Source organism: Homo sapiens, chromosome X (genome assembly GCF_000001405.40).
Source record: "Homo sapiens chromosome X, GRCh38.p14 Primary Assembly".
Taxonomy (NCBI): Eukaryota; Metazoa; Chordata; class Mammalia; order Primates; family Hominidae; genus Homo; species Homo sapiens.
Genome location: NC_000023.11, coordinates 57,785,940 through 57,858,028, shown reverse-complemented (window position 1 = coordinate 57,858,028; position 72,089 = coordinate 57,785,940). Strand labels below are relative to the sequence as shown.

At 39.5% G+C, this 72,089-nt stretch overlaps 1 long non-coding RNA gene across 1 annotated transcript, besides 1 other annotated feature; it reads left to right on the top strand.

Annotated features, from left to right (window-relative positions):
* Positions 1-21,341: 21,341 nt before the first annotated feature.
* Positions 21,342-41,402, top strand: LOC124905232 (uncharacterized). The gene is made up of 2 exons (XR_007068362.1): positions 21,342-21,508; positions 35,341-41,402. It is a non-coding gene; the product is annotated as an uncharacterized LOC124905232 (long non-coding RNA).
* Positions 35,919-36,213: an enhancer, noted in NCBI's record as "tiled region #7453; K562 Activating non-DNase unmatched - State 13:Ctcf". NCBI's record gives its function as "activates a minimal TATA promoter and a strong SV40 promoter by Sharpr-MPRA in K562 cells {active_cell/tissue: K562}" and the evidence as "EXISTENCE:reporter gene assay evidence [ECO:0000049][PMID:27701403]".
* Positions 41,403-72,089: the final 30,687 nt, after the last annotated feature.

Below are 72,089 nucleotides of genomic sequence, written 5' to 3'. Positions count from 1 at the left end.
TTCCTGCTTTCCCTTGTGGACATTTAGTGCTATTAATTTCTCTCTAAACAGTGCTATAGCTGTGTCCCAGCAATTCTGGTACATTCTGTCTTTGTTCTCATTGGTTTCAAAGAAGTTATTTATTTCTGCCTTCATTTTGTTTTTTACCCAGTAGTCATTCAGGAGCAGGTTGTTCTGTCTCTATGTAGTTGTGCAGTTTTGAGTGAGTTTCTTAATCCTGACTTCTAATTTGTTTGCACTGTCACCTGAGAGACTGTTTGTTATGATTCTCATTCTTTTGCAGTTGTTGAGGAGTGTTTTACTTCCAATTATGTGATCAATTTTAGAATAAGTGCGATGTGGTGAGAAAAATATATATTCTGTTGATTTGGGGTGGAGAGTTCTGTAGATGTCTATTAGGTCTGCTTGGTCCAGAGCTGTGTTTAAATCCTGAATATCCTTGTTAATTTTCTTTCTCATTGATTTGTCTAATATTGACAGTGGGGTGTTAAAGTCCCCCACTCTTGTGTGGGAGTCTAAGTCTCTTTGTAGGTCTCTAAGAGCTTGCTTTATGAATCTGTGTGCTCCTGTATTGGGTGCATATATATTTGGTATGGTTAGCTCTTCTTGTTGCATTGATACCTTACCATTATGTAATGCCCTTCTTTGTCTTTTTTGATTTTGTTGGTTTAAAGTCTGTTTTATCAGAGACTAGGATTGGAACCCCTGCTTTTTTTTTTCTTTCTATTTGCCTGGTAAATATTCTTCCATCTCTTTATTTTGAGCCTATGTGTGTCTTTGCATGTAGATGGGTCTCCTGAATACAGCTCACCGATGAGCCTTGACTATCCAATTTGCCAGTCTGTGTCTATTAATTGTAGCATTTAGCCCATTTACATTTAAGGTTATTATTGTTATGTGTGAATTTGATCCTGTCATTATGATGCTAGCTGGTTATTTTTGCCTGTTAGTTGATGCAGTTTATTCATAGTATCAATGGTCTTTACAATTCGGTATGTTATTGCTGTGGCTGATACTGTTTTTTCCTTTCCATATTTAGTGCTTCCTTCAGGAGCTCTTTTAAAACAGTCCTGGTGGTGACAAAATCTCTCAGCATTTGATTGTCTGTAAAGGATTTTATTTCTCCTTCAGTTTTGAAGCTTAGTTTGGCTGGATATGAAATTCTGAGTTGAAAATTCTTGTCTTTAAGAATGTTGAATATTGGGCCCACTCTCTTCTGACTTGTAGGGTTTCTGCAGAGAGATCTGCTGTTAGTCTGATTGGTTTCCCCTTGTGGGCATTCCGACCTTTCTCTCTGGCTGCCCTTAAGATTTTTTCCTTCACTTCAACCTTGGTGAATCTGACGATTCTGTGTCTTGGGGTTGCCCTTCTCGAGGAGTGTCTTTGTGGTGTTCACTGTATTTCCTGAATCTGAATGTCAGCCTGTTCTGCTAGGTTGGGGAAGTTCTCCTGGTAATATCCTGAAGAGTGTTTTCCAACTTGGTTCCATTTTCCTTGTCACTTTCAGGTACACCAATCAAACGTAGGTTTGGTCTTTTCACATAGTCCCATATTTCTTGGAGGATTTGTTTGTTCCTTTTCATTCTTTTTTCTTTAATCTTGTCTTCATGCTTTATTTCATTAAGTTGATCTTCAATCTCTGCTATGCTGTCTTTTGCTTCATCAATTCAGCTATTGATACTTGTATATGCTTCACGAAGTTCTTATGCTGTGTTTTTCAGCCTCGTCAGGCCATTTATGTTCTTCTCTTAACTGGTTATTCTAGTTAGAAATTCCTCTAACCTTTTTTCAAGGTTCTGAGCTACCTTCCGTTGGGTTAGAACATGCTCTTTTAGCTCAGAGGAGTTTGTTTTTACCCACCTTTTGAAGTTTACTCCTGTCAATTCGTCAAACTCATTCTCTGTCCAGTTTTGCTCCAGTGCTGGTGAGGAACTGTGATCCTTTGAAGGAGAAGAGGCATTCTGCGTTTGTAAATTTTCAGCCTTTTTGCGCTGGCTTTTCCTCATCTTCAGGATCTATCTACCTTTGGTCTTTGATGGTGGTGACTTTCGAATGGGGTTTCTGTGTGGACATCCTTTTCGTTGCTGTTGATGCTACTCCCTTCTATTTGTTAGTTTTTCTTCTAACAGTCAGGGCCCTCTGCTGCAGGTCTGCTGGAGTTTTCTGAAGGTCCACTCAAGACCCTAGTTTCCTGGGTATCACGAGCGGAGGCTGCAGAACGGCAAAGATTGCTTCCTTTTCCTTCCTCTAGAAGCTTTGTCCCAGAGGGGCACCTGCCAGATGCCAGCTGGAGCTCTCCAGTATGAGGTGTCTCTTGGCCCCTGCTGGGAGATGTGTCCCAGTCAGGAGGCACGGGGATCAGGGACCCACTTGAGGAGGCAGTTTGTCCCTTAGCAGAGCTCGAGCACTGTGCTGGGGATTCACTGCTCTCTTCAGAGCTGGAAAGCAGGAACGTTTAAGTCTGCTGAAACTGCACCCACAGCTGCCCCTTCCCTCAGGTGCTCTTTCCCAGGGAGTTGGGCGTTTTGTCTATAAGCCCCTGAATGGGGCTGCTGCCTTTCTTTCAGGGATGCCCTACCCAGAGAGGAGGAATCTATAAAGGCAGTCTGGCTATAGCGGCTTTGCCAAGCTGCAGTGGGCTCCGCCCCATAGTATAAAGTCAGATAGTGTGATGCCTCAGACTTTGTTCTTTTTGCTTAGGATTGCTTTGGCTATTAAGACTCTTATGGTATTTATATTAATTTTAGAATAATTTTGTCTAATTGTCTAAAAATGTCATTGGTAATTTGATAGGAATAGCGTTGAATCTGTAAACTGTTTTGGGCAGTGTGGCCATTCTCATGATATTGAGTCTTCCTATTCATGAGCATGAAGTGTTTTTTGCTTGCTTGTTTGTTTTTAAGACAGAGTTTCATTCTGTCACCCAGGCTGGAGCGCAGTGGCACAATCTCGGCTCACTGCAACCTCTGCCTCCTGTGTTCAAGTGATTCTTCTGCCTCAGCTTCCCAAGTAGTTGGGACTACAGGCGTGCACCACCACACCCAGCTAATTTTTGTATTTTTAGTAGAGACGGGGTTTCACCATATTGGCCAGGCTGGTTTCGAACTCCTGACCTCCTGATCCGCCTGCCTCACCCTCCTAAAGTGCTGGGATTACAGGCGTAAGCCACCATGCCCAGCTGTGGGTTTTTTTTTCCATTTATTTGTGTTATCTCTGATTTCCTTCAACAGTGTCTTGTCATTCTATTTGTTGAAGTCTTTCAGCTCCCTTGTTATCTGTATTCCTAGATATTTCATTTATATTGTAGCTATTATAATTGGGATTATGCTATTGATTTTACTCTCAGCTTGAATGTTATTGGTGTATAGACATGCTACTTATTTTGTGCATTGATTTTGTTTCCTAAAATTTTACTAAAGTCTTTACCAGTTCTAGGACTCTTTCAGTACAGTCTTTAGGGTTTTGTATGTATAGAATCATATTATTAGCAAAAAGAGATGGTTTGGCTTCCTTTCCAATTTGGATGGCTTTTATTTCTTTCTCTTGCATGATTTTTCTGGCTAGGACTTCCAATACTATATTTAGTAGGAGTGGTGAGAGTGGGCATCCTTGTCTTCTTCCAGTTGGCAGCATGTTTAATGCCTTGCTTTTTATTTTTAGTGTATCTATTATGGTTTTTGCTTTGTGATTACTATGATATAAGAAACATCTTATAGACGAAGGCATTGAGAGTGGACAGAGGGAAGACACAGATGCTGGGCTGAAGGGGGAGGAAGATTGGACCCTTCAGGGGTCTACTGTGCACGAGGACTCATTCCTGGCCCCCAACAGCTCTTAAACAGGAGCTGTTGAGCAAGCTTGTGGTGGCCTACTTTCACCAAAATCCTCTGGAATCCTGGCAGCAAGAGACCCCATGACCACCATGGACAATTGAGCTGGCAGAGAGAGCTCTTTGGAGAGGTGGTGTGGGCAGAACTCCATCTGGTGCAGAGCCCAGGGGGTTTGGTGTGGGACAGTGTGTGGTGGAGCATGTCCGAGAATGCCCATCCCCCAAGGCTCATCTTACCCCCCTAAGAGACTTTAGCTTTAGGGGAACTGTCGGACCTGCATAGTTCAGGACGATCTTGCCCATGAGATGGGGCTGCTCTGACCTGAGTGCCCCCCTATCTGCTAGTCCCTCCCAGGGCACCAGTCTGGCCATTATGGCTTACAGTCAAGCCTCAGATCTGCAGTTGTGGTGCCTCACAGAGACCCACATGATAGCTTCAGCACTGGCAGACTGTGCCTGACCATTGAAAAGCTCCAGCCAAATGACCTCCACACACCAGCCCACCCATGCCCTCACCCCACTGCTGCTTCCCCTATGCTGCTTTGCTGGCATGCACTGGCCCACAGTCATCTTCCACATTAATTTGCTGGTGCATGTACACATGGGTGGACTTCAACTCTCTTTCCCTGCTGGTGTACATGTGCATGTGCATTGCACTAAGCCACTGTTGCTGGCATAAGCACACCCTGCCCTGCCCCCAATTGTGCCACCATTGCCAATGTAAAGGTGCATAAGGAGACCAGCAGCCTCACCTGCCCCTTGCCACCATCATCACTGGCACATTAATGCATACAGAGACTGTCAGCTCCATGCCCATCAGTGCCCTGCTCCCATGTTGATACTGCCACAGGCAGGAATCTGTGCACAGAGACCAGCAGCCCCATGTCCCATTCTGTGTGGCTTCTGCTACTGGCATGAACATGTGCACAGAGGTTGCCATCCCTGTGTTCACCAGTGCCCTGCTTCATGCTGATACCACCACTGGTGCAAATGCAAACACAGATGCCTACGGTCCACCCCTCCACCACGGTGCTGCCATCACTGCCACTGCAAACATCCACATGGTGGCCAGCAACCCTGTGCACACCAATGCCCCCCCACAGCCAATGAGCAATCACACCACCACATTGCCATTGCTGCTGGTACATGAAAATGAGCATGGATCTAGGTAACACCAGATGACAAAGCAATTTGCCTGGTACCACCCATCGGAGTGTTTTGAACAGTGATCCAGGAACACCTAGGTCCCTCCCGCACAGCAGGTTTCTAACCTCAAGAGGCCAGAAAACAAAGCCAATGGCTTGATATTAGCGGGCCTAGAGTTAAAACATGCATTCCAGGCATCCTGAGCTCAGCCTTGGCGTCCTAAAATTTTCCAGAAATGTAGCCAGTTGGCTAAACCCACCTATACTACAATCAAATTCCCAGGGACATTAAGGAGGGTAGAAGAACAAAAAGCCCATCCAAAGGAAAGCAAATTCAGACTGAAAGAACATCAACCCACAAAGATGAGAAAGAACCATCACAAGAACTCTAGTAACTCAAAAAGCCAGAGTGTTTTTTTAACTCTAAATGGCTGAACTAGTTCCCCAACAATGGTTCTTAACCAGGCTGAAATGGCTGAAATGACAGATATAGAATGTCAGTAGAAATGAAGATTACTCATATCCAGGAGAACATCAAAACCCAATCCAAGGTTTCTAAGGAATAAAATAAAATAAGATGTAGGAAATAAAATGTGAAATGGACTTTATAAGAAAAAAATCCTGATAAGATGGAACTGAAAAACTCACTGCAAGAATTTCATTATACAATCACAAGTATTAGCAGTAGAATTGACCAAGCTGAGGGAAGAATCTCAGAATTAGAAGACTGGCTCTTTCAAATAACTCAGACAAAAATAAAGAAAAAAGAATAAAGAAGAAAGAACAAAACCTGAGAAATATGGGATTTTGTAAAGAGACCAAATTTATGACTCATTGGTGTCTCTGAAAGAGGAAACAAAGCAAGCAACTTGCAAAACACATTTTAGGATATTGTCCATGAAACATTTCTCTGCTAGATAGGACAACATTCAAACTTACTTAGGAAATGCAGAGAACCTCTATGAGATACTACAAAAGACAGCCACCCCCAAGACGTGTAATCATCAGATTCTCCAAGATCTAAATGAAAGAAAAAAATGTGAAGGTAGTTGAAGAGGTTGTTTACCTACAAATGGAATCTCATCAGGCTAACAGTGGACCTTTCAGCAGAAATCCTACAAGCCAGAAGGGATTAAGGGCCTATATTTAGCATTCTTTTTTTTTTTAATTATACTTTAAGTTTTAGGGTACATGTGCACATTGTGCAGGTTAGTTACTTATGTATACATGTGCCATGCTGCTGTGCTGCATCCACTAACTCGTCATCTAGCATTAGGTATATCTCCCAATGCTATCCTTCCCCCCTCCCCCCACCCCCCCACATTCCCCAGAGTGTGATATTCCCCTTCCTGTGTCCATGTGATCTCATTGTTCAATTCCCACCTATGAGTGAGAATATGCGGTGTTTGGTTTTTTGTTCTTGCGATAGTTTACTGAGAATGATGATTTCCAATTTCATCCATGTCCCTACAAAGGACATGAACTCATCATTTTTTATGGCTGCATAGTATTCCACGGTGTATATGTGCCACATTTTCTTAATCCAGTCTATCATTGTTGGACATTTGGGTTGGTTCCAAGTCTTTGCTATTGTGAATAATGCCGCAATAAACATACGTGTGCATGTGTCTTTATAGCGGCATGATTTATAGTCCTTTGGGTCTATACCCAGTAATGGGATGGCTGGGTCAAATGGTATTTCTAGTTCTAGATCCCTGAGGAATCACCACACTGACTTCCACAATGGTTGAACTAGTTTACAGTCCCACCAACAGTGTAAAAGTGTTCCTATTTCTCCACATCCTCTCCAGCACCTGTTGTTTCCTGACTTTTTAATGATCACCATTCTTAAAGAAAGGAATTTTCAACTGAGAATTTCTTATCCAGACAAACTAAGCTTCATGAGCAAAGGAGAATTAAGATCCATCTCAGACAAACAAATGCTAAGGGAATGAATTTCCACAAGACAAACCTTACAAGAAGTCCCGAAGTGATTGCTAAATATGGAAAGGAAACAACATTACTGGCCACTACAAAAACTCACTTAAGTACATAGACCAGTGACACTATAAAGCAACCACACAAACAAGTCTGCATAATAACCAGTTAACAACATGTTGACAGGATCAAATTTGCACATATGAATACTAACCTTGATTTCAAATGACCTAAATGCCCCAATTAAAAGGCACAGAGTGGCAACTTGGATAAATAAGCAAAACCCAGCATTCTGAATTTAAGAGACTCATCTCACAAGCAATGACATGCATAGATTCAAAGTAAAGGGATGGAGAATAATCTACCAAGCAAATAAAAAACAAACAAACAAATGAAAAACTTGGGTTTCTATTCTAATTCTAGGCAAACCAGACTTTCAAACAACAAAGATCATAAAAGACAAAAGGAGGCAGAGCAAGATGGTGGAATTGAAGGCTACACCAATTGTATTTCTATAAGGACACCAATTTACAACTATCTACACAGAGAAGACCCCTTCATGAGAACCAAAAATCAGGTGAGCCCTTGTAACACCTGATTTTAACTTCATATCACTGAAAGAGGCAAAGAAAATATAGAAAAAAAAACGCCTTAAGTTGCCAATGCCACCTCTCCCCAATCCCATCCTCCTGTCCCGGCAGTAGCAGCATGGTATAGAGATCATCTCTGGGTGCTGAGGGAGGGAGAACAGCAATTGTGAGGCATTGAACTCAGTGCTATCCTGTTAGAGCAGAAAGGAAAACCAGGCCAAACTCAGCCAACACTTGCACACAGAGGTAGTATTTAAACCAGCCCTTGCCAGAGAGGAATTGCTGATTCTAATGTTCTGAACTTGAGTACCCACAAACCTTACCACTAAAAGCCAAAGTGCTCTGGGTCTTTAAGTAAACATGAAAGGCATCTTCAGACATAAGGACTGCAAGTCTTAGACTAGTCCTAGGGTTGACCTGGGCCCAGAGACAGTGAACTGAGGGTGCGGTGTGGGTTATGTGACTTAATAAACCACCAGCTGGGGTTGCTAAGGGAGTGCTGGCATCATCCCTCCCCTAACCTCAGGCTGCACAGCTTGTGGCTCCAAAAAAGACATGCTTCTTCCTCATGAGGATAGGAGAGGAAAGAGTGGGAAGGACTTGGTCTTGCATCTTGGATACCAGCTTAGCTACAGCAAGATAGGGCACTGGTCAGAGTTGTCAGGTCCCCATTCCAGGCCCTCACTCCCAGGTGACATTTCTAGACACACTCTGGGACAGATGGGAACCTGCTGCCTTGAAGCGGGGGAAAAAACAGTCCTGGCAGCATTTATTACCCACTAAGTAAAGAGCCCTTGGGCCTTGAACAACCAGGTACTACACTGAGGGCCTTGGCTGAGCCTCGGAGACTTGCTAGCTTCAGATGAGATTCAGCACATTATCAGCTATGGTGGCTATGGGATGAAACTCCTGCTTAAGAAAGGGGGACTTTGTCTTGAACCTTACGTGCTAGAATGTCCACAGTGGGATAGAGAACCATCTGGGCTCTTGGGGTCACTCATGTCAGGAATTAACTCTGGGATGGCATCTCTGGACGTGCCCTGGCCCAGAGGGGAGCCCACTGCCCTCAAGGGTGAGCCCCAGGCCAGGAAGCATTCACCACAAGCTGACATAAAACTCCTTGGATCTTAAGAGAACATGAGTGGTAGTCTGGAAGAACTCCCCATGGACTTTGATGGTGGTGGCTATGGGGTGAGGCTCCTCTGCCTTTGGAAAGGGGAGGGAAGAGTGGAAAGGACTACCTCTTATGGTATGACTGCCAGCTCAGCTGCAGTACAATAGAACACCAGGAAGATGTCTAAGGTTTTTGACTCTAGTCCATGACACCCAGACAGCACTTCTGAGCCCACACAGGGTCTGGGGGAACTCACTGCCCTGAAACGAAGGACACAGACCTGGGTGGATTTACAATTGCTGACTGTAGAGCCCCAGGGCCTTGAGCAAACATAAACAGTAGCTAGGGAGTGGTTACAGCAGGCGTCGGGCAAATCTCAGTCCTGTGCTGGCTTCAGGTCTGACGCAGCATAGTCATAGTGTTGGTGGCCACAGGGGTGCTAATATGACTCCACCCTCAGCTTTAGGAGGCTCAAAACTGAGAGAGATACTCCATTTCTTTGGGAAAATTCAGGCTAGAGAACAAGATATCTGCCTGGTAATCCAGAGAATTTTTCATCTTTTTTCAAAATCATCAAGGCAATAACTCTATGAGTCTGCAAGAACTACAGTTTTATTAGGCTTGAGGTGCTCCTTAAAGCAGATGCTGCTTAGCTCTTGATACTCAAGTCCTTTCAAATATCTGGAAAGCCTTCCCAAAAATGATGGATACAAAGAAGACAAGATATAGAAGATTACAATAAATATCAAATTCTTCAATGCCCAGACACTGAAGAATGTCTACTAGCATGAACACCATCCAGGAAAACATGACCTCATCAGAGGAACTAAATAGGTAACCAGGAACTAATGCTGGATAAGCAGAGATATGTGACCTTTCAGAAAGGGAATTTGGTACAACTGGGTTCAGGGAACTCAAAGAAATTCAAGGTAGCACAGGCAAAATCAGAATTCCACAGATAAATTTAATAAGAGAATGAAATAATTGAAAAGAATCTAGCTGAAATTCTGGAGCTAAAGAAATGCAATTTGCATATTTAAGAATGCATCAGAGTCTTTTTTAATTATACTTTTAAGTTCTAGGGTACATGTGCAGATTGTGCAGGTTTGTTACGTAGGTATACACGTGCCATGGTGGTTTGCTGCACCCATCAACCTGTCATGTACATTAGGTATTTCTCCTAATGCTATCCCTCCCCCAGCCCCTACAACCTGACAGACACCGGTGTGTGATGTTCCCCTCCGTGTGTCCATGTGTTCTCATTGTTCAACTCCCACTTATGAGTGAGAACATGCGGTGTTTGGTTTTCTGTTCTGGTGTTAGTTTGCTGAGAATGATGGTTTCCAGCTTCATCCGTGTCCCTACAAATGACATGTCCCTCCAAAGGACACGCAGGTCTGTGTCCTTTCGTTCAGGGCAGTGAGATCCCCCACACCCTGTGTGGGTCCAGAAGTGCTGTCTGGGTGTCATGGACTACAGTCAATAACCTTAGAGATCTTCCTGGTGTTCTATTTTTTATGGCTGCACAGTATTTCATGGTGTATATGTGCCACATTTTCTTTATCCAGTCTATTATTGCTGGGCATTTGGGTTGGTTTCCAGTCTTTGCTATTGTGAACAGTGCCTCAATAAACTTACATGTGCATGTGTTTTTATGGTAGAATGATTTTTAATCCTTTTGATATACACCCAGTAATGGGATTGTTGCATCAAATGGTATTTCTGGTTCTAGATCCTTGAAGAATCACCACAGTGTCTTCTACAATGGTTGAACTAATTTACACTCCCACCAACAGTGTAAACATGTTCCTATTTCTCCACATCCTCTCCAGCATCTATCGTTTCCTGACTTTTTAATGATCACCATTCTAACTGGTGTGAGATGTAATCTCATTGTGGATTTGATTTGCATTTCTCTAATGACCAGTGATGATGAGCTTTTTTTTCATATATTTATTGGGTGGATAGATGTCTTCTTTTGAGAAGTATCTGTTCATATCCTTCACCCACTTTTTGATGGGGTTCTTTGTTTTTTTCTTGTATATTTGCTTAAGTTCTTTGTAGATTCTGGATATTAGCCCTTTGTCAGATGGATAGATTGCAAAAATTTTCTTCCATTCTGTAGGTTGCCTGTTCACTCTGATGATAGTTTCTTTTACTATGCAGAAGCTCTTTGGTTTAATTACATCCCATGTGTCGATTTTGGCTTTTGTTGCCACTGCTATTGGTGTTTTACTCTCAAAGTCTTTGCCCATGCCTATGTCCTGAATAGTATTGCCTAAATTTTCTTCTAGGGTTTTTATGGTTTTAGGTCTTACATTTAAGTTTTAATCTATCTTGAGTTAATTTTTGTATAAGGCATAACGAAAGGGTCCAGTTTCAGTTTTCTTCACATGGCTAGCCAGTTTTCCAACAGCATTTATTAAATAGGAAATCCTTTCCCCATTGCTTGTTTTTGTCAGGTTTTCCAAAGATCAGATGGTTGTAGATGTGTGGTGTTATTTCTTTGGGCTTTGTTCTGTTCCATTAGTCTATATATCTGTTTTGGTACCAGTACTATGCTGTTTTGGTTACTGTAACCTTGTAGTATAGTTTGAAGTCAGGTAGCGTGATGCCTCCAGCTTTGTTCTTTTTGCTTAGGATTGTCTTGGCTATACAGGGTTTTTTTATTTTAGTTCCATATGAAATTTAAAGTAGTTTTTTTCTAATTCTGTGAAGAAAGTCAATGGTAGCTTGATGGGGATAGCATTGAATCTGTAAACTATCTTGGGCAGTGTGGCCGTTTTTATAATATTGATTCTTTCTATCCATGAGAATGGAATGTTTTTCCATTTGTTTGTGTCCTCTCTTATTTTCTTCAGCAGTGGTTTGTAGTTCCCCTTGAAGAGGTCCTTCACATCCCTTGTAAGTTGGATTCCTAGGTATTTTATTCTCTTTGTAGCAATTGTGAATCAGAGTTCACTGATTATTTGGCTCTCTGTCTATTATTGGTGTATAGTAATGCTTGTGATTTTTGCAATTGATTTTTTATCCTGAGACTTTGCTGAAGTTGCTTATCAGGTTAAGGAGATTCTGGGCTGAGACAATGGTGTTTTCTAGATATACAATCATGTTGTATTGAAACTGAGACAATTTTACCTTCTCTCTTCCTATTTGAATATCTTTTATTTCTTTCGCTTGCCTGATTGTTCTGGCCAGAACTTCCAATACTATGTTGGTGAGAGAGGGCATCCTTGTCTTGTGCTGATTCTCAAAGGGAATGCTTCCAGCTTTTACCCATTCAGTATGATATTGGCTGTGGGTTTGTCATAAATACCTCTTATTATTTTGAGATGCATTCCATCAATACCTAGTTTATTGAGAGTTTATAGCATGAAGGGGTGTTGAGTTTTATCAAAGGCTTTTTCAGCATCTATTGAGACAATAATTTGGTTTTTGTCATTTGTTCTGTTTATGTGATGGATTATGTTTATTGATTTGTGTATGTTGAACCAGCCTTGCATCCCAGGTATGAAGCCAACTTGATTGTGGTGGATAAGCTTTTTGATGTGTCGCTGGATTCGGTTTCCCTGAATTTTATTGAGGATTTTTGCATTGATGTTGATCAGGGATATTGGCCTGAAATTTTCTTTTTTTGTTGTTGTGTCTCTGCCAGGTATTGGTATCAGGATGATGCTGGCTTCATAAAATGAGTTAGGGAGGAGTCCCTTTTTTTATTGTTTTTATAGTTTCAGCAGGAATGGTACCAGCTCCTCTTTGTCCTCTGGTAGAATTTGGCTGTGAATCCGTCTGGTTTCGGCATTTTTGTTTTGGTTGGTGGGCTATTAATTACTGCCTTAATTTCAGAACTTGTTACTGGTATATTCACGGATTTGACTTTTTCCTGGTTTAGGAATAAGAGGGTATATGTGTTCAGGAATTTATCCGTTTCTTCCATATTTTCTAGTTTATTTGCGTAGAGGTGTATTTTGTATTCTCTCATGGTAGTTTTTATTTCTGTAGGGTCAGTGGTGGTATCCCCCTTATCATTCTTTATTGTGTCTATTTGATTCTTCTCTCTTCTGTTCTTTATTTGTCTCACAAGAAGCCAATCTATTTTGTTGATCTTTTCAAAAAACTAGCTTCATTGATTTTTTGATGGGTTTTTCATGTCTCTATCTCCTTCAGTTATGCTGTAATCTTAGTTATTTCTTGACTTCTGCTAGCTTTTGAATTTGTTTGCTCTTGCTTCTCTAGTTCTTTTAATTGTGATGTTAGGGTGTCGATTTTAGATCTTTCCTGCTTTCTCTTGTGGGCATTTAGTGCTATAAATTACCCTCCATGCACTGCTTTAAATATGTCCCAGAGATTCTGGTATGTTGTGTCTTTGTTCTCATTTCTTTCAAATAGCTTATTTATTTCTGCCCCAATTTCATTGTTTACCCAGTAGTAATTCAGGAGCAGGTTATTCAGTTTCCATGTACTTGTGTGGTTTTGAGTGAGTTTCTTCATCCTGAGTTCTAATTTGATTGCACTGTGGTCTGAGAGACTGTTTGTTATGATTATCATTCTTTTGCATTTGCTGAGGAGTGTTTTACTTCCAATTATGTAGCCAATTTTAGAATAAGTACAATGTGGTGCTGAAATGAATGTATATTCTGTTGATTTGTGGTGGAGAATTCTTTAGCTGTCTATTAGGTCTGCTTGGTCCAGAGCTGATTTCAAGTCCTGAATATCCCAATTAAATTTTCTGTCTCATTGATCTGTCTATTATTGACAGGGCGGTGTTTGTTAAAGTCTCCCACTATTATTGTGTGGGAGTCTATATCTCCTTGTAGGTCTGTAAGAACTTGTCTTATGAATCTGGGTGCTTCTGTATTGGGTACCTATATACTTAGGATAGTTAGATCTGCTTGTTGCATTGATCCCCTTACCATTATGTAATGCCCTTCTTTGTCTTTTTTTAATCTTTGTTGGTTTCAAGTCTGTTTTATCGGAGACTAGTATTGCAACCCCTGGGTTTTTTTTTTCTTTCCATTTGCTTGGTAAATATTCTGTCATTCCTTTATTTTGAGCCTATGTGTCTCTTTGCATGTGAGATGGCTCTCCTGAATACAGCACACCGATGGGTCTTGACTCTTTATCCAGTTAGCCAGTCTGTGTCTTTTAATTGGGGAATTTAGCCCATTTACATTTAAGGTTAATATTATTATGTGTGAATTTGATCCTGTCATTATGATGCTAGCTTGTTATTTTGTCCAATAGTTGATGCAGTTTCTTCATAGTGTCAATGGTCTTTATAATTCGTTATGTTTTTGCAGGGGCTGGTACCGGTTGTTCCTCTCCGTGTTTAGTGCTTCCTTCAGGAGCTCTTGTAAGGCAGACCTGGTGGTGGCAAAATCTCTGAGAATTTGCTTATCTATAAAAGATTTTATTTCTCCTTTGCTTATGAAGCTTAGTTTGGCAAGATATGCAATTCTGGGTTGAAAATTCTTTTCTTAAAGAATGTTGACTATTGGCCCCCACTTTCTTCTGGCTTATAGAGTTTCTGCCAAGAGATCCACTGTTAGTCTGATGGGCTTCCCTTTGTGGGTCACCCCACCTTTCTATCTGGCTGCCCTTAACATTTTTTCCTTCATTTCAACCTTGGTGACTCTAATGATTATATGTCTTGGGGTTGCACTTCCCAAGGAGTGTCTTTGTGGTGTTCTCTGTATTTCCTGAAGTTGAATGTTGGCCTGTCTTGCTAGGTTGGGAAGTTCTCCTGGATAATATCATGAAGAGTGTTTTCCACCTTGGTTTCATTCTCCCCATCACTTTCAGGTACACCAATCAAATGTAGGTTTGGTCTTTTCACACAGTCCCGTATTTCTCAGAGGTATTGTTCGTTCCTTTTTACTATTTTTTTCTCTAATCTTCTCTTCATGCTTTATTTCATTAAGTTTATCTTCAATCTCTGGTATTTTTTCTTTTGCTTGATCAATTCAGCTATTGATACTTGTGTATGCTTCACGAAGTTCTTGTGCTGTTTTTCAGCTCCATCAGGTCATTTATGTTCTTCTCTGAACTGGTTATCTTAGTTAGCAATTCCTCTAACCTTTTTTCAAGGTTCTTAGCTTTCTTGCATTGAGTTAGAACATGCTCCTTTAGCTCAGAGTAGTTTGTTTTTACCCACCTTCTGAAGCCTACTTCTGTCAGTTTGTCAAACTCATTCTCCGTCCAGTTTCGTTCCATTGCTGGTGAGGAGTTGTGATATTTGGAGAAGAGGCATTCTGGTTTTTGGAATTTTCAGCCTTTTTGTATTGATTTCTCCCCATCTTCATGGATTTATCTACCTTTGGTCTTTGATGTTGGTGACCTTCAGATGGGGTTTCTGAGTTGACGTCCTTTTTGTTGATGTTGATGCTATTCCTTTCTGTTTGTTAGTTCTCCTTCTAACAGTCAGGCCCCTCTGCTGCAGGTCTGCTTGAGTTTGCTGGAGGTCCACTCCAGACCCTGCTTGCCTGGGTATCACTGGCAGTGGCTGCAGAACAGCAAAGATTGCTGCCTGTGTCTTCCTCTGCAAGTTTTGTCCTAGAGGGGAACCCACCAGATGCCAGCTGGAGCTCTCCTCTATGAGGTGTTTGTCAGCCCCTTTTAGGGGATGCCTCCCAGTCAGGAGACACAGGGGTCAGTAACCCACTTGAGGAGGCACTCTGACCTTTAGCACAGCTTCAGCACTGTGCTGGGAGATCTGCTGCACATAGCTGGCCAGCAGGGACATTTAATTCTGCTGAAGCTGCGCCCACAGCTGCCCCTTCACCCAGGTGCTCTGTACCAGTGAGATGGGAGTTTTATCTGTAAGTCCCTGACTGGGGTTGCTGCCCTTTTTTCAGAGATGCCCTGCCCAGAGCGGAGGACTCTAGAGAGGCAGTCTGGCTACAGAGGCTTTGCTGAGCTACAGAGGGCTCCATCCAGTTGGAACTTCCAAGATACTTTGTTTACACTTTGATGGGAAAACCACCTACTCAAGCCTCAGTGAAAGTGGAAGCCCCTCCCCACACCAAGCTCGAGCTTCTCAGGTTGACTTCAGTCTGCTCTGCTGGCAGTGAGAATTTTAAGCCCGTGGATCTTAGCTTGCTGGGCTCTGTGGGTGTGGAATCTGCTGAGCTAGACCACTCGGCTCCTTGTCTTCAGCCCCCTTTCCAGGTGAGTGAATGATTCTGTCTCACTGTCATTCCAGGCACCACTGGGGTATGAAAAAAAAAAAAAACTGCAGCTAGCTCGATGTCTGCACATACAGTCACCCAGTTTTGTGCTTGAAACCCGGGGTTCTGGTGGCATAGGCACTGGAGGGAATCTCCTGATCTATCGGTTGCAAAGACCATGGGAAAAGCATAGTATCTGGGCCAGAGTGCACTGTTCCTCACGGCACAGTCCCATACGGCTTCCCTTGGCTAGGGGAGGGTATTTTCTGACCCCTTGCAATTCTTGGGTGAGGCAGCACCACACGCTGCTTTGGCTCACCCTCCACAGGCTTCACCCACTGTCTAAGCAGTCCCAATTATTTGAACCGGGTACCTCAGTTGGAGATGCAGAAATCGCCCTCATTCTGCATTGATCTCACTGGGAGCTACAGACTGGAGCTGTTTCTATTCAGCCATCTTGCTAGAAGACCAGAATCTTTTAATAGCAGAATTAATCCAGCTAAAGAATTAGTGAGCTTGAATAACAACTATTTGAAATTACACACTCAGAGGAGACAAAAGAAAAAATAATTTAAAAAAATGAAGCCCTCCTACAGAATCTAGATAACAGCCTCAAAAGGACAAATCTGAAAGTTATTGGCATTAAAGAGGAGGTAGAGAAAAAGACAGCAATAGAGCATTTATTAGGAGAAATAATAACAGACAACTTCCCAAACCTAAAGAAAGATGTCAAGATCCAAATACAAAGAAAGTTATAGAACACCAAGCAGATTTAACTCAAAAAGTACTTCAAGGCATTTAATAATCAAACTCTTAACGATCAAGGATAAAGAAAGGATCCTAAAAGCAGCAACAGAAAAGAAAAAATAACACACAATAGAGCTCCAGTACATCTGACAGCAGAGTTTTCAGTGGAAACATTACAGACTAGAAGAGATAGGCATGACATATTTAAACTGCTGAAGAAAAATAAAGACTTTTAGCTTAGAATAGTATATCCAGTGAAAATATTTTTCAAACAAAAAAGGAGAAATAAAGACTTTCCCAGACAAACAAAAATGGAGGGATTTCATCAACACCAGATCTCACCTACAAGAAATGCTAAAGGAAGCACTTCAATCAGAAAGAAAAGGCGTTAATGAGCAATAAGTAATCACTTGAAGGTAAAAACTCACTGGTAATGGTAAGTAAACAGAAAAACATAATATTATTACACTGAAACTGTGATGTGTAAACAACTCTTATCCTAAGTAGAAAGACTAAATGATGAACCAATCAAAACTAATAACTACAACAACTTTTCAAGACATAGATAGTACAATAAGATATAAATAGAAACTACAAACAGTTAAAAAGCTGGCAGACAAATTTCAGGTGTAGTTTTTTTTATTAGTTTTCTGTTTACTTGCTTGCTTCTTTATGGAAACAGTGTTAAGTTCTCATCAGGTTAAAATAATGAGTTGTAAGATTGTATTCACAAGCCTCATGGTAACCTCAAATCAAAAAACAAAATGTACACACAATAAATAAAAAGGAAGAAACTAAATAATATTACCAAAGAAATCACCTTTGCTGAAAGAAGACAGGAAGGAATGAAGGAAGAGAACACACACACACACGCACACACACACACACACACACGAGAAAACAAATGAGAAAATGGCAGAAGTAAGTTCTTACTGATCAATATCATTGAATGTAAATAGATTCATGTTAATGTAATGGACTAATGTAATAGACGAATATAATGTAAATTTGAAGCATAGTACTCATACAAAAATAGACACATACACTAATTAAACAGAATACAGACCCTGAAATAATGCTGTACACCTTCAATTATCCTTAACAAAAACAAGCATGGGGGAAGGACTCTATTCAATAAAATAGTGCTAGGATAACTGGCAAGCAATATGCAGAAGATTGAAAGTGGACGAGTTCCTTACACCATGTAAAAAAAAATCAACTCAAGATGTATGTATTAGTCAGGATTCTCTAGAGGAACAGAACTAATAGGATAGATGTGTATTTAAAGTGGAGTTTATTAAGGAGTATTGACATACATGATCACAAGGTGAGGCCCCACAATAGGCTGTCTGCAAGCCGAGGAGCAAGGAAGCCAGTCTGAGTCCCAAAGCCTCAAAAGTAGGGAAGCCAACAGTGCAGTCTTCAGTCTGTGGTCAAAGGTCCAACAGTCCTAAAGCCAAAGTACTTGGAGTTCAATGTTCAAGGGCAGGAAGTATCCAGCATGAGAGATAGATGGAGCCTAGAAGATTTAGCCAGTCTGGTCTTTCCACGTTCTTCTGCCTGCTTTTTATTCTTGCTGCATTTTCAACTTATTAGATTGTGCCCACTCAGGTTGAGGGTGGGTCTGCCTTTCCCAGTCCAGAGACTCAAATGTTAGTCTCCTTTGGCAACACCCTAACATACACACCCAGGAACAATACTTTGTATCCTTCAATCCAATCAAGTTGACACACTCGATATTAACCATCACAATGGATTAAAGACTTAAATGTAAAACCTAAAACTATAAAATCCCTCAAAGATAATCTAGAAAATACTATTCTGGACATAAGACTTGACAAGTATTTTATGATGGAGATGCCAAAAGGAATTGCAACCATAATAATAACAATAATAATAATAGTAATAAACAAATGGGACCTAAATCAGCTGAAGAACTTCTGCACAGCAAAAGAAACCATCAGCAGAGTAAACAGACAACCTACAGAGTGGGAGAAAATATTTGCAAGCTATGCATCTGACAAAGGTCTAATATCCAGAATCTACAAAGAACTTAAACAGATTTACAAGCAATGAAACAATTATATTAAAAGATGGGCAAAGGACATGAACAGACACTTCCTAAAATAAGACATACTCGCAGCCAACAAGTATGTGAAAACATTCTCAACATCACTATTTGTTAGAGAAATGCAAATCAAAGCGAAAATGAGATACCATCTCACAACAGTCAGAATGGCTATTATTTAAAACTCAAAAAATAACAGATCATGATGAGGTTATAGACAAAAGTGAACATTTATACACTGCTGGTGAGAATGTAAATTAGTTCACTCTTTTAGAAAGCAGTTTGATCATTTCCCAAAACACTTAAAACAGAATTACTATTTGACCCAGAGATCCCATTATTGAGCACACACTCAAAGCAATATAAATTGCTCTACCATAAAGACACATAACACATATATTTATTGCAGTACTGTTCCCAATAGCAGAGACATGGAATCAACCAAAATGTCTATCAATAGTAGACAGGATAAAGAATATATGGTACATATACACAATGGAATACTATGTAGCCTTAAAAATGAGGTAATATTCTTTGTAGCAACATGGATGGACCTGGAGGGCATTATTCTAAGCAAACTAATTCAGGAACAGAAAGCCAAATACCACATGTTCTCACTTTTTGTGGGAGCTAAATATTGAATACACATAAACACAAAGAAGGGAACAACAGACTCCAGAGCCTACTTGAAAGTGGAGGGTGGGAGGAGGGTGAGAATCAAAAACTACCTATTGGGTACTATGCTTATTACTAGAATGATGAAGTAATCTGTGCACAAAACCCCCATGACACCCAATTTACCCATATGACAAACTTACACATGTACCCCAGACCTAAAATAAAAGTTGAAAAAGGAGCATCTTATAATAAGGTAAGTAGAATACAAGTTAACATTAATCACTACAAAAAAAGGAAACAAGGAAACAAAAACAATATGTTTTAACTCAATGCCCTCGACATTATGACTTTTATTTTCTCCACTTATGTATGTTTTATATTGCCTATCTCTTTACAAATTTTGTAGTTATTATCTTTCATACATTTATATATTTTATTCATGTCAGAGATATGAGTGGTTACATACTGTTGTTACAATATTAGAATATTCTGTACTTTTTGTATACTTACTTTTACCAGTGAAGTTTTTATCTTCAGATCCTTTATTATTGCACACTTGCATTCTTTTCTTTTAGATTGAAGAACTTTATCTTTTATTTCTAATCAAATCTAGTAGTAATTAATGCCCTCAGCTTTTGTTTTTCAGGGAATTTTTTTTTCTCCCTCATGTTTGAAGAACAGCTTTGCTTGGTACAGTATCTCAGTTGACATTTCTTTTTCTTCAGCAGTTGGAAAATGTCACCTCACTCCCTCAAAGTCTGTATCGTTTCCACTGAGAATTCTGTTGCCATATTAATTGAAGCTTCATTATATATTAATAATTTTTCACTTGCTTTTTTAGGGTCCTGTCTTTAATTTGGCTTTTTAGAGTATGATTATTCTGTATCTTGGAGCAATCTTATCTTGGTTTAATCTTTTTAGTGATGTTTTGACCTTTTCATACCTGGATATGTATATACCTTTTTGTAGATTCAGAAAGTTTTCTGTTACGATTTTTTTAATAAGCTTTCTACCACTTGATGTGCCTTAACTCCATATTGAAAGCCAGTGAGTCTTAGATCTGCTCTTTTCAGGCTGTTTTCTAGATCTCATAGCTGTTCTTTTTCCTTTTTATTATTTTTTTCATCTCCTCTGGTGTTGTGTTTTCAAATATTCTGTCCTTGAGCGCACTGATTCTTTCTTCTGCTTGATTAATTCTGTTTTTGAGAACCTCTTATGTATGTTTTTATTTCTTCCAATGTATTTCTCCATTCCAGGATTTCTGTTTGATTTTTTAAATTATTTAAATCTCTTTGTTCAATTTCTCTCATAAATTTCTTATTTACTTTCCTGTGTTATCATAGAATTCACTGAGTTTCTTCAAACTTCAATTTTAAATTTTTGATTTGAGAGTTCACACTTCACCATCTAGTTAGGGTTAGTCACTCTTTCCTTGCTTTTTTTTTTCATTTATGGAGGTCATGATTCCATGTATGCTGTGGTTTTCTATGAAAGTATGTTAATGTCTTCACATCAAAGAATTATTTATTCCAGTCTCCTCTATCTGGGTTGGTTTGCACATGTCTAGCACATGTGTATTTAGTGGTTCTGTATAATTTACCTGTTGAGTTGCCTTGGCCCTGAATCACCACTTCCTTTTCAGCAGTAAATGGTTCCCTAATTCCATATTTGCTGTGCTTTTCACAAAAGTTCAGATTGATGCCCATTGCAGCTTGGATGAAGCATACAATAGGAGATTCTCCAGCTGTGTGGGAAGGTTATCTAGGAGCTTTTTGCCCAGAGTGAGAAGTGAAGCCAGTTCGACTTCTAGGTTGGGTGGGGACTTGGAGAACTTTTTGGTCTTACAAGAGAGTTGTAAAATGTACTAATCAGTGCTCTGTAAAAACACACCAATCAGTGCTCTGTGGCTAGCTAGAAGTTTGTAAAATGGACCAATCAGTGCCTTGTAAAATGGACCAATCGGTGCTCTCTACAATGGACCAATCAGCACACTGTAAAATGGACCAATCAGCAGGACATGGGTGGGGACAAATAAGGGAATAAAAGCTGGCCACCCCAGCCAGCAGCAGCAACCCGCTCGGGTCAACTTCCACGCTGTGGAAGCTTTATTCTTTTGCTCTTCACAGTAAATCTTGCTGCTGCTCACTCTTTGGGTCTGTGCCACCTTTAAGAGCTGTAACACTCTCTGCGAAGGTCTGTGGCTTCATTCTTGAAGTCAGCGAGACCAAGAACCCAGTGGAAGGAACCAACTATGGACACATCTTGGTGACCCAGATGGGACTATCGCCAAGCGGTGAGTACCATTGCACCCCTTTTGCTTGCTATTCTGTCCTATTTTTCCTTAGGATTTGGGGGCTAAACACCAGGCACCTGTCAGCCAGTTAAAAGCTACTAGCGCGGCCACCAGACTAAAGACACGGTTGTCAGGCTTTCTGGGAAAGGGCTCTCTAACAACCCCTGACTCTTTGAAGTTGGGAGCATTGGCTTGCCTGGAACCAGCTTCCGCTTTTCCTGTACTTCTGGGCTGAGCTGAGGGTCAACAGACAGGAAAGCTGTTCAGCTCCGGGGTCCCAACAAAAAGTTGGTTGACCCTGTAGTCATGAGTGGAACTCTCAAAGTCACGTCGCCCAAGGGAGACTCACCCATCTATCCTATCTATCCTGACCCTTGCCTCCTGGGTCCTAATGCCTGTCAGACACACTTCCTCCTGCCTCTCTTCTCTGAGGCTAGTCCTGCTTCTAAAAACCACTCCCTGTCTCTGGTGCTTTACTAGTTTCTCCTATAAGAATGATTTCTAGTATAAATTTTGGGACTCTGTTCCTTTCTTTAGGCAGCTAGGCTCACCAATCAGAAAGATATAATTTTTGCCCAAAGCCCCATCATGGGAGGGAGACTATCTGGAATTTTAGGATCCCTCCTCAGACAAGCAGGCCTAACAAAAGCTATTCCCGAAGCTAGGATATGGGGAGCCTCAGAAATGATATCCTTTCTATTCATATGATGAGAAGTGAGGACAAAACACATCACTCTTCCAACCCTGGAGATCCCTTCCCTCCCTCAGGGTATAGCCCTCCACTCCATTTTTGGGGCATATCATCTTTATAGGACAGGGGTAAGGTCCCAATACTAACAGGAGAAAATGCTTAGGACTCTAATAGATTTTCGAGAATGTGTCGGTAAGCGCCACTAAATCCGATTTTTCTCAGTCATCTTTGTGGTCTAAGAGGAAAGGCAAGGGTGCAGGTTTTCGAGAATGCATCAGTAAGGGCCACTAAATCCGACCTTCCTCAGTCCTTCTTGTGGTCTAGGAGGAAAACTAGTGTTTCTTCTGTTGCATTGGTGAGGACAACTATTCCGATCAGCAGGGTCCAGGGACAGTTTGGGGTTATTGGGCAAGAGGGGGATCAGCTGCTGCATGGATAAGCACAACTATTCTGATCATCAGGGTCCAGGGACCATTGTGGGTTCTTGGGTGGGGGGGATAAAACAAACCAAAACCACAGGCAGTTGTTTCTTTCAGATGGGAAACACTCAGGCATCAACAGGCTCACCCTTGAAATGCTTCCTAAGCCATTGGGACCAATTTGACCTGCAAACCCTGAAAAAGAGGTGGCTCATTTTTTCTGAACTATAGCCTGGCCCCAATATTCTCTCTCTGATGGGGAAAAATGGCCACCTGAGGGAAGTATAAATTACAATGTTATCCTGCAGCTTGACCTTTTCTGTAAGAGGGAAGGCAAATGGAGTGAAATACCTTATATCCAAGCTTTCTTTTCATTGAAGGATAATCCACAACTATGCAAAGCTTGCAATTTACATCCCACAGGAGGACATCTCAGCTTACCTCTATATCCTAGCCTTCCTATAGCTCCCCTTCCTATTAATGATAAGCCTTCTCTAATCTCCCCTGCCCAAGCAAAGAAATCTCCAAGGGACCACAAACCACCCTCCAGGCTATTTGTTGTGTCCCTTTCAAGCTGTAGGGGGAGTGGAATTTGGCCCAACCCAGGTACATGTCCCCTTCTCCCTCTCTGATTTAAAGCAGATCAAGGTAAGACCTGGGGAAGTTTTCAGATGATCCTTGTTGGTACATGATGTCCTACAGGGTCTAGGGCAAACCTTTGACCTCACTTGGAGAGATGTCATGCTATTGTTAGATCAGACCCTGGCCTTTAATGAAAAGAATGTGGCTTTAGCTGCAGCCCTAGGTTTTGGAGTTACCTGGTATCTTAGCCAAGTAAATGATAGGATGACAGCTGAAGAAAGGGACAAATTCCCTACCAGTCAGCAAGCCATCCCCAGTATGGATCCCCACTGGGACCTTGACTCAGATCTTGGGGACTGGAGTCATAAACATCTGTTGACCTGTGTTCTAGAAGGACTAAGGATAATTAGGAAGAAGCCCATTAATTATTCAGTGATGTCCACCATAACTCAGGAAAAGGAAGAAAATCCTTCTGCCTTCCTCGAGTGGCTACAGGAGGCCTTAAGAAAATATACTCCCTTGTCATCTGACACCAACAAATTTACAAGAAAAAAACAAACAACACCATCAAAAAGTGGGCAAAGGATATGAACAGACACTTCTCAAAAGAAGACATTTATGCAGCCAAAAAAACACATGAAAAAATGCTCATCATGACTGACCATCAGAGAAATGCAAATCAAAACCACAATGAGATACCATCTCACACCAGTTAGAATGGCGATCATTAAAAGTCAGGAAACAACAGGTGCTGGAGAGGATGTGGAGAAATAGGAACACTTTTACACTGTTGGTGGGACTGTAAACTAGTTCAACCATTGTGGAAGTCAGTGTGGCGATTCCTCAGGGATCTAGAACTAGAAATACCATTTGACCCAGCCATCCCATTACTGGGTATATACCCTAAGGATTATAAATCATGCTGCTATAAAGACACATGAACACATATGTTTATTGTGGCACTATTCACAATAGCAAAGACTTGGAACCAACCCAAATGTCCAACAAAAATGCAACATTTTGGTCTGAAAACAGGAGTGTCTGTTTTCACTTAGGTCCATGGGCACAGGCCCAAGGGTGGAGCCCTTTCCGGGGACACTCCTCTTCTCTACCCAGCACGTCCATGCCCTCCCGTATCACTGGCACCAGGTTACAGTTCTGAAATGATGTATCTGATCATGTCAGTTTTGCGTTTTAATCCTCCTGTGGCTCTCTGTTTTGTGGCACCCAATGTGGCAGGGTCACCCAAGCCACATTGTAGAACATAGCTTCTATGTGATCTGTTTAGCCTTATCCTCCCAACACCTTTGCTCAAACCAGAATCCTACCAACACCTTTGCTCCAACCAGACTTCTCACTCTAGCTCAGATAACACACTCTTTTTTGTCCCTGCACCTTTTTTTCCCTTTATTATACTTTAAGTTATAGGGTACATGTGCACAAAGTGCAGGTTTGATACATAGGTATACATGTGCCATGTTGGTTTGCTGCACCAATCAACTCATCATTTACGTTAGGTATTTCTCCTAATGCTATCCCTCTCTCAGCCCCCCACGCCATGACAGGCCCCAGTGTGTGATGTTCCCTTTGTCCAAGTGATCTCATTGTTCAATTCCTACCTATGAGTGAGAACATGTGGTGTTTGGTTTACTGTCCTTGTGATAGTTTGCTGAGAATGATGGTTTCCAGCTTCATCCATGTGCCTAAAAAGGAGAGGAACTCATCCTTTTTTATGGCTGCATAGTATTCCATGGTGTATATGTTCCACATTTTCTTAATCTAGTCTATCATTGATGGACATTTGGGTTGGTTCCAAGTCTTTGTTATTGTGATTGTGCTGCAATAAACATATGTCTGCATATGTCTTTACAGTAGAATGACTTATAATCCTTTGGGTATATACCCAGTAAGGGGATTGCTGGGTCAAATGGTAATTCTAGTTCTAGATCCTTGAGAAATCACCACACTGTCTTCCACAATGTTTGCACCGATTTACACTCCCACCAACAGTGTTAAAGTGTTCCTATTTCTCCACATCCTGTCCATAATGTGTTGTTTCCTGAGTTTTTAATGACTGCCATTCTAACTGGCATGAGATGGTATCTCATTGTGGTTTTGATTTGCATTTCTCTGATGACTGGTGATGATCACCATTTTTTCACGTGTCTATTGACTGCATAGATGTCTTCTTTAGAGAACTGTCTGTTCATATCCTTTGCCCACTTTCTGATTTTTTTTCTTGTAAATTTGTTTGAGTTCTTTGTAGATTCTGGATATTAGCCCTTTGTCAGATGGGTAGATTGCAAAAATTTTCTCCCATTCTGTAGGTTGCTGTTCACTCTGGTGGTAGTTTTTTTGCCGTGCAGAAGCTCTTTAGTTTAATTAGATCCCATTTGTCAATTTTGGCTTTTGTTACCATTGTTTTTGGTGTTTTAGACATGAAGTCCTTGCCCATGCCTATGTCCTGAATGGTATTGCCTAGATTTTCTTCTAGGGTTTTTATGGTTTTAGGTCTAACATTTAAGTCTTTAATCCATCTTGAATTAATTTTTGTATAAGGTGTAAGGAAGGGATCCAGTTTCAGTTTTCTACATATGGCTAGCCAGTTTTCCAAGCACCATTTATTAAATAGGGAACCCTTTCCCCATTGCTTGTTTTTGTCAGGTTTGTCAAAGATCGGATAGTTGTAGATATGCAGCATTATTTCAGAAAATGTGGCACATATACACCATAGAATACTATGCAGCCATAAAAAATGATGAGTTCATGTCTTTGTAGAGACATGGATGAACCTGGAAACTATCATTCTCAGCAAACTATCGCAAGGACAAAAAACCAAACACCGCATGTTCTCACTCATAGGTGGGAATTGAACAGTGAGAACACATGGACACAGGAAGGGGAACATCACGCACCGGGGACTGTTGTGGGGTGGGGGGAGGGGGGAGGGACAGCATTAGGAGATATACCTAATGCTAAATGATGAGTTAATTGTTGCAGCACACCAACATGGCACATGTATACATATGTAACAAACCTGCACGTTGTGCACATGTACCCTAAAACTTAAAGTATAATAATAATAAAAAAAGTTAATTTATAGTTTATCATTTATTTTTTCCTGTGTATGATAGTTTGAGGTTGCAAAATTGACATTTACCTTTTAAATCATACTCCCAAGATGTGATGAATTATCAATAAGGTTTTTTACAAATGTTTTGCCTAAATGGAAGTAAAGAGCCATATTTTAAATTCTTAAACTTTAAGTTCTTAAAAGTTTATTTTATTTGGTGTTATAATTGTTCATACACCAAACAATTCTGCTAAATTCGAATTAATATGTAATGTAATCTCTTTTTTCAGTCTTTTATTATTATTTAAATTGTATAAATAATTATTAGACAAAAAAGAAATGTGTTCTTTCTAATGTTATTTTCTTCATGCATTTTCATAATATTTATAATAACTGTCAACCTTTTTCCTTATTCATTTAACTCTGAAAACTCTTAATAACGGTTCTATACATAAAAATTAATGGTTTTCACAGCCATCATTAATTATTATAGGATTTTACTTTTGCAATAAAAATACACATTTATATTACAATTGACTGTTAGAATTTCAACAAATAAAGCACACACACACACAAAAAAATGTTGCATTTTTCCAAGACCACTCTGGCCCACCACCTCCCCCATCCTGTGCCCATATAAACTCCAGACATTAGCGGGCACAGACACAAGTAGCTGAATGTTGAGAGGAACAGAGGAATAGACCAGTAGACACCAGCAGACTGCAGACCAGTGACGACTGAAAGACACGGCAGAGAAAGACAGAAGAGAAGGCACGGACTTCTGGGCATCTGTTTGGCTGGGGGTGGTCAGGGAAGAGTCTGGCCACTGGGCAGCCCAACTCTAGGGGAAGACCACCTTACGGCTCCCCATCCATCTGGCCGAGAGCCATCTCCACCACTCAATAAAACCTTGCACTCATCTTTTGAAAAAAATAAATAATAGATACAGACAAAATTCAACAATCATTGCAAATAAATGGTGCATTGGAGGTATTTCATTTTCTTAACCTTAGATGTGATATGAATTACTTTGGTCTTTCTTAAATTTGTTATCACATAAGCAATTGTCTAGGTGACATTACAAAGACATCTGGTACACACTCCTGTTCATGCGATTCTTGCCAGTGAAGTTATCTCTAACTCAAATTTAATACCCCTAGGATACATTTCAAATAACTTTTGAGTTTGCCTACAGTTTTACTATAGTTTAAATTCCATTATATTTTTGGTGACTTAAGTCATTTATGAATTTTTCTTTAAAAAATAGCCTGAGATATTTATGGGGCTTGGAAACCAAATGGAATTTTTCCAAAGCATCATTTTAAGACAATCCCAGGAAATCATGGTAATACTGAAATGATAATAGTGACCCTTTTCCACCTGGGTAATAGCAACTCAAGTACAGCAGTGGATCAATTTTGCTTTATTAATATATTGAAAAGATTCAAAGACAAAAAGAATCTGTTAAGTTTTGCCACATATCATTGCTTCAGAATAATGAGTTCATTATGTTGATTGCTTTCCTCTCTATATATAATTTGTTAATGTGGGTCAGACAATGGCAATAGTTGAACTAATCTACGTATCTGCCATAATTTCAACACATTAAATTCTTAAATTAAATGTATTTTAATAAAATGCTAATATTCAAGAAGATGAATAAATTGTTGCTAAGGATTGGATGCTGGCTTTAGAGCAAAGAAGAACACTTGGAAAATTAATGAATTAATATTTTGCTTCCACCCTTGTGAAATACAATTACTCAACCTAAGACAATTCTGATTTATTGGCTAGAGATAATAGTACTAACTAAAATTTGACTAACCCTGAATTCCTGCTGAAAAATGCCAATAGCCTGAAGTTCAAATATTGCATGAGTTAGACTATGAACAGAATCACTATGGTTTACATTGACAACGTGAGATATGCTAGATTCCAATGAAATTATTTGTCAATTTGTCACCCCAGATATGGCCATTTTCTATAGGCAGTCTTGTTTTAAGCCACTTTATTGAGGAGTGATTGACACACAAAATGCTGCACATATTTAATATATAAAACTAGGTTAGTTTGGAGATAAGTACATACTTGTGAGATCATCTCTATAAACAAAGCCATAAACCATCCATTATCTCCAATAATTTTCTTTTACTCCATTTATTTAACTTTAAAATTGTTTTCTTTTGTTATAACATAAAATCTATTCTCAGCAAATGTTTATGTATGCAATACAGTATTGTTATTTATAGGCACTATTCTATACAATCGATCTGCAGAACTTAGTCATCTTGCATGACAGAAACTTCTTGCCCTTGAACTGACCCCTCCCCATTTCTTCCTTTCCTTAGCTGCTGGTAAACAGTATCCACTATCTAGTTTCATGAGTTTGACTATTTGTGACTATTTTGAAGTCCTCATAAAAGTGTCATCATGCAGTATTTGTCCTCTCTCGTTTATTTTACTTAGCATGATGTCCTCAAGGTCTGTCCATATTGTCACAAAGGACAAAATTTCCTTCTTTCTTAAGGCCTAATAACATTTCATTTTATACATACACGCATGCACATACACACACACACATATGTGTATATATGTATATATGTGTATATGTGTATATATGTGTATATGTGTATATATGTGTGTGTGTGTGTGTGTGTGTGTGTGTGTGTGTATACAGGTTGAGTGTCCTTTATCTGAAATGCTGAGTTGCTTGGAATTAGAAGTATTTTTGGATTACGGATTATTTTTTGGATCTTGAAATAGTTGCATATACATATTAATATACCTTGGGGATGGGACAGAAATCTGAACAATAAATTTATTTATGTTTCATATGTGCTTTATACACATAGACTGAACATCATTTTATTTTACCTTTGGAGATAAATTTTACTTTACCTATGTTTTGATAGATTTTATTTTACCTGTATTTTGACTGGAGCCTATCACATGAAGTCAGGTATGAAAATTTATACTTGTGACATCATGTTGGTGCTAAAAATGTTTCAGATTTTGGAGCATTTCAGATTTAAGATATTTGGATTAAGGATTTGACTTGTACCACATTTTCTTTATCCATTCGTCTGTCAATGGACATTTAAATTGTTTTTATAACTTGGCTATTGTGAATAAGGGAGCTAATCATCTCTTTAAAAGACACAAACCCAAACACCATAACTCTGAATATTGAAATCCCAAAAGATCAAAATTCTGAAATATAATTCTGGATTTAAAATATTTTTAGGCCAGGCACGGTGGTTGATGTCTGTAATCCCAGCATTTTGGGAGGCTGAGGGGATGGATCACTTGAGGTCAGGAGTTCAAGACCAACCTGGCCAATGTGGTGAAACCTTGTGTCTACTAAAAAAAACACAAAAATTAGCCCAGCATAATGGTGCATGCCTGTAGTCCCAGCTACTCAAGAGGCCAAGGTGGGAGAATTGCTTGAACCTGGAAAGTGGAAGTTGCAGTAAGCTGAGACCATGCCACTGCATTCCAGCCTCTGTGACAGAGTGAGACCGTGCCTCAAAGTGAAACAAAGCAAAACAAAACAAGACAAAAAATTACTTAAAGACGTTCCTCTGGAACTTTTGTCTCAGAGGAGTACCCGGCCATGTAAGGTGTCAGTCCGTCCCTACTGGGGGGGTGCCTCCCAGTTAGGCTACTCAGGGGTCAGGGACCCACTTGAGGAGGCAGTCTGCCCATTCTCAGACCTCAAGCTGCATGCTGGGAGAACCACTACTGTCTTCAAAGCTGTCAGAGAGAGACATTTAAGTCTGCAGAGGTTACTGCTGTCTTTTTGTTTGTCTGTGCCCTGCCCCCAGAGGTGGAGCCTACAGAGGCAGGCAGGCCTCCTTGAGCTGTGGTGGGCTCCACCCAGTTCAAGCTTCCTGGCCGCTTTGTTTACCTAATCAAACAACTAACTCGGCAATGGTGGGCGTCCCTCCCCCAGCCTCGCTGCCACCTTGCAGTTTCATCTCGGACTGCTGTGCTAGCAATGAGTGAGACTCCGTGGGCGTAGGACCCTCTGAGCCATGTGAGGGATATAATCTCCTGGTGTGCCGTTTTTTAAGCCCATTGGAAAAGCACAGTATTAGGGTAGGAGGGGCCCGATTTTCCAGATGCCATCTGTCACCTCTTTATTTGACTAGGAAAGGGAATTCCCTGACCCCTTGCGCTTCCCGGGTGAGGCAATGCCTCACTTTAACACCCCACTGTCAACATTAGACAGATCAATGAGACAGAAAGTTAACAAGGATACCCAGGAATTGAATTCAGCTCTGCCCCAAGCGGACCTAATAGACATCTACAGAACTCTCCACCCCAAATCAACAGAATATATATTCTTCTCAGCACCACATCAGACTTATTCCAAAACTGTCCACATAGTTGGAAGTAAAGCACTCCTCAGCAAATGTAAAAGAACAGAAATTATAACAAACTGTCTCTCAGACCACAGTGCAATCAAACTAGAAGTCAAGATTAAGAAACTCACTGAAAACGGCTCAACTACATGGAAACTGAACAACCTGCTCCTGAATGACTACTGGGTACATAACGAAATCAAGGCAGAATTAAAGATGTTCTTTGAAACCAATGAGAACAAAGACACAACATACCAGAATCTCTGGGACACATTTAAAGCACTGTGTAGAGGGAAATTTATAGCACCAAATGCCCACAAGAGAAAGCAGGAAAGATCTAAAATTGACACCCTAACATCACAATTAAAAGAACTAGAGAAGCAAGAGCAAACACTTTCAAAAGGTAGCAGAAGGCAAGAAATAACTAAGATCAGAGCAGAACTCAAGGAGATAGAGACACAAAAAACCCTTCAAAAAATCAATGAATCCAGGAGCTGGTTTTTTGAAAAGATCAACAAAATTGATAGACCGCTAGCAAGACTAATAAAGAAGAAAAGAGAGAAGAATCAAATAGACAGAACAAAAAATGATAAAGGGAATATCACCTCCAATCCCACAGAAATACAAACTACCCACGGAGAATACTATAAACACCTCTACGCAAATAAACTACAAAATCTAGAAGAAATGGATAAATTCCTGGACACATACACCCTCCCAAGACTAAACCAGGAAGAAGTTGAATCCCTGAATAGACCAATAACAGCCTCTGAAATTGAGGCAATAATTAATAGCCTACCAACCAAAAAATTCCAGGACCAGATGGATTAATAGCTGCATTCAACCAGAGGTACAAGGAGGAGCTGATACCATTCCTTCTGAAAATATTCCAATCAATAGAAAAAGAGGGAATCCTCCCTAACTCATTTTATGAGGCCAGCATCATCCTGATACCAAAGCTTGGCAGAGACACAACAAAAAAGGAGAATTTTAGAACAATATCCCTGATGAACATCGATGCAAAAATCCTCAATAAAATACTGTCAAACCAAATCCAGCAGCACATCAAAAAGCTTATCCATCATGATCAAGTGGGCTTCATCCCTGGGATGCAAGGCTGGTTCAACATATGCAAATCAATAAACATAATCCAGCATATAAACAGAACCAAAGACAAAAACCACATGATTATCTCAATAGATGCAGAAAAGGCCTTTGACAAAATTCAACAGCCCTTCATACTAAAAACTCAATAAATTAGCTATTGATGTGATGTATCTCAAAATAATAAGACCTGTTTATGACAAACCCACAGCCAACATCAACTGAATGGGCACAAACTGGAAGCATTCCCTTTGAAAACTGGCACAAGACAGGGATGCCCTCTCTCACCACTCCTATTCAACATAAGGTTAGAAGTTCTGGCCAGGGCAATTAGGCAGGAGAAGGAAATAAAGGGTATTCAATTAGGAAAAGAGGAAGTCAAATTGTCCCTGTTAGCAGATGACATGATTGTATATCTGGAAAACCCCACTGTCTCAGCCCAAAATCTCATTAAGCTGATAAGCAACTTTAGCAAAGTCTCAGGATACAAAATCAATGTGCAAAAATCACAAGCATTCTTATACATCAATAAAAGACAAACAGAGAGCCAAATCATGAGTGAACTCCCATTCACAGTTGCTTCAAAGAGAATAAAATACCTCGGAATCCAACTTACAAGGGATGTGAAGGACCTCTTCAAGGAGAACTACAAACCAGTGCTCAACAAAATATAAGAGGACACAAACAAATGGAAGAACATTCCATGCTCATGGACAGGAAGAATCAATATCGTGAAAATGGCCATACTACCCAAGGTAATTTATAGATTCAATGCCATCCCCATCAAGCTACCAATGACTTTCTTCATAGAATTGGAAAGAACTACTTCAAAGTTCATATGGAACTAAAAAAGAGCACGCATTGCCAAGTCAATCCTAAGCCAAAAGAACAAAGCTGGAGGCATCACACTACCTGACTTCAAACTATACTACGAGGCTACAGTAACCAAAACAACATAGTACTGGTACCAAAACAGAGATATAGACCAACGGAACAGAACAGAGCCCTCAGAAATAATACCATACATCTACAACCATCTGATCTTTGACAAACCTGACAAAAACAAGCAATGGGGAAAGGATTCCCTATTTAATAAATAGTGCTGGGAACACTGGCTAGCCATATGTAGAAAGCTGAAACTGGATCCCTTCCTTACACCTTATATCAAAATTAACTCAAGATGGATGAAAGACTTAAATGTTAGCCCTAAAACCATAAAAACTCTAGAAGAAAACCTAGGCAATACCATGCACGACATAGGCATGGGCAAGGAATTCATGTCTAAAACACCAAAAGCATTGGCAACAAGGGCCAAAATTACAAATGGGATCTAATTAAACTAAAGAGCATCTGCACAGCAAAAGAAACTAGAGTGAACCAGCAACCTACAGAATGGGAGGAGATTTTTGCAATCTACTCATCTGACAAAGGGCTAATATCCAGAATCTACAATGAACTCAAACAAATTTACAAGAAAAAAAAAACAAACTACCCCAGCAAAAAGTGGGCATAGGATATGAACAGACACTTCTCAAAAGAAGACATTTATGCAGCCAAAAGACACATGAAAAAATGCTCATCATCACTGGCCATCAGAGAAATGGAAATCAAAACCACCATGAGGTACCATCTCACACCAGTTAGAATGGCGATCATTAAAAAGTCAGGAAACAACAGGTGCTGGAGAGGATGTGGAGAAATAGGAACACTTTTACACTGTTGGTGGGAATGTATACTAGTTCAACCACTGTGGAAGATAGTTTGGCGATTCCTCAGGGATCTAGAACTAGAAATACCATTTGACCCAGCCATCCCATTACTGGGTATATACCCAAAGGGTTATAAATCATGCTGTTATAAAGACACATGCACACGTATGTTTATTGTGGCACTATTCACAATAGCAAAGACTTGGAACCAACCCAAATGTCCATCAATGATAAGACTGGATTAAGAAAATGTGGCACATATACACCATGGAATACTATGCAGCCATAAAAAATGATGAGTTCATGTCCTTTGTAGGGACATGGATGAAGCTGGAAACCATCATTCTCAGCAAACTATGGCAAGGACAAAAAACCAAACACCACATGTTCTCACTCATAGGTGGGAATTGAACTATGAGAACACTTGAACACAGGTTGGGGAACATCACACACTGGGGCTTATCGCGGGGTGGGGGTAGGGGGGAGGGATAGCATTAGAAGATGTACCTAATGTAAATGACTAGTTAATGGGTGCAACACACCAACATGGCACATGTATACATGTGTAACAAACCTGCACGTTGTGCTCATGTATCCTAGAACTTAAAGTATAAAAAAAAAAAAGAAATCTTGGATCTGAAAAATACAATAAAAAATAATGGATTGTGTCAGTCTGTCTATTTGGGCAGCTATAACAAAATACCACAAACTGGGTAGCTTATAATGACAGAAATACATTATTTCTCCCAAGTCTGGAGGCCAGGGTGTTTAAGGTCAAAGTGGCGGCAGATTCAATATCTGGTGAGGTCTTGCTTTCTGGTTTATAGAAGTTAAATGAATAAAATATTTATAAATGTACTTTTTAAATATTTTTCAATTTAGTGATTTTTAAGATTCAAAGGGTACATATGCATGTTTGTTACATGGATATATTGCATACTGTGTGGGATTGGGCTTGTAGTGTACCCATTAACCAAATAGGAATAGGTAGTTTCTCAAACCTCAACCTCTCTCACCCTTCCCCATTTTGGAGTCCCCAGTGTCTATTATTTTCATCTTTATTTCCATGTATACTAAATGTTTATTTCCTACATGCAAGTGGAAATATGTGGTATTTGATTTTCAGTTATTTCACCTTTCAGTTACTTCACCTAGGATAATGGACTTCAGCTCCATCCATGTTGCTGCAAATTGCCTGTCTTCATTGTTTTTTAAAGCTATGTAGTATTGCAGGTATATGCACAAATTACCTATTAGTACATTATTCAGTCAAAGATTGATAAACACCTTTGTTTGTTTCGTGACTTTGCAACTGTAAATAGTGTTGTTAATACAGGAGTTACTAAGAAATAATTTTTAGGCAGCTAGAAAGGGTAATGGTTCTCAGTGGAATTTTGGTTTAATAAAAAGCAACCCCCAAAACATTTCTTTTCTAACAGAAAGCAGCTTGAAAAACCAGACCAGCAAGCATTGATATGCAAATACTGGTGATTAGAAACCAGGTCCACCCAACAGGGCCGTTCCCGCTCTCTTGTCCTTGTCACAACTTGTGCCAGGTGTCATGGCCATCTCCAGATAACACCACGTGTGCAGGACATCATGGCGCCCATCATTAGCATATTAAAAGACTAGGGTGAGAGGGCCAGGTTTTTCATGGGCTACATGAATGACACATCTGGTCACACCAATTCCCTGGACCCTATGCAAATCAGACACCACCTCCTTCAGCCTCCCAATATATCCAACTGCTTTTCCACTGCACATGGCGTTTTCTCCATTCGGGTACCCCTTTCCTCTGTACAGGGGGAGCTTTTCTTCTTCTTTCTTAATTAAACTTTCCACTCCTTAAAACTACTCCACGTGTGTCCATGTCATTTGTCTAATTGGCAGGAGACGAAGGACCCTGGTGTTTCTCCAGTCATTGGAGCCATATCATTTTGGTGCATTGGCTGGAAATCCAAGGTACAACACTCATCGGAGCGGTGAGTATAGGAGCGGACTTTCTACTTTCATTTCCAAGGCTTCTCGTCCTCAGTTTTTATTCTCTCAAATAACTATATAAAAAAACAAAAACAAAGAAACAAACAAAAAACTGGTGTCATTTGGCTGATTAATGAGCCACTAGGGCTGGCCACTGGTCTAAAACAAACAAACAAACAAACAAAAAACGGGTGTCCTTCGGCTAATAAGCCACAAGAGCTAGCCACAGATGGTCTAAAAGACTCAGGTGTGAGGCTTGCTAAGGAGGACTTAGTCAATCCCCTTGTGTCCTCAGGGTGCTGGGAATGTTGGCTCTGTCCAAATCAGTCTCCTTTCATGAGAAATATTCGCAATTGCGTGAGGATGGGAAAAGTACTGAAGCAACTGAGAATCTCTGGCCAGGGCACACCCTGGTGTTATTCAAAGGCTTCTGGACCTGACCCAGCCTCCGACAGCCCACTCTGGGTGTTGGTAGAGAATCCCCAGCTATCCTGTCACATAACTTACCTTCTTTTTTTTATCTGCAGTCTCTTACTCTCTTTCTGTGTGTGTCAAATGTGTGGGAATTTTTACAGTTCAGGGAAACAGGTCTGTTAGGAAAGATTGACAAAAACGGCAGGCAGTAACTCAATAAGCGTCTCTACTATGTTCCTGGGGAGCACATGGTATTTCTAAGCCAACAGCGCTACCTAGTGGATACAGAAATCCTCTACATGAGGCACATTTTTTAAAGTAACACTGCAGCTTCTTTTTGCGCCACTAGAAATCAGGCTCTAAGCCCCTTCTGTGAGTGGGGAAATTCTGCTTTCAACTATTAAGAATAAAATGTCCACCACAGCCAAATTTTAGTCCTGATACTGTCCCATCAGCAGGAAAATTGCCATTAGGTCCCCACGTCCCTTTAAGACACCTAGCCTCTTTCCTATTAGAAGCGTATTTAATTAGGGGATTTTAAGTCCAGAGGGTAACCAGAGCCATTTTTCTAAGGGTAAATGCTTTAGCACGAGCCATAATAGCAGGAAGTCTAGCATATTTCCTCCATTAAAGGAGCCTTGCCCAAAGACGACACAGTCTCTCTGGAGATCCGTTTTCTGGCAAGCCAGGCAGATCACATAGGTTTAGGAAGTCAAAGGGGAATCACACAAGGCAATAAGATAAGTTGCATGGATAATGCATGATTAATCCCATCACTTAGTTTATTCAGTTCCATGGCTTGGAGGGCTATGCCTACAACCATGGGCAGCACATTTAACAGGGTGCCTGGACCTAGGAACCAGGGAGGGAAAAGAGTCGGAAGGATTGCCCACAACCATAGGCAGCACATTTAACAGGGTGCCTGGACCCAAGATCCAGGGAGGGAAAACAGTCGGAAGGATGCTCCACTGTGTTATTCTCCACCCTGGGTCATATGGAAAGGAAGGAGACAAAAAAGATGCTTTTATTCTCACTTCTTTTTTTTAATGGGTAACAATATCTTCAGCTTGCACCCCTTTGGAGTGTACTCTGAAGCACTGGAACTTTTTTAACCTCAGGACTTTGAAGAGAAAAGCGACTCATTTTCTTTTGCACAAGGGCATAACATTTTTACTAAACCTTTGCAAGCATTATAAGACCATTCCAGCTCTCTTAGCGATAATATTGGGCAAGGCCACAGGAAATTGTTCCCCAGAGCTAAAGCAGATTTCAGAGGAGCAATCTGAGACAACTATTGAATGCCCCAACCCTTCCAGCCCCCCTCATTCAGAACCCCCTCCAATCATACCATCAGCTCCTCCAGCTCCACCATCTCCAGTATTACCCACTTTCCCTGCTTCTCTCTTACCTCTGCAGGAAATGCCTGATGGAAATGATGCCATGAGGGTTCAAGTTCCCTTCTCATTACAGGACCTTAGGCAAATAAAGAGAGATATAGGCAGATTTTCTGACGACACTGATAGGTATATGAAAGCTTTCCAAAATTTAACTCGGGTGTTTTACCACACATGGAAGGATGTTATACTGCTCCTAAACCAAACCTTAATGGTAGCTGAAAAGCAGGCAGCTCTTCAAGCAGCAGATAATTTCAGAGATGAGCAACATATCTCCTATAATACACCAAAAGGGAAGGAAAAACTTGGGGAAAGTGAAAAAATAGCAGAAACACCATTCCCAATGGGAAGGGAAGCAGTTCCCCTTGACAATCCTGATTGGTACCCCAGTAGCTCTGCAGATGAATGGAAAAGAAAGCACTATTTAATATGCATTTTAGAGGGCCTATGAAGAACTAAGACCAGACCTCTCAATTATTCTAAACTGTCTATGATAAATCAAAAACCCAGATGAGAATCCTGTAGCCTTTATGGAAAGGCTGAGAGAGGCACTAATAAAACACACCTCCTTAACCCCTGATTCAGTCAAGGGGCAGCTCATCTTGAAGGAGAAGTTTATTACACAGGTAGCTCCCGATATTAGAAGGAAACAACAGAAGCAAGCTATAGGACCAGATAGCACCTTAGAGAACCTCCTGAAGGTGGCCACTTCTGTCTTTTATAATACAGACTAGGAGGAGGCCCAAAAGAAAGAGAGAAAGCTCAAGAGAAGAACAGAAGCTCTAGTAGTGGCTTTGCAGGCTTGCAAAGTCCAGGGTACCCAAGGTGCATCCACTAGCTCCTATCAATGTGGCAAGTCAGGGCATTTTAATAAGAAATACCTGGGCAGCAAGACAAAACCACCTCAACCCTGTCCAGCCTGTGGTGGAGACCACTGAAGTTGTAACTGCCCCTGGAGATGGAGGTCACTGGGTTCAGAACCAGTCTCACAGATAGATCAACAGGACTGATGGGTTCTGGGGCTCAAACCTCCAGCTCCAGTGGCTCAAACTGCCATTACAGCACAGGAGCCCTGCGTGATTCTGGAAATTGAAGAAATGAAAGTAGACATCCTTCTAAACACTGGAACCAGTCTCTCTCTCTTTTCTCCTCTCTAATTCAGGCCTCTCCTCTTCCCATAGCACGACTGTAAGGGACATCTCGGGAAAAACTCTAACCCAGTATTTTTCTCAGCCTTAGTTGCAGTTAAGAGGACCTATTGTTCACACATGCTTCCAAGCCATTGTCACGATAGTTTATGACTCAGAAAAGCCTCCAAATTAACCTCAGGAAATAATTTAACTGTTTACACTCCACATAACATTGCATGATCACTGTCCTCCAGAGTAAGCTCTTAGCTAACAAACAGCCAGTAAAGCAAGAAGTACATAAGGCAGAATAAGCAGTAGTTACTCTTCCCAGACACAAGCACTCAATTAGTTGAACTAATAGCTCTTACAAGAACACTTAAATTAAGCAAGGGAAAGATAGCTAACATTTACACTGATTCCAAGTATGCTTTTTTAGCTCTCCACGTTCATGCCGCCATTTAAAAGGAAAGGCATTTTCTTACCACGAGCGGATCTGCTATAAATATCACCATAAATTAGCAGGTTATTATTCTCAGTTTTTCTTCCATGAGAAATAGCAGGGATGCATTGTAGGGGACCTCAAAAGGAAACAAATAAAGTAGCCAAAGGAAATAGGTTAGCTGATCAGGCAGCTAAGTCAGTGGCAAGGAAGCCTCAAGACATTAACATACTTTAAATGCCTCTAATCTAGGAAGGCTCCATAAGAGAAATTAAACATTACTATTTGCCTGCAGAAATAGAATAGGCCTCTTGTCGAAGGCATACTTTCCAGCCCTCAGGATGGCTACAGTCAGAGGATAGCAAACTCCATTTGCCAGCCCCCAGCCAATGGAAAGTCCTTAAAATCCTTCACCAAGCTTTTCACTTAGGAAAGGATAAGACCTATCAATGTGCTCAGAATTTGTTTTCAGGCAGGAAAGTTCTAAATTGGCTAGACATATAACCTCTCTAGCTCACTTCCAACAAGAATTAACACAACTATCAGAAGCCCAACCCAGGAAATAGAACCACGTTTATTTAACCCAGAAAATTGGGTGTTAGTGAAAAATCTCATCTCTCCTTCCCTAAGACAAGCTGGGAAGGGGCCTACACTGTTCTTCTTTCAACCCCCTTTGCAATAAAAGTTACAGGAATCAACTTCTGAATACATCACACTCAAGTCAAAGCCTGAAGCGCTGAGGGAGCAACACCTACCAGCCCAGAGGAACGTCCTGAATATCAATGTGAAGAAATAGGAGATCTTAAGCTGAAAATCATAACAAATACATAATGAGTGAGGGATACTCATTTTACTCAGTCCCATTCCTACCTCACCAGATAGTTTTCATTATTTCTACCCTTTCCTCTTAAATTCACTGCTGAATATTAGAACTTCTATTAATGCATATTTGCAGGATGATTTTAATTATTCATAGAATCGCATTTATAAATTTGTAGATCCCCACAGGAAAATGTTATATCTCAGCAAGTAAACTTTTAAACGGAAATTATTTTCTATGCCACTATTGTGGGAATTGTTATAGTCATACTACTACTTCCAATAGAACTATACACTGCGGGACCCACAATGTGAAATTCTGGTTGTAAAATTCTAATTGCTATAATATTTTGCCTGATTATCATCCTTATAACAGGGTTAATAATTGCAGGAAAGATTAAGCCAAGGTTATTTTGCTTATAGCAGGACTAATAGTTACAGATAAGAACTAAGCATGAAAGTTTTACTATCATTAAGTTTGATAGGACTTTTTATTGAAGATTGGTAATATGGTGCACTCTAAATTATGGAAAGAGGTTATAAAGGAAGGAATTTTATATATAAGAAAGGATTTTCTATGGTAAATTTTTGTCTTAAGGGGAAATGACTGGTTGTTTAAAGAAAGGATGTTTAGAACAAGTCTTGAGTATGTTGTAAGAGATCCATGAAATTCATGAAAGAATTTAATAATTAAAGAAAAAAATCATCAAGATTAACGTTAAGGTTATTTTAGCCACCCAATAATGTATTTCTCCCAATCATATTGCAAGTTATAAAAATAGCCTAAAACTAAAGTTACTCTCTAATAAGTCAAGGGGGAAATGTATGCTTTTCTCAAGGAAAATGTTACTTTTATATTAACGTTTCTGGTAATTACAGCAACATCTAGTGGAGACAAACCAGCATTACAATCCACTGGTGTAACTAACAGTATCAAACTCTACTCTCAGTTATGGTCTATAGGACCCCCATTAAGAGTGGTCATCTTAATGCTAATATTCTAACCCTATATTTTAAACCTCCTTGTAAAATGCATATACTTTTACCTAGAAGCAATCAAACTCCAAATGGTGCTGCAGACAGCCACATAAGGACATGTGATTCTTCCGAGAACTTTTAGATCAACCTCAGAAGGCCCAACTGCTGTTCCCCCCACATGAACGCCCCTTTTCCAGCAGGAATTAGCTAGAAAGAATTATTGTCCAAAGCCCCCTAACAGCAGGTAGGTTTACTTCTCTTGAGGGGGACTAATACAGGAGTTATTTAGAAATAATTTTTAGGCAACTAGAAAGGGTAAAGGTTCTCAGTGGAAATATCCTTTAATAAAAAGCAACCCTTAAAACATTTTTTTTCTAACAGAAAGTGGCTTGAAAAATCAGACTAAGCATTGATATGTAAATGCCAGTGATTAGAAACCAGGTCCAACCAACATGGCAGTTCCCTCCCTCTTCTCCTTTTCACCATGTGTGCCAGGTGTGATGGCCACCTCCAGATAACACCACGTGTGCAAGACATCATGGCGACCAGCATTTGCATATTAAAAGACTAGGGTGAGAGGGCCAGGTTTTTCATGGGCTACATGAATGACACATCTGGTCACACCAATCCCCTGGGCCCTATGCAAATTAGAAACCACCTCCTTTAGCCTCTGAATATAACCAACTACGTTTCCACCACATGTGGGGTTTTTCTCCATTCAGGGCCCCCCTCCCTCTCTATGGAGGGAGCCTTTCTTCTTCTTTCTTGCCTAATTAAACTTTCCACTTTTTAAAACCACTCCATGTGTGTCCATGTCATTTACCTAATTGGCACAAGAAAAAGGATCCTGGTGTGGATAGCTGAATAGGAACAGCTCCAGTCTACAGCTCCCAGCATGAGTGACATAGAAGATGGGTGATTTCTGCATTTCCAAATGAAGTACCAGGTTCACCTCACTGGTACTTGTTGGACAGTGGGTGTAGCCCACGGAGTGTGAGCCAAAACAGGGCAGGGCATCGCCTCACCCAGGAAGTGCAAGGGGTCAGAGAATTCCCATTCCTAGCAAAGAGAAGCCGTGACTGACAGTACCTGGAAACTCAGGACACTCCTGGCTTAATACGGTGCTTTTACAATGGTCTTAGCAATTGGCACACCAGGAGATTATATCCAGTGCCTGGTTTGGCGGGTCCCATGCCCACAGAACCTTGCTCACTGCCAGCACAGCAGTCCAAGGTCAAATTGTGAGGTGGCAGTGAGGCTGGGGGAGAGGCGTCCACCATTGCTGAGGCTTGACTAGGTAAACAAAGCAGCTGGGAAGCTCAAACTGGGTGGAGCCCACCACTGCTCAATGAGGACTTCCTGCATCTATAGACTCCACCTTTGGGGGCAGGGAATAGCTGAACAAAAGGCAGCAGAAACTTCTGCAGACTTAAGCACCCCTGTCTGAGAGTTTTGAAGAGAGCAGTGGTTCTCCCAGCATAGGTTTTGAGATCTGAGAATAAACAGACTGCCTCCTCCAGTGGGTCCCTGTACCCTGAGTAGCCTAACTAGGAGACACCTCCCAGTAGGGGCCGACTGACACCTCATACAGCCAAGTGCCCCTCTGAGATGAAGCTTCCAGAGGAAGGATCAGACAGCAATATGTGCTGTTCTGCAATATTTGCTGTTCTGCAGCCTCTGCTGGTGATACCCAGGCAAACAGGGTCAGAAGTGGACCTTCAGCAAATTCCAACAGATATGCAGCTGAGACACCTGACTGTTAGAGGGAAAACTAACAAACAGAAAGGAATACCATCAACACCAACAAACAGGATGTCCACACCAAATCCTCATCTGTAGGTCACCATCATCAAAGACCAAAGCTAGATGAAACCACAAAGATGGGGAGAAACCAGAGCAAAAAAGCCAAAAATTCTAAAAATCAGAGTGCCTCTTCTCCTCCAAAGGATCACAGCTCCTCGCCAGGAATGGAACAAAGCTGGACAGAGAATGACTTTAATGACTTGACAGAAGTAGGCTTCAGAAGATGGGTAATAACAAACTTCTCTGAGCTAAAGGAGGATGTTTCAACCCATCATAAGCTAAAAACCTTTAAAAATGATTAGACAAATGGCTAACTAGAATAAACAGCACAGACAAGATGTTAAATGACCTGATGGATCTGAAAACCACAGCATGAGAACTACATGACGCATGCACAAGCTTCAGTAGCCGATTCGATCAAGTGGAAGAAAGGGTATAAGTGATTGAAGATCAAATGAATGAAATGAAGCAAGAAGAGAAGTTCAGAGAAAAAAAAGAGTAAAAAGAAACGAACAAAGCCTTCAAGAAACATGGGACTATGTGAAAAGACCAAATCTACGTTTGATTGGTGTACCTGAAAGTGACAGGGAGAATGGTTGGATATTCAGGATATTATCCTGAATTATTCTTCAGGATATTATCCAGGAGAACTTCACAACCTAGCAAGGCAGGTCAACATTCAAATTCAGGAAATACAGATAATGCCACAAAGATACTCCACGAGAAGAGCAAATGCACGACCCATAATTATCAGATTCACAAAGGCTGAAATGAAGGAAAAAAAATGTTAAGGGCAGCCAGAGAGAAAGGATGGGTTACCCACAAAGGCAAGCCCATCAGACTAACAGCAGACATCTCACTAGAAACTTTACAAGCCAGAAGAGTAGGGGACAATACTCAACATTCTTAAAGAAAACAATTTGCAACCCAGAATTTCATATCCAGCCAAACTAAGCTTCATAAATGAAGGATAAATAAAATGCTTTACAGACTAACAAATGTGAAGAGACTTTGTCACCACCAGGCCTGCCTTACAAGAGCTCCTGAAGGAAGCACTAACCATGGACAGGAACAACCAGTACGAGCCACTGCAAAAGCATGCCGAATTGTAAAGACCATTGAAGCTAGGAAGAAACTGCATCAACTAACGGGCAAAATAACCAGCTAACATCACAGTGACAGGAATAAATTCGCACATAACAATATTAACATTAAATGTAAGTGGGCTAAATGCTGCAAATAAAGGACACAGACAGGTAAATTGGATAAAGAGTCAAGACCCATCAGTGTACTGTATTTAGGAGACGCATCTCACAGGCAGAGACACACATGGGCTCAATGCTGCAAATAAAGGACACAGACAGGTAAATTGGATAAAGAGTCAAAACCCATCAGTGTACTGTATTTAGGAGACGCATCTCACAGGCAGAGACACACATGGGCTCAAAATAAAGGGATGGAGGAAGATCTACCAAGCAAATGGAAAGCAAAAAAAAAAAAAAAAAAAAAAAAAAAAAAAAAAAAAGCAGAGGTTGCATTCCTAGTCTCTGATAAAACAGACTTTAAACCAACAAAGTTCAAAAGAGACAAAGAAGGCCATTCCATAATGGTAAAGGGAGCAATTACACAAGAAGAACTAACTATCGTAAACATAGATGCATCCAATACAGGAGCACCCAGATTCATAAAGCAAGTCCTTAGAGACATACAAAGAGACTTAGAATCCCACACAATAATAATGGCAGACTTTAACAACCCACTGTCAACATTAGCTCAATGAGACAGAAATTTAACAAGGATATCCAGGAATTGAACTCAGCTTTGCACCAAGCAGACCTAATAGACATCTACAGAACTCTTCACCCCAAATCAACAGAATATATATTCTTCTCAGCACCACATCACACTTATTCCAAAATTGACCACATAGGTGGAAGTAAAGCACTCCTCAGCAAATGTAAAAGAACAGAAATAATAACAAACTGTCTCTCAGACCACAGTGCAATCAAATTAGAACTCAGAACTAAGAAACTCACTCAAAACCGCACAATTACATGGAAACTGAACAACCTGTACCCTGAACGACTACTTGGTACATAACAAAATGAAGGCAGAAATAAAGATGTTCTTTGAAACAAATGAGAACAAAGACACAATGTACCAGAATTTCTGGGACATATTTAAAGCAGTGTATAGAGGGAAATTTATAGCACGAAATGCCCACAAGAGAAAGCAGGAAAGATCTAAAATTGACACCCTAACATCACAATTAAAAGAACTAGAGAAGCAAGAGCAAACACTTTCAAAAGGTAGCAGAAGGCAAGAAATAACCAAGATCAGAGCAGAACTGAAGGAGATAGAGACACAAAAAACCCTTCAAAAAATCAATGAATCCAGGAGCTGGTTTTTTGAAAAGATTAACAAAATTGATAGACTGCTAACAAAACTAATAAAGAAGAAAAGAGAGAAGATCAAATAGATGCATAAAAAATGATAAAGTGGATATCACCACTGATCCCATGGAAATACAAACTACCATCAGAGAATACTATAAACACCTCTATGCAAATAAACTACAAAATCTAGAAGAAATGGGCAAATTCCTGGACATATACACCATCCCAAGACCAAACCAGGAAGAAGTTGAATCCCTGAATAGATCAATAACAGCCTCTGAAATTGAGGCAATAATTAATAGCCTACCAACCAAAAAGAGTCCAGGACCAGATGGATTCACAGCCAAATTCTACCAGAGGTACAAAGAGGAGCTGATACCATTCCTTCTGAAACTATTCCAATCAATAGAAAAAGAGTGAATCCCCCCAACTCATTTCATGAGGCCAGCATCATCCTGATACCAAAGCCTCGCAGAAACACAACAAAGAAAGATAATTTTAGACTAATATACCTGATGAACATCGATGCAAAAATCCTCAATAAAATACTCGCAAACTGAATCCAGCAGCAGATCAAAAAGCTTATCCACCATGATCAAGTTGGCTTCATCTCTGGGATGCAAGGCTGGTTCATCATTTGTAAATCAATAAACGTAATCCATCATACAAACAGAACCAAAGAAAAAAAACACATGATTATCTCAATAGATGCAGAAAAGGTCTTCAATAAAAATTCAACAGCACTTCATGCTGAAAACTTTCAATAAACTAAGTATTGATGGGACATATCTCAAAATAGTAAGACCTATTATGACAAATGCACAGCCAATATCATACTGAATGGGCACAAACTGGAAGCATTCCCTGTGAAAACTGGCACAAGACAGGGATGCCCTCTCTCACCACTCCTATTCAACATAGTGTTGGAAGCTCTGGCCAGAGCAATCAGGCAGGAGAAAGAAATAAAAGGTATTCAGTTAGGAAAAAAGGAAGCCAAATTGTCCCTGTTTGCAGATGATATGGTTGTATATTTAGAAAACCCCATCGTTTCAGCACAAAATCTCCTTAAGCTGATGAGCAACTTCAGCAAAATCTCAAGATACAAAATTAATGTGCAAAAATTACAGGCATTCCTATACACCAATGACAGACAAATAGAGAGCCAAATCATGAGTGAACTCCCATTCACAATTGCTTCAAAGAGAATAAAATACCTAGGAATCCAACTTACAGGGGATATGAAGGACCTCTTCAAGGAGAACTAGAAACAAATGCTCAATGAAATAAAATAGGACACAAACAAATGGAAGAACATTACATGCTCAGGGATAGGAAGAATCAATATTGTGAAAATGACCATACTGCCAAAGGTAGTTTATAGATTTAATGACATACCCATCAAGCTACCATGAGTTTCTTCACAGAATTGGGGAAAACTACTTTAAAGTTCATAGGGAACCAAAAAAGAGCCTGCATTGCCAAGACAATCCTAAGCCAAAAGAACAAAGCTGGAGGCATCACGCTACCTGACTTCAAACTATACTACAAGGCTACAGTAACCAAAACAGCATGGTACTTGTACCAAAACAGAGATATGGACCAATGGAAAAGAACAGAGCCCTCAGAAATAATACCACACATCTACAACCATCTGATCTTTGACAAATTTGACAAAAACAAGCAATGAGGAAAGGATTCCCTATTTAATAAATGGGTGCTGGGAAAACTGGCTAGCCATATGTAGAAAGCTGAAACTGGATCCCTTCCTTACACCTTATACAAAAATTAACTCAAGATGGATTAAAGACTTAAATCTTAGACCTAAAACCATAAAACCCATAGAAGAAAACCTAGGCAATACCATTCAGGACATAGGCATGGGCAAGGACTTTATGACTAAAACAACAAAACCAATGGCAACAAAAGCCAAAATAGACAAATGGGATCTAATTAAACTAAAGTGTTTCTACACAGCAAAAAAACTGCCATCAGAGTGAACTGGCAACCTGTGGAATGGGAGAAAATTTTTACAATCTACCCATCTGATAAAGGGCTAATATCCAGAATCTACAAAGAACTTAAACAAATTTACAAGAAAAAATCAAACAACCCCATCAAAAAGTGAGTGAAGGATGTGAACAGACATTTCTCAAAAGAAGACATTTACACCACCAACAGACACATGAAAAAATGCTCATCATCACTGGCCATCAGAGAAATGCAAATCAAAACCACAATGAGATACCATCTCACACCAGTTAGAATGGCGATCATTAAAAAGTCAGGAAACAACAGTGCTAGAGAGGTTGTGGGGAAATAGGAACACACTTACACTGCTGGTGGTAGTGTATACTAGTTCAACTATTATGGAAGACAGTGTGGTGGTTCCTCAAGGATTTAGAACTAGAAATACCATTTAACCCCGTGATCCCTTTACTGGGTATATACCCAAAGGATTATAAATCATGCTACTATAAAGACACATGCACATGTATGCTTATTGTGGCACTACTCACAATAGCAAAGACTTGGAACCAACCTAAATGTCCATCAATTATAGACTGGATTAAGAAAATGTGCTGGAGGTGGAGCCAAGATGGCCAAATAGGAACAGCTCCAGTCTACAGCTCCCGGTGTGAGCAACAGAGAAGATGGGTGATTTCTGCATTTCCAACTGAGCTTTGAAGAGAGTAGTGGCTCTCCCAGCATGCAGCTTGAGATCTGAGAATGGGAAGACTGCCTCCTCAAGTGGGTCCCTGACCCCTGAGTAGCCTAACTGGGAGGCACCCCACAGTAGGGGCAGACTGACACCTCACACGGCCAGGTACTCCTCTGAGACAAAACTTCCAGAGGAACGATCAGGCAGCAGCATTTGCTGTTCACCAATATCCGCTGTTCGGCAGCCACCGCTGCTGATACCCAGGCAAACAGCATCTGAAGTGGACCTCCAATAAAGTCCAACAGACCTGCAACTGAGGGTCCTGATGGTTAGAAGGAAAACTAACAAACAGAAAGGACATCCACACCAAAAACCCATCTGTACGTCACCATCATCAAAGACGAAAGGTAGATAAAACCACAAAGATGGGGGAAAAAAAGAGCAGAAAAACCAGAAACTCTAAAAATCAGAGGGCCTCTCCTCCTCCAAAGGAACACAGCTCCTCACCAGCAATGGAACAAAGCTGGATGGAGAATGACTTTGACGAGTTGAGAGAGGAAGGATTCAGAAGATCAAACTTCTGTGAGCTAAAGGAGGAACTTTGAAACAATGGCAAAGAAGTTAAAAACTTTGAAAAAAAATTAGACGAATGGATAACTAGAATAACCAATGCAGAGAAGTCCTTAAATGACCTGATGGAGCTGAAAACCATGGCATGAGAACTACGTGATGAATGCACAAGCCTCAGTAACCAATGCAATCAACTGGAAGAAAGGGTATCAGCGATGGAAGACAAAATGAACGAAATGAAGCGTGAAGAGAAGTTTAGAGAAAAAAGATTAAAAAGAGACAAACAAAGCCTCCAAGAAATATGGGACTATGTGAAAAGACAAATCTATGTCTAATTGGTATACCTGAAAGTGACGGGGAGAATGGAACCAAGTTGGAAAACACTCTGAAGGATATTATCCAGGAGAACTTCCCCAATCTAGCAAGGCAGGCCAACATTCAGATCCAGGAAACACAGAGAATGCCACAAAAATAATCCTTGAGAAGAGCAACTCCAAGATACATAATTCTCAGATTCACCAAAGTTGAAATGAAGGAAAAACTGTTAAGGGCAGCCAGAGAGGAAGGTCGGGTTACCCACAAAGGGAAGCCCATCAGACTAACAGCAGAAACTCTACAAGCCAGAAGAGAGTGGGAGCCAATATTCAACATGCTTAAAGAAAAGAATTTTCAAACCAGAATTTCATATCCAGCAAAACTAAGCTTCATAAGTGAAGGAGAAATAAAATATTTTACAGACAAGCAAATGCTGAGAGATTTTGTCACCACCAGGCCTGCCCTAAAAGAGCTCCTGAAGGAAGCACTAAACATGGAAAGGAACAACCGGTACCAGCCACTGCAAAAACATGCCAAATTGTAAACACCATCAAGGCTAGGAAGAAACTGCATCAACTAACAAGAAAAATAACCAGCTAACATCATAATGACAGGATCAAAGTCACACATAACAATACTAACTGTAAATGTAAATGGGCTAAATGCTCCAATTAAAAGACACAGATTTACAAATTGGATAAAGAGTCAAGACCCATCAGTGTGCTATATTCAGGAGACCAATCTCACATCCAGAGACACACATAGGCTCAAAATAAAGGGATGGAGGAAGATCTACCAAGCAAATGGAAAACAAAAAAAGGCAGGGGTTGCAATCCTAGTCTCAGATAAAACAGACTTTAAACCAACAAAGATCAAAAGAGACAAAGAAGGCCATTCCATAATGGTAAAGGGATCAATTCAACAAGAAGAGCTAACTATCCTAAATATATATGTACCCAATACAGGAGCACCCATATTCATAATGCAAGTCCTTAGTGACCTACAAAGAGACTTAGAATCTCATACAATAATAATGGCAGACTTTAACACCCCACTGTCAACATTAGACAGATCAACAAGACAGAAAGTTAACAAGGATATCCAGGAATTGAACTCAGCTCTGCACCAAGCAGACCTAATAGACATCTACAGAACTCTCCAACCCAAACCAACAAAATATACATTCTTTTCAGCACCACACCACACCTATTCCAAAATTGACCACATAGTTGGAAGTAAAACACTCCTCAGCAAATGTAAAAGAACAGAAATTATAACAAACTGTCTCTCAGACCACAGTGCAATCAAATTAGAACTCAGGATTAAGAAACTCACTCAAAACCGCTCAACTACATGGAAACTGAACAGCCTGCTCCTGAATGACTACTGGGTACATAATGAAATCAAGGCAGAATTAAAGATGTTCTTTGAAAACAACGAAAACAAAGACACAACATACCAGAATCTCTGGGACACATTCAAAGCAGTGTGTAGAGGGAAATTTATAGCACTAAATGCCCACAAGAGAAAGCAGGAAAGATCGAAAATTGACACCCTGACATCACAATTAAAAGTACTAGAGAAGCAAGAGCAAACACATTCAAAAGCTGGCAGAAGGCAAGAAATAGCTAAGATCAGAGCAGAAATGAAGGAAAAAGAGACACAAAAAGCCCTTCAAAAAATCAATGAATCCAGGAGCTGGTTTTTTGAAAAGATCAACAACATTGATAGGCCACTAGCCAGACTAATAAAGAAGAAAAGAGAGAAGAATCAAATAGATGCAATAAAAAACGTCAAAGGGGATATCACCACTGATCCCACAGAAATACAAACTACCATCAGAGAATACTATAAACACCTCTATGCAAATAAACTAGAAAATCTAGAAGAAATGGATAAATTCCTGGACACCTACACCCTCCCAAGACTAAATCAGGAGGCAGTTGAATCTCTGAATAGACCAATAACAGGCTCTGAAATTGAAGCAATAATCAATAGCTTACCAACCAAAAAAAGTCCAGGACCAGATGGATTCACAGCCGAATTCTACCAGAGGTACAAGGAGGAGCTGGTACCATTCCTTCTGAAACTATTCCAATCAATAGAAAAAGAGGGAATCCTCCCTAACTCATTTTATGAGGCCAGCATCATCCTGATACCAAAGCCTGTAAGAGACACAACAAAAAAAGAGAATTTTAGACCAATATCCCTGATGAACATCCATGCAAAATTCCTCAATAAAATACTGGCAAACAGAATCCAGCAACACATCAAAAAGCTTATCCACCATGATCAAGTGGGCTTCATCCCTGGGATGCAAGGCTGGTTCAACATATGAAAATCAATAACCATAATCCAGCATGTAAACAGAACCAAAGACAAAAACACATGATTATCTCAATAGATGCAGAAAAGGCCTTTGGCAAAATTCAACAATGCTTCATGCTAAAAACTCTCAATAAATTAGGTATTGATGGGATGTATCTCAAAATAATGAGAGCTATTGATGACAAACACACAGCCAATATCATACTGAATGGGCAGAATCTGGAAGCATTCCCTTTGAAAACTGGTAGAAGACAGAGATGCCCTCTCTCACCATTCCTATTCAACATAGTGTTGGAAGTTCTGGCCAGGGCAATCAGGCAGGAGAAGGAAATAAAGGGCATTCAATTAGGAAAAGAGGAAGTCAAATTGTCCCTGTTTGCAGATGACATGATTGTATATCTAGAAAACCCCATCATCTCAGCCCAAAATCTCCTCAACCTGATAAGCAACTTCAGCAAATTCTCAGGATACAAAATCAGTGTGCAAACATCACAAACATTCTTATACACCAATAATAGACAAACAGAGAGCCAAATCATGAGTGAACTCCCATTCACAAGTGCTTCAAAGAGAATACAATACATAGGAATCCAACTTACAAGGGATGAGAAAGACCTCTTCAAGGAGAACTACAAACCACTGCTCAATGAAATAAAAGAGGATACAAACAAATGGAAGAACATTCCATGCTCATGGGTAGGAAGAATCAATATCATGAAAATGGCCATATGGCCCAAGGTAATCTATAGATTCAACGCCATCCCCATCACGCTACCAATGACTTTCTTCACAGAATTGGAAAAAACTACTTTGAAGTTCATATGGAACCTAAAAAGAGCCCACATTGCCCAGTCAATCCTAAGCCAAAAGAACAAAGCCAGAGGCATCACGCTACCTGACTTCAAACTATACTGCAAGGCTACAGTAACCAAAACAGCAAGGTACTGGTATCAAAACAGAGATATAGATCAATGGAACAGAACAGAGCCCTCAGAAATAATGCCACATATCTACAACTATCTGATCTTTTACAAACCTGACAAAAACAAGCAATGAGGAAAGGATTCCATATTTAATAAATGGTGCTGGGAAAACTGGCTAGCCATATGTAGAAAGCTGAAACTGGATCCGTTCCTTACACCTTATACAAAAATTAATTCAAGATGGATTAAAGACTTAAATCTTAGACCTAAAACCATAAAAACCCTAGAAGAAATCCTAGGCAATACCACTCAGGACATAGGCATGGGCAAGACTTCATGTCTAAAACACCAAAAGCAATGGCAACAAAAGCCAAAATTGACAAATGGGATCTAATTAAACTAAAGAGCTTCTGCAGAGCAAAAGAAACCACCATCAGAGTGAACAGGCAACCTACAGAATGGGAGAAAATTTTTGCAACCTACTCATCTGACAAAGGGCTAATATCCAGAATCTACAATGAACTCCAACAAATTTACAAGAAAAAAACAACCCCATCAAAATGTGGGCGAAGGATATGAACAGACACTTCTCAAAAGAAGGCATTTATGCAGCCAACAGATACATGAAAAAATGCTCATCATCACTGGCCATCAGAGAAATGCAAATCAAAACCACAGTGAGGTACCATCTCACACCCGTTAGAATGGCAATCATTAAAAAGTCAGGAAACAACAGGTGCTGGAGAGGATGTGGAGAAATAGGAACACTTTTACACTGTTGGTGGGACTGCAAACTAGTTCAACCATTGTGGAAGTCAGTGTGGTGATTCCTCAGGGATCTAGAACTAGAAATACCATTTGACCCAGCCATCCCATTACTGGGTATATACCAAAAGGTTTATAAATCATGCTGCTATAAAGACACATGCGCACGTATGTTTATTGCAGCACTATTCACAATAGCAAAGACTTGGAACCAACCCAAATGTCCAACAATGATAGACTGGATTAAGAAAATGTGGCACATATACACCATGGAATACTATGCAGCCATAAAAAATGATGAGTTCATGTCCTTTGTAGGGACATGGATGAAGCTGGGAAACATCATTCTCAGCAAACTATCGCAAGGACAAAAAACCAAACACCGCATGTTCTCACTCATAGGTGGGAATTGAACAATGAGAACACATGGACACAGGAAGGGAACATCACACACTGGGGACTGTTGTGGGGTGGGGGGAAGGGGGAGGGATAGCATTAGGAGATATACCTAATGCTAAATGACGAGTTAATGGGTGCAGCACAGCAGCATGGCACATGTATATATATGTAACAAACCTGTACGTTGTGCACATGTATCCTAAAACTTAAAGTATGATAATAATAAAAAAAGAAAATTTGGCACATATACACCATGGAATACTATGCAACCTTAAAAAAGGATGATTTCATGTCCTTTTTAGGGACATGGATGAAGCTGGAAACCATCATTGTGAACAAAGTATTTCAAGGACAGAAAACCAAACACTGCAAGTTCTCACTCATAGGTGGGAACTGAACAATGGGAACACTTGGACACAGGAAGGGGAACATCACACACTGGGGCCTCTCGTGGTGTAGGGGGATCAAGGGGTGACAGCATTAAGAGGAATACCTAATGTAAATGATGAGTTAATGGGTGCAGCACACCAACAAAGCACGTGTAACAAACCTGCACGTTGTTCACACTTAAAGTATTATAATTAAAAAAAAGAAAAAAAGTGAAAAAGGACCCTGCTGTTTCTCCAGTCATTGGGTCTGTATCACAGCGGTGAACATATGAGTGCAGGTTTCTTTTCTATATAATGACTTTTTTCTGTGTGATCATGCCATGTAGTGGGATTGTTGGGTCAAATTGCAGTTCTATTTTAAGTGTTTTAAGAAATCTCCATAGTTTTCCAAAGAGGTTGACATAATTTAAATTCCCACCAACAGTGTATAAGCATGCTGTTTTTCCTGCATCCTTGCCAACATCTGTTGTTTTTTGACTTTTTAAAAATAGGCACTTTGAATAGCAAAGACATGGAATCAAACTAAATGCCCATAAATGCAGACTGGATAAAGAAAATGTGGTACATAAAAGCCATAGAATGTTATGCAGCCATAAAAAAGAAATAAGATCATATTTTAAACCAAAAATAAAATTCTGAGTCCCACCCCCCAACCTTCTGAATAAGCTTCCTTTTCAGCCAGTGAACTCTTAAAATTTAACCTGAAAGATTGGTTTAGTTCAAGATGAGAACTGGGGCTCAGACATGCTTCATTATCTCTCTCCTATATTAACATCAACACAGACCTTAAGTCTGATAAGTAGCATTTACAATCTGTTCTCTTTGAAAGCTGCTACCTGGAGGCTTCATCTGCATGATAAAATTTTCTTCTACACACCCTCTTATCACAACTCAGACGTTTCCTTTCTGTTGATACCAGGTCTTTAAACAAATTCAACCTATTTTCATTCCAAAAACTTTTAAGTCTACCTGTACACTGAAAGCCTCTGCTTCAAGTTGTCCCACCTTTCTGTACTGAACCAATGTATTTCATAAATGTATATGATTGAAGTCTCAAATTTTCCTAAAATGTATAAACCCAAGCTGCACCCCAAACTACCTTGGTCACATGTTCTAAGGACCAACTGAGGGCTGTGTCACAGGCCTTGAACACTCATATTTGGCTCAGAATAAATCTCTTCAAATATTTTAGAATGTGCAATTTTTCCTTCCACACTACCCTAGCAGAGGTTTTCCATGAGAGCCCCTTCCCTGCAGCAAACTTTTGCCTGGGCATCCAGATGTTTCCATACATCTGAAATCTAGGTGGAGATTCCCATACCTCAATTCCTGACTTCTGTGCATCTGCAGGCTTAACACCATGTGGAAGCTGCCAAGGCTTGGAGCCTCCACCCTCTGAAGCCACAGCCTGAGCTCTACATTACCCTCTGTCAGCCATGGCTGCAGTAGCTGGGACACAGGGCACCAACTCCCTAGGCTGTATGCAGCACAGGGACCCTGGGCCTGGCCCACAAACCACTTTTTCCTCCTGGACCTTGGGGTCTGTGATGGGAGGGGCTGCTGTGAAGACCTCTGACATGCCTTGGAGACATTTTCCCCATTGTCTTGGGAATTATCATTAAGCTTCTTGCTACTTATGTAGATTTCTGCAGTGGGCATGAATTTCTTCCCAGAAAATGAGTTTTTCTTTTCTATATCATATTCAGCCTGCAAATTTTCTGACCTTTTATGCTGTTTCCCTTTTAAAACTGAATGCCTTTAATATCCCAATTCACCTCTTGCATGCTTTGCTGCTGAATTTCTTCCACCAGATACTCTAAATCATCTTTCTCAAGTTCAAAGTTCCACAAATCTCTAAGGCAGGGGCAAAATGCCACCAATCTCTTTGCTAAAACATAACAAGACTCACCTTTGCTCTGGTTCCCAACAAGTTCCTCATCTCCACCTGAGACCACCTGAGCCTGGATCTTATTTTCCATATTGCTATCAGCATTTTGGGTAAAACCATTCAACAAGCCTTTAGGAAGTTCCAAACTTTACCACATTTTCCTGTCTTCTGAGCTCTCCAAACTTCCAACCTCTACCTGTTACCCAGTTCCAAAGTCACGTCCACATTTTTGGTTATCTTTTCAGCAATTCCCCCCTCTACTGGTACCAATTTACTGTATTAGTCTATTTTCACACTGCTGATAAAGACATATCTAAGTCTGGGAAGAAAAAGAGGTTGAATTGGACTTACAGTTTCACATGGCTGGGGAGGTCTCAGAATCATGGTGGGAGGTGAAAGACACTTCTTACATGGTGGCTGCAAGAAAAAATGAGGAAGAAGTAAAAGCAGAAATCCCTGATAAACCCATCAGATCTTGTGAGACTTATTCACTATCATGAGAATGGTAAGGGAAAGACTGGCCCCTGTGATTCAATTATCTCCTCCTGGGTCCCTCCCAGAACAGGTGGAGATTCTGGGAGACACAATTCAATTTGAGATTTGCATGGGGACACAGCCAAACCATATCAGAAGTACATTGGTTCAGTCTGGAAAGGCAGGACAACTTGAAGCAAAAGCAGGAATACTCGAAGTGGGGAGGGAGCTTCCAGCTCACACAGGTGAAAAACAAATGGTTGCATTTTTTGAGTTTCTGATTAGCATTTCCAAAGGTGGTAATCAGATATGCATCTATCTCAGTAACAGAGGGATAACTTTGAATAGAATGGGAGGCAGGTTTTCCCGGAGCAGTTTCCAGCTTAAGTTTTCCTTAGTGATTTTGGGGGCCCAAGTTAATTTCCTTTCACAATGTTCAGTTCCATTTTTCTGCATATGGCTGTCCATTTTTTTTCAGCATCATTTATTCACTAGAATGTCCTTTCCCCATTGTTTATTTTTGTTACTTAGTTGAGAATCAGTTGGTTATAGCTATGTGGCTTAATTTCTATATTTTTTATTTTATTCCATTGATCTATGTGTCCATTTTTGTGCCAATACTATGCTGTTTTAGCTGTTTATCATATATGGCTCTCATTATTTTGAGGTATGTTCCTTTGATGCCTAGCTTGTTGAGGTTATTTATCATGAAGGGATGTTTAATTTTATCAAAAGCTTTTTCTGCATCTATTAAGATGATCTTATGGTTTTTGGTTTTAATTCTGTTTGAGGTGAATCTCATTTATTTATTTGTGTATGTGGAACCATCCTTTCATCCTAGAATAGAATCCACTTAATCATAATTTATTATCTTCTTTATGTGCAGCTGGATGTGGTTTGCTAGTATTTTCCTGAGGATTTTTGTATTTAAGTTCATCAGGGATACTGGCCTGTAGTTTTTTTTTGTTGTTGTTGTTGTTGTATCTTTGCATGATTATCAGAGTGATACTGGTTTCATAGAATGAATTAGGGAGGAATTCCTTTTCCTTGATTTTTTTGGATAGTTTCAGTAAGATTGATACAATGTTTTTTATACATGTGGTAAAATTTGCCTGTGACTCCACCTGGTCCTGGGTTTTCTGTTGTTGTTGGAGAAGGATATTTTATTGCTGATTCTACTGTATTACTCATTATTAGTCTGTTCAGGATTCATATTTCTTCTTAGTTTACTCTTGAGAGGTTTCCAGAAATTCATTTATTTCCTCTAGGTTTTGTACTTTGTGTACATAGAGGTGTTCACAATAGTCTCTGGCAATCTTTTGTATTTCTGTTGTACCAGTTGTAATGCCACGCTCATTTTTTTTATTGTGCTAATTTAAATTTTTCCCTTTTTTCGTGGTTAGTCTAGGTAATGGTCTGTCAATTTTATCTCTTCAAAGGGCCAACTTTTGTTTTATTGATACTTTTTATCATTGTCTCAATCTTTTTTATTTGCATTTTTATAGTCTTTTTATTATGAAAGTAATATATGAATGCATGCTTATTGTAAAAAAAACTTACCACTTTAGAAGTTATATTACTTTTATACTGAGGAGAAGAGATTATAAAAGTATTATTGCATGTTTCTGTAGGTTTACTGATGACTTCATTCTTGTTATCACTGGCAATTCTTTATTTATTTATTTATTATTTATTTATTTATTTATTTATTTTATTATTATTACACTTTAAGTTTTAGGGTACATGTGCACAATGTGCAGGTTTCTTACATATACCTGTGCCATGTTGGTGTGCTGCACCCATTAACTCGTCATTTAACATTAGGTATATCTCCTAATGCTATCCCTCCCCCTCCCCCCACCCCACAACAGTCCCCAGAGTGTGATGTTCCTCTTCCTGTGTCCATGTGTTCTCATTGTTCAATTCCCACCTATGAGTGAGAACATGCGGTGTTTGGTTTTTTGTCCTTGTGATAGTTTGCTGAGAATGATGGTTTCCAGCTTCATCCATGTCCCTACAAAGGACATGAACTCATCATTTTTTATGGCTGCATAGTATTCCATGGTGTATATGTGCCACATTTTCTTAATCCAGTCTATCATTGTTGGACATTTGGGTTGGTTCCAAGTCTTTGCTATTGTGAATAGTGCTGCAATAAACATACGTGTGCATGTGTCTTTATAGCAGCATGATTTATAATCCTTTGGGTATATACCCAGTAATGGGATGGCTGGGTCAAATGGTATTTCTAGTTCTAGATCCCTGAGGAATCGCCACACTGACTTCCACAATGGTTGAACTAGTTTACAGTCCCACCAACAGTGTAAAAGTGTTCCTATTTCTCCACATCCTCTCCAGCACCTGTTGTTTCCTGACCTTTAATTGTGATCTGATCTTTGTTATTCTGCCACCTTTGAGGTTTCTTCTGCTAGTGTTCGGGTTAGGTTGTCCTTGTGTTTCTAGTTCCTTGAGTTTTGATATTAGATTCTTAATTTAAAATCTTTCTAGTTTTCAATGTAGGCATTTAATGATATTAATTTTTCTCTTAGCTGTTTCTGCTGTATTCCAGTAGTTTTGGTATGCTGTGTTTCTGCTTGTTGCTATGTTTCATTTGTTTTAAAACATTTTATGGTTTCTGCCTTTATTTTACAGTTTATCCAAAAGTTGTTCCAGAGCATGTTGTTTAGTTTCTATGTACTTGTGTAATTTTGAGTTCTTCTTGGTATTGATTTCTAATTTTATTCTACTGTGGTATGAGCAGACACTTCATATAATTTTGATGTCTGAATGTATTGAGACTTGCTTTATTGCCAAGCATATAGTAAATTCTGGAGAATGTTCAGTGTGCAGAGGAAATAAATGTATATTCTGAAGTTGTTTTGTAGAGTGTTCTGTTAGTGTCTATTAGGTCCATTCGGTCTAGGGTTCAGTTAAAAACCAGAGTTTGTTGATTTTCTTCCTTCATGATCTGTCTGCTGATGTCAGTGGAGTGTTGAAGTCCCCTGCTGTTATTGTATTGTGATCAGTCTGTTTTCTTAGGTCTACTAGTGTTTGTTTTATTAATTTGGGTGCTCCAGTATTGGGTGCATATATATTTAGGATAGTAAAATCTTCTTGTATTGAAGACTTTATCATTATTTAATGTACTTTGTTGTATTTTTGCTTACTATTGTTAGTTTAGAGTCTGTTTTATCTGATATGAGAATGGCTACACTTCCTTGCTTCTGTTTTTCATTTGGTGTAATATACTTTTTCCATTCCTTTATTTTGAGTCTGTAGCTTGCTTTAGCCAGTAGGTGAGTCACTTGTAGGCAGCAGAAGATTTGTTCTTATTTTTTATCCAATTTTCCACTCTGTATCCATAAGTGAAATATTTAGACCATTTACATTCAATGTGTGTGATGTGTGTGTTTTGTTTCTGCCATAGTATTGTTAGTTAGTAGCATGGAGTTCCAATTGTATAATTGCTTCATAGTATCTGTGAGCTTTGTATTTATTTGTCCTTTTATGATGTTGTATATTGTGTTTTTGTTTTCATGTTTAGAACTTCCTTGAGCATTTTTTTTTTTTTAAGACAGAGTCTCGCTCTGTCACTCAGGCTGGAGTGCAGTGGCACGATCTTGGCTCACTGAAACCTACACCTCCCGGGTTTGAGCAATTCTTCTGTCTCAGCCTTCTGAGTAGCTGGGACTACAGGTGCACGCCACCACATCTGACTAATTTTTGTATTTTTAGTAGAGACTGGGTTTCACCATATTGGTCAGGTTAGTCTGGAACTCCTGACTTCAGGTGATCCCTCACCTCAGACTCCCAAAGTGCTGGGATTATAGGCATGACCCACCACAAGCTGCAGTTGACTATTTCTTACAGAAATGACCTAGTGGCGTGACACTTTCCTTAGTGTTTGTTTATTTGGGACAGACTTTATTTCTTCTTTTATGAAGCTCAGTTTGGCAGAATATAGAATTGTTGACTGACATATTTTTCTTTAAAGAGGCTAAAAATAGGCCCCCAATGTATTTGGCTTGTAGGTTTTCTCCTGAGAAAACCACTGATAATCTGATGGGATTTCCTTTATAAGTGATTAACTACTTCTCTCTTACCTCTCTTCATATTTTTTTCTTTCATTTTAACTTTGGATAGTCTGATGACTATATGCCTTGGTGAGATTCTTCTCGCAATGTATATTCTGGGAGTTCTCTGAGCTCCTTGTATCTGGATATTTGAGTCTCTCCAAACACCAATACCTAGAAATAATAAAATTATTGAAAGAAATTGTACTCTGAAAATACAAACAATTTTTTGGAGACAAAATCTGTCACTGAAGCCGGAGTTTGGTGGAGCAATCAAAACTCACTGCAGCCTTGACCTCCTGGACTAAAGCAATCCTCTCCCCTTAGTCTCTCATTAAGGTGGGACTACAGGTACATGCCACCATACCTGGCCAATTTTAATTTTTTTTTTTTTTGTAGATACAGGGTCACACCATGTTCCTCAGGCTGGTCTCAAACTTCTAAGCTCAAGTGAATCTCCTAACTCAGCCTTTTAAAGTGCTAGGATTATGGACATGAGCCATCACACCTAGCCATAAAAAACATTTTTTAAAGAAATTAAAGATGACTTGAATAAATGGAAAGATATTTTATTTTCCTGTGTAAGAAGATGAAGTAATGTTAAGATGCTAATACTATTCACAGTGATCTATAGATTCAACACAATCACTATAAAAATTTCAAAAGGGCCAGGCATGGTGGCTCACGCCTGTAATCCTAGCACTTTGGGAGGCCGAGGCGGGCAGATCACGAGGTCAGGAGATCGAGACCATCCTGGCTAACAAGGTGAAACCCCGTCTGTACTAAAAATACAAAAAATTAGCCAGGCGTGGTGGCGGGTGCCTGTAGTCCCAGCTACTCGGGAAGCTAAGGTAGGAGAATGGCATGAACCCAGGAGGCAGAGCTTGCAGTGAGCTGAGATTGCACCACTGCACTCCAGCCTGGGCGATAGAGCGAGACTCCATCTCAAAAAAAAAAAAAAATTTCAAAAGTATTTTTTCCAAAATACAGTAGCAATTTTTACATTCATGTTAAGTTGCAACAGTCCCAAATTATCAAAACAATTTTGAAAAAAAGTAAATGCAGATTATCCACATTTACCAATTTTTAAACTTACTACAAGCAACGGTAATCAAAACATTGCAGGACTCTTATAAAGATAGACATGCAAATCCATGGAATAGAATTGAGAGTTCAGATATAAACTCAACCATTAATGGCTGATTGGTGTTTGACAAGGGTGTCCAGTAACCTCAATGGGAAAAAAATGGTCTCTTCAAAAAATAGTGCTGGGATAGATTAATATTCATATGCAAAACAAATTTGGACCCCCACATTACACCATATAAAAATTAACTTAAACCATGATACATTTAGAAGAACACTTACAGGTAAGTCTTCCTGACCTTGGATTTGGCGATGGACTCGTTTGCACTCCAAAACCAAAAAGAGTGGAAGAAAAAAAAATAGATAAATTGAACTTCATTGACATTGAAAACTTTTGTGCCTTAAAGGACATTATCAAGAAGGTTAAAAACAACCTACCAAATTGGACAAAATATTTGCACAACTTATACCTGATAAGAGTTTGATAGGCAGTAAAAATAAAGAACTTCCAAAATAAACCACAAATAGACAAATAACTCAATTTAAAAATTGCATGGGACTTGTTTAGACATATCCGCAAAGAAGATATACAAATTGCCAATAAGTTCAAAAAAAGATGCTCAAAATAATAAGTTATTAGAGAAATGCAAACCAATATTACAATAAAATTCCACGTGACACCTACTAGGATGGTTATACCAGTGATTTTTAAAAAGGAAAACAGGCCAGGCGCAGTGGCTCACACCTGTAATCCCAGCACTTCGGGAGGCCGAGGCGGGTGGATCACGAGGTCAGGAGGTCAAGACCATTCTGGCTAACAAGGTGAAACCCCGTCTCTACTAAAATGTAAAAAAAAATTAGCCAGGCATGGTGGCGGACGCCTGTAGTCCCAGCTACTCGGGAGGCTGAGGCGGGAGAATGGAGTGAACCCTGGAGGCGGAGCTTGCAGTGAGCTGAGATCGCGCCACTGCACTCCAGCCTGGGAGACAGAGTGAGACTCCATCTCAACAAAAAAAAAAAAAAAAAAAAGGGAAAATAAGAAGTGTTGGCAAGGATGGGGAGAAATTGGGATTCTCATACATTGATGGTGGCAAGAAAAAGTGGTGCAGTTACGGCAGCAGTTTCTCAAAAGGTGAAAAAGTTTCACTTTTTTAAAGTTAGACATTCAAATATATAATATATTCCAAATTTTATCACAGCAATATTCGTAATAGCCAAAAGTGGAAACAGTTTTCTAAAATTTGGCTATCACTTCAGCCCATCAACAAATAACTGGATTAAAAAAGTATATACATACAAGGAAATATTATTCAGCTATATGAAGGAATACAACTCTGACCCATGCTACAATATGGATGAACCCTGCAAACATTATGCTCTATGTCATAAGCTAGACACAAAAGGACAAATATTTTATGATTCTATTTACATTAAATATTTAGAATAGGCAAATTCACCTAGATAGAAATTAAATTAGAGGTTACCCGGGTTGGGGGAGAGAAGAATGGAGAGTTGTTGCTTAATGGTTGCTGAGTTTCTATTTGGAATGATAAAAAAAAGTTTGGAAATAGATTGTGGTGCTGGTTGTGCAACCTTATAAATGTAATTAAAGCAACTGAATTGTACACATAAAACATTTTAAATGGTAAATTTAATGTTACATATATTTTAACAAAATAAAAAATAGAAAACAAATAAAAGTATTAAATATTTACCTAGATTACCTTAAAGATTTTGAGGAAGGAATGAGGTAACTTTACTGCATAAATGCTCTTGATAGTTTTGGGTTATTAAGGATGAACTAAGGAGTTGACAAGAATATTTAGTTCATGTGTATGAGAGAGTAAAATAGATAGGGTTACTTCATGGAACTGTTTTCAAACCATGTTTCTCTACTACTGCAGCTAGCTTTGGAAAAACTTTAAATCACTATGTACCTCTGACCCGAAGTGGGATTGAGGCATAATTAAATTACAGAGTTATGGAATACAGTAATTTTTAGAAGATTTTTTCTCATGAATCTTCATATCAAATTAATGAATAAATTTAGGAGAAAATTCAAATCTACTGATGAAGGTGGGGCAGAAGTGTGAGCTAGTGGTATCTGCCACTCATAAGACAGACATCCAGTTCCTATGTACCCCATTAATATTTCCATGGCAGAACACTGATCAGAGATTTTGGTACCCAAATGCCTGAAGTAAAGTTGTCCTTAGGTTCTTTGAATGTGTTGGTGGCAGGTCAGCCGTTACTACTGTTATCAGTTGCACATGCTACAGTGATGAGGAAGAAAACTGTAGGCCTTGTTCTGACTTATATTCCTAAATTATATGGATACTTTGATTGCTTTTCTGGGGCTAATGACTCAACATAACTATTTTCCAACTCTGCAATGCAAGGAGTCCAATTCAAATGTTGATTGAAAACTGTGGTCCAGAGCACTAGAAATAAACTTCCCTGCTTGTAAAGTCATTATAGAAGTGATGAGCACTAACTCCAGCAAGCTGTATAATGCCAAACTCCCTCCTTACCAGGAGCACTAGACAACAAAGAAATTAACAGATTTGCTTGGCAGTGGACTGGCTATTTTTAAGAGAAACCAAAGGACTCAGTGAAAATATAAATATTTATTAACATTGTGTTATGGACTGAATGTTCATACCACTACCCAAAGACAGAAGTTGAAGTAATATGACTATATTTAAATGTGACTATATTTGAAGACAAAGACTTTCTGTGGCCTGATTTTTTGTTTCCCCAAAATTCACACATTCAAACCTAACTGCCAAGATAATGATATTAAGAGATGAGGTCTTTTGGAGGTGATTAGGTCTTAAGGACTCAACCCTTATAAATGGGATTAGTGCCTTATAAAATAGGTTTAAGGGAGCTTGTTTTCTCTTTTTGCCATGTGAGGAGACAGCACAAAAACACCGTATATAAGAAACTGGTCCTCAATAAACACTGAATCTGCTGGCACCTTGATCTTTGACTTACCAGCCTTCAGAACTATGTAGAATAAATTTCTGTTGTTTATAAACTTTTCAGTAAAGTATTTTGTTGTAGCAATTCAAATGGAAGAGGTAGAAACTGGTGCTGAGAAGTGGGATATTGCTGTAACAAATACCTAAAGATGCAGAAACAGCTTTGGAAATGGGTAATGGGTAGACACTAGGAGAATTTTGAAATGCATACTAAGAAAAGCTAATATTGCCATAAATAGATCATAAAGGCTGATTCTGCTGAGGACTCAGAAGAGGAGAGCTTTAGAGAAGCCTAAATCTTCTTAGGGATTACTACCTAAGCGCTCATGAACAGAATGTTGGTAGAAATATGGACAGTAATGGCCATTCTGATGAAGCCTTGGAAATGAGAAACATGTTATTGGAAACTGGAGGAAATGTCCTCCTTGTTGTAAATGGCAAAGAATTCATCTGAATTGTGTTCACATTCTAGAGATTTATGGAATGTAGAACTTATATGTGATGAAATAAGATATTTGGCAAAAGGAATATCTCAGTGAAGTGTTGAGGGTGCAGCATGGCTTTTCTTGACTGCTTATAATAAAATGTGAGAAGAGGAAAACAAAGTAAATATTACATTTATATTCCAAAGGGAAGAAAAACTTTAATATTTGGAAAATTATTAGCCTGGTCATGTTTCAAAAATGAAAAACCATAATCAGAAGAAAACACAAAGGGTGTGGCCAAGCAACCACTTGATAAGAAGATTAGTATAGATGAGTAGAAGGATGGTGCTACTTATTAAGATAATAGAAAAATGACGCCAGAATAATTTCAGAGATCATTGGAACTGCCTCTTCCAGCACAGGCACAGAATACCAGGGCCTTGAGGGACAAAAAAGTTCAAGGCTTTACTCCCCACATTTTATTGCAGCACTATTTGGCTGACACAGGTGTGATTTAGGCAGACCTAGGTGTGTTTTGGGCCACCTCATGAAAGGTACTGGTTTTTTAATCATGGCTGCATCAATGCAATGCTATTTCCACAGGTGTGCTAACTCAGGGAGATTGTGAACAACGAGCTCTCAAAGACAAAGATGGCATAAAAGTGGTTTTATTCTGCTCCATTCCTAGAATTTCTTGGAGCAGCAGTCCCCACAGTTACACCTTGGCCTGGATTTGAACACGAAAAAAACCCTGTTTCTCAAAATTAATGTAAAAAAAAGAGTTGCCTATGTATATGGGCAACAAACCTACACCTTTATTGTCCAGATGGTACTTTCTCAGTGGAGATTACTTGTCTTATATTCTATAGAGAGAAGAAAGAGATTTCTAGTTTCTCCATTCAACCTCATATACATCTTTATTATCTTCACCAGGAAGAGATTAAATAAACCCAATCACTCTTCTATAAAAAGAGGGATTCCTCAGAATATAGAGTTGTAATATTTTGTACTGCTATAATTATTCCTACATAGCAATCACACCATTGCACTTAATGATCTATTAAAATGTCTATTTGCTTCTGCAAGCTCTCATAATGACTTAGTTTATACATTTTGGAAATGAGATTCCCAAGCCTTCCTAGCACCTTTCCACCTTATGGTTGTTCAAAATATTTGCTGGATGGCTGGCTGGCTAGCAGGAAAGGTAGATGCATGACAGAAATTCTACTAGCCTAGAGAAAAGTGTGTGTGTTAATATTAACCTTCTCTGAAGTTAACATTCCTGCTACAGATGTACATATTTCCCTCTTCTTCACACAAGAGGTCAAGAACCTCAGTTCAATGGCTGTTCTGTTGATCTAGAGGAGAGGGTTTAAATTATTATAAGATAAAAATAAACAATAAAAGTAGCATTCATTATCTGAAAATACAAAGCCTGAGGAGCATGGCAGATCAAAACTTTATATTGAAGTCTAGAAAATTCCAACCCATTTCTGGGATCTCCCTATGTAGTGTGCAACTGTTACCAGAAGGCAAGCCTTGATTGTGAGATGTCCAGCTCCTTGGCGTTTTGAACAAAGAATTGGACACAACACACAAAGTAACAAAGGAACAAAACAGTAATGAAGCAGTGAAAGCAGGGATTTATTAAAGTGAGAAAGCTCTCTACAGGGTGGGAATGAGCCTGAGCAAGCAGCTCAAGGGTCCAGTTACAATGTTTTCATGATTTTAAGTATTCCTTTTGAGGTCCCTATCAGTTACTCCTCATCTGGATGAAGAATTTAGTCTGTGGCTAATTAAATGCTGAGGTAAATTGGCACCCTATGCAGATGAAGGGATGGCCCAGGCTTGGCCAGCAGCCAATATAGGGCACTTTCCCTTTCTGTCTGAGACATGATGGAAGGGGGAGGGTTGTAGGGAAAATAACCTTTGGTCCTTTGCTACTCTGGCATGGGGAGATGGGGTTTTTCTCTTTTGTTTAGCTTTAGGAAGTTTGCTTTAATTGGCCTTAGGGTCCCTGCTCCAAGACCCAGGTGTTTTCCCTTTGATTTAACTTTAGTAAATTATCACAGATTGGTCTTAGATACCCTGCCCCTAGCCTTGGTGTTTTCTTTTTTAGAGTCAGCACAAATTGGCCTCAGATTCCCTGCCTCCAGACATTGGTGTTTTCGCTTTTAGGGAGTTAGCATTATTTGGCCCCATTATTTCATGACCGCAGACCTTAGTGTTTTCCCTTGATTCAGCTTTAGGAAGTCAGTACAAATTGGCCTTAGATTCCCTGCCTTCAGACCCTATTCTCCTGCCTTACAACCTGAACGTCTGTTTACACTAGCACTCTCAGTTACATTAATGAAAATTTGAGTCTAACCTCGCAGTTCCAGAAGGACAGCCTTCAGAGTAATCTGGGATTCATTGTGAAATCCTGAAGGGAACTCTCCTAAGAAGACTACACAAATGAACACCAAGCAGTCAGGCATTGCCTGTTTTCACTTCAGAGTGGTCATCATTCCTGACAACAAGATATTCAGCTTCTGCTGCCTAGCAAGCTTATTAATTAGTTCTTGAAGAGAGAACAGTGATGATGATACAATCACGATAATAATAAAGATAATGAAGAGGAACAGCCTTTTGGAGTTATCAGTGATTTTTGTTCCTGGCTGACAAACTAGATGGGAGACTGGCAAGTAAATATGTGAATGATCTGAACAAATCAAGATGCTAAGAGGTTAAGTGATGCCTATAAATTCACATTAGTTTTACTTTTTGAGAATTGGGTACTTTTATATCTGTTTCACATATGAGAATCTTGAAGTAAAAAGGGCTGAGACACATGCCTAATATCACTCAGCTTAATAAGAGACAGCAATAAGATAGCAGTCCATCTGTCTGAATCCAGAGTTTAAGTTTTACATTATACTTCCTCCCACTGCTTCCTAAGAATGAACTTACTCCCACCCTACAAAATTGCTGTTTCTTTTCTCTGGATTGCTCTTTCCCTCTAAATGTCATGTGACTCATTTCATCACTTTATTTCAGGTCTTGCCTCAAATGTAAATTACCCAGAGTCCAGCACCACCACACTTACCCATTCAAATTAAATTCTGAATATCTTTACTATGATTTTTCCACATAACATATATCTGTCCAACAACATGTTGTGAAACCCAAATATATGAGATAGGTCTCAGTCTATTTAGGAAGTATATTATGCCAACATTAAGGATATGCACCCGTGACACACCCTCAGGAGGTCCTGAGGACATGTACCCAAGGTGGTCAGGGCACAGCTTGGTTTTATACATTTTAGAGAGATATGAGGCATCAATCAGTATATGTAAGATGTACATTGGTTTGAGCCGGTATGGCAGAACAACTCGAAGTGGGCAGGGGACTCCAGGTTATAGGCAGATAAGAGACAAACATTCGTTTGAGTTTCTGATTAGACTTTCCAAAGGAGGCAATCAGATATGCATTTATCTCAATGTGCAGAGGTACAATCTTGAATAGAATGGGATACAGGTTTGTCTTAAGCAGTTGCCAGCTTGACTTTCCCTTTTAGCTCAGTGATTTGGGGGTCCAAAGATTTATGTTCCTTTCACAATATTATAAAATTGTTTGCATTAGTGTCTGTCTTGTCAATCACAGACTATTTGCCACTCCCAGATATTTTACTTTCATTAAAAAATTGATAAAATATTAGAATGAGGTGGAGGAATTTTCTCCAAAGAACATCAACAATGAAGATTATGGTGACTGGAAAAGTTGAAATAAATCAGAGGTACATTTTTCATGAGAAACCTTTCAAATCCTTTAGCTTTTCCATAAGTTATTTATCTATATATTTCTAAACAAAATTTGTATAATGCTCCTTTTTGAATTCTCAGTCACACATTTTATCTATTCACTTTTTTATGAAAAAAATAATTTAGGTTTCCCTCATAAGCAGTCACACACGCACAATACACACACACAAATAATAAGACTAACTCCATTTTTTATGTTTTTGAACTTTTTATTTTTTGAGTACATAGTAGGTGTATATATGTATGAGGTAAACACAATGTTTTGATACAGACATGCAATGCATAATAATCACATCATAGAGAATGGGGTACCCACCCCCTCGAGCATTTATCCTTTGTGTTACAAACAATCTAATTATACTTATTTAAAAATATGCAACCCACTTATTATTCACTATAGTCACCCTATTGTGCTATCAAATATTAGCTCTTATATATTCTATTACTTTTGTACTCATTAACCATACCTTCTCCTCCCACCCCCACTACTCTTCCCAGCCTCTGTTAACCATCCTTCTATTCTCTGTGTCCACAAATTCAATTTCTTTGATTTTTAGATCACAGAATAAGTAAGAACATGTGGTATTTGTATTTCTGTGCCTGGCTTATTTCACATATCATAATAATCTTCAGTTTCATCCATGGTGTTGCAAGTGACAGGATCTCATTTTTTTAATGGCTGAACAGCAGTCCATTGTGTATAAGTACCACAATTTCTTTATCCACACATCTATTGATGGCCACTTACGTTGCTTCCAAATCTTGGCTATTGTGAAGATGCTGCAACAAACAAAAGAGTGCAAATATCTCTTCCATATAGTGATTTTCTTTCCCTTGCATATATACCCAGCAGTAGGATTACTGAATCATATGGTAACTTTATTTCTAGTTTTCTGAGGAACCCCCAAACTGTTCTCCATAGGGGTGGTACTGACTTACATTTTCACCAACGGTATAAAATCGTTCCCTTTTCTCCACATCCTTGACAGTATTTGTTATTGCCTGTCCTTTGGATGTAAGCCATTTTAAATGGGGCAAGATAATACCTCATTGTAGTTTTGATTTGCATTTCTCTAATGATCAATAGTGTTCATCGTCTTTACATACGCTTGTTTGTGATTTGTCTTTTTTTGAGAAATATCTATTCAAATCTTTCAAACTTTTTAAAATCAGATTACTAGTTTCTTTTTCTATACAGTTGTTTAAGCTCCTTATACATTCTAGTTATTAATCCTTTGCCAGAAAGGTAGTTTGCAAATATTTTCTCCCATTCTGAAGAGTTGTCTCTTCACTTTGTTGATTGTATCCTCTGCTGTGCAAGAGCTTTTTAATTTGATGTGATCCCATTTGTTCATTTTTACTTTGGTTGCCTGTGCTTCTGGGATATGGCTCAGGAAATTTTTGCCAAGACCAATGTCCTGGGAAATTTCCCCAATGTTTGCTTGTAGTAGTTTCATAGTCTGAGGTCTTAGATTTAAGCCTTTCATTTATTTTAATTTGATTTTTGTATATGGTGAGAGACAGAGGTCTAGTTTTATTCTTCTGCATATAGATGTCCCGTTTTCCCAGCACCATTTATTGAAGAGACATTTTTTTTCGAGTGTATGTTCTTGGCACTTTTGACAAAAATCAGTTTACTGGAAGTGTGTGAATTTGTTTCTGGGTTGTGTATTTTGTTCCATTGGTCTATGTGTCTGTTTTTATGCCAGTGCCATGCTGTTTTGGTTACTATACCTCGGTAGTATAATTTGAAGTAAGATAATGTGATTCTCCAATGTTGTTCTTTTTGCTTAGGACACCTTGGCTATTTAGGGTCTTTTGTGATTTCATATAAAATTTAGGATTGCTTTTTTCTCTTTCTGTGAAGAATGTCATTGGTATTTTGATAGAAATTGCATTCAGTATGTAGATTGCTTTGGATAGTATGGACATTTCAACAACATTGATTCTTCCAATCCATGAACATAAAATATCCTTTTTGTGTGTGTCCTTTTCAATTTTTTCATCAATATTTTATAGTTTTCATTACAGAGATATTTCACGTGTTTGGTTAAGTTAATTTCTAGGTATTGAATTTTATGTGTGGCTAAATTTTAAATGTGGGATTACATTTTTATTTCTTTTTAACATTGTTTACTGTTGGCATATAGAAATGCTACTGATTTTTGTGTGTTGATTTTGTATCTGGCAGTGTTACCGAATTGGCTTATCAGTTCTAAAAGTTTTTTTTTGGTGGAGTTTTTTTGTTTTCCAAATATAAGATTATATAATTTGCAAACAAGAATAATTTGACTTTTCCCACTCCAATTAGGATGCCCTCTATTTCTTTCTATTGTCTGATTGCTCTAGCTAGGACTTTTAGTATTTTGTCGAATAAAAGTGGAAAGTGGGCATCCTTGTGATTCAGATCTTAAAGGAAAAGCTTTCAGTTTTTCCCCATTTTGTATGATACTGTGGGTCTGTCGTATATGTTTTTTATTATGTTGAGTTATGTTTCTTCTATACCCAGTTTCTTTAGGGTTTTGATTAGGAGGGATGTTAAATTTTATCAAATGCTTTCTCAGCATAAATAGAAGTGACCATATGGCCGGTTGCAGTGGCTCATGCCTGTAATCCCAGGACTTTGGGAGGCTGAGGCAGGCAGCCCACTTGAAGTCAGGAGTTTAAGACCAGCCTGGCCAACATGGTAAAACCCTGACTCTACTAAAATAAATACAAAAATTAGCCCAGCCTGGTGGCATGTGCCTTTAGTCCCAGTTACTTGGGAGGCTAAGCCATGAGAATCACTTGAACCCAGGAGGTGGAGGCTTTAGTGAGCTGAGATCACACCACTGCACTCCAGCCTGGGTGACAGAGCAAGATTCTGTCTTTAAAAAAAAAAGTAGAAAAGGAAATTATAATAGTCTTTCTAGAGATGGTCTTTGATATTAACAAAAATACACTAATACAAAACTAAATAATTGATTAAAACAAGCTTTTATTTAAAATATTGGCTTATTCTTTTTTTATTATACTTTAAGTTCTGGGATACATGTGCAGAACGTGCAGGTTTGTTACATAGGTATACACGTGAAATGGTGGTTTGCTGCACCCATCAACCCGTCATCTACATAAGGCATTTCTCCTAATGCTATCCCTCCCATAGCCCACCATCCCCCGACAGGCCCTGGTGTGTGATGATTCCCTCCCTGTGTCCATGTGTTCTCACTGTTCAACTCCCAGTTGTGAGTGAGAAGATGCAGTGTTTGGTTTTCTGTTTCTGTGTTAGTTTGCTGAGAATGATGGTTTCCAGCTTCATCCATGTCACTTCAAAAGACATAAACACATCCTTTTTAGAACTGCATAATATTCCTTGCTGTATATGTGCCACATTTTCTTTATCCAGTCTATCATTGATGAAAATTTGGGTTTGCTATTGTGAACAGTGCTGCAACAGACATACATGTGCATGTGTCTTTATAGTAGAATGGCTTATAATCCTTTGGATATATACCCAGTAGTGAGATTGCTGGGTTAAATGGTATTTCTGGTTCTACATCCTTGAGGAATCGCGACACTGTCTTCCACAATGGTTGAACTAATTTACACTCCCACGAACATTGTAAAAGTTTTCCTAATTCTCCACATCCTGGTCAGCATCTGTTGTTTCCTGACTTCTTAATGATTGCCATTCTAACTGGCATGAGGTGGTTTGCATTTCTCTAATGACTGGTGATGATGAGCTTTGTTTCATATGCTTTTTGGCCTCATAAATGTCTTCTTTTCAAAAATGTCTGTTCATATCCTTCGCCCACTTTTTGATGGGGTTGTTTGTTTATTTCTTGTAAATTTGTTTAAGTTATTTGTAGATTCTGGATATTTGCCCTTTGTCAGATGGGTAGATTGCAAAATTTTCTCCCATTCTGTAGGTTGCCTGTTCATGCTGATGATAGCTTCTTGTGCTGTGCAGGAGCTCTTTAGTTTAATTAGATCCCATTTGTCAATTTTGGCTTTTGTTGCCATTGCTTTTGGTGTTTTAGTCATGAAGTCTTTGCACATGTCTATGTCCAGAATGGTATTGCCTAGGTTTTCTTCTAAGGTTTGTATGGTTTTGGGTCTTATGTTGAAGTCTTTAATCCATCTAGAGTTAATTTTTGTATAAGGTGTAAGGAAGGGATCCAGTTTCAGTTTTCTGCATATGGCTAGCCAGTTTTCCCAACACCATT